We start from the raw sequence: 69,729 nt of genomic DNA, 5'->3' as shown, positions 1-69,729 counted from the left end.
GTCGCGGCAACATCAAGGTACTCGTGATCGTAGCTTACAGTATGGAAACGAAGGTGACCTCGACAAGGATTGATTGTGTTAAGTCAAGGTGACGACAACCAAGGAAACGACGGCAGTACTGGAAATTCTCGTGACGAAAACAACACTGGGAATGAAGCTCATGGAAGGACATTTAGTATTGGCATAGGCTATACCAGGCGTAATTGCAACACGATAGCTTGGATGGGTAGCTATTCGCTTCGTCTCTGTTCTGTTTAACCCTAATGCTTCTTGAAACCGAACCTGTTGTGGAGTCGGCTGATGCAAGTCAATTGAAGCCTTATATGTTCGCTGGGATGCAAACTCGACCTTGGGGGACAGGTGTTCGACATCGACCTTCCTTCTACTACCCCTGATGGTTACAATGCAGTAGTTAGTGTGGATTGGTTATTCAGAAATCGCGAAGACATACCTTGTGAGGAGAAAATTTTGTGTGGAGAATCGTTATTTGTTCTAAAGCAACAGAGTGGTGCAAAGGTTAGCGCCATATCAACTATGAAGGCCCAGAAGTGTCTACGGAGGGATCACCCCGCTACGTTAGCAACTGTTATTGATGTCGAGGCTAAGGAAAAGAGGATCGAGGATTCACCAATTGTTCATGATTCCTCTCAGTGTGCTACCCGAGGAGCTTTCAGATTTACTTCCACCACTATTAGGCAGAATCTCAGTTTGATCTCACGACAGGGGCAGCCATGATTACTCGTGCTACATAACGTCGTGCACCAGGAGGGTTGCAAGGACTATCTACAGGAACTGTTGGACATAAGTTTTATTGGACATAGTTTTTGTTCGCTTTGGGGAGCCCCAGCTATATTCGGGAATATAAAGCCTTTTCGTATGTGTACTGATTATCCAGAACTCAGCAAAGTGACAATCAAGAACTGTTTGCCTCGACCATGTATTGACGGAAGACCAAGAGGAGAATGTTCCTGTAATAGCATATCGAATGCAATACGGCCATTGCGACTTTGTACACCATGACCATTGAGCTAATCAACACACGAGCAGCTTTATGGACCACATGAATCGACCGTATTTATGGATGACGTTCTGGATCATTTCCAAGAGGAAGGAACATCATGGGCGGCATTTGTATCTTATTTTAGAGCTCCTGAGGGAGGAGCCACTCTGCGCGAAGTCTTGTTAAAGGTAACTTCTGGATTTGAGAGATATCTTTTGGTCATATGATCAACGAAGTGGGAATACACGTGGATCTCGCTAAAGACCCATTTCGTTAGATATTGTTCGGCACCAAAGATCCCTTCGAGGATGCAGCAATTTCTTGGTCACACTAGACTCTATCGCAGATTCACCACAGGATTTTCGAAGATCGCGCAGCTTAAATCTCTAGCACAGTAGGGTGTTGTGTTCGTGAAAGACAAAACAGGAGGGCGTCTTTTTAGCTTTCGAATCCCAACTCTGCAATGTTTACACACCGACACAACACGAGAAAGTGATGACTTACGTAATGGACTTACAGGAAGAACTGCACGAGTCACGACCTGCGGTGGAAGCCGTAGTCTTTGGATTTAAACTGGAGGCATTACTTGGACGGTACCGAATGCACCACTTAGACCAATCACAAGGGCCTCCCACGTACCCTGGTTTCGAAAGAGCTAAATCGGTTAATGGCATCGTTGGATGGAACTTTTGGATGATTACGACTGTGGAACTTGAACGTGCACGAGCTTTGTAGCTCATTACCGACTCTAACTTACCTAATCAGACTCGCCCTGTTCAAACTGAAGAACTGAAGGAAGAGAGTTCTCAAGATTGACCCATGCGGGGCATGGGGAAGCAACCTTTGGTAGGTCGAACGATATTTGCTACTTCATGGAACGAATATGGACCTCACTATACAGCAACCTTAGGGAACTGGTGCAGGCGAAGCACACGGGTCTCGATGTCCTATTCATCTGAGTTTTGATAGGATGTATTAAAACCTGAAGACCAAGTACGAGTGACCAGGCCTGAAGGCCCACATAGCAACGCGTGGGAACGATGTTTGACTTGTGAGAAAGTCAAGGGGGATATTAGCAACCGGAAACATACATATGGAAATGAGAACGGACTGTCATAGATTTTGTTACTGGTCTACTTACAACTCGAAACAGAAACATTATCACCTGGGTGATTGTTGATGGACTCACGTTACCAGCACACTTTCTTGCAATCAAGGAGACTGATGAGCGCCCACAGTTTGTGAATATTCCTCTGAGAGAGGCGGTTTTTGGGCACGAGGTACCAACTCTCGATATCTTTGATCTTGATCTACACCTGATTTATGGCAGACAAAACACAACGCCCTCGACTCACGTCTAGCATGAGCGTTGCTTATCACTGTAGGACAACCGGACCGAGTACCGAACCATCCTGACACACGAAGACATGTTGCGAGCATGTGCGTGATTGACTTTAGTAAACATTTGGAAGGACACTTTATCTTTGGGTGAGTTCTAATGCAGTCGTCACCATTCTACTATGCATACAGATCCGTTTGAGGCATTGCATGGACAATAATGCCAATCTCCTTGCTGGACTGGGGTGGATGACAACCTAATCACAGGTCCAGGACTTGTACTTGAGACCTCTGAGAAAATTGTTTAGATCAAGAATCGTATGGTGGCAACGCGTGACTGCCAGGAAAGCTGATAAGCTTAGGAACGCTGGGAGTTCGCTGCAGGCGAACGTGTCATAAACAAAAGTTCCACCCTGGGAGGGTGCGGTACACTATTGGAAACGTGGCAAGCTTAGTTTACGATGCGATGGGACATTCGGATTCCTGGAACAAAAAGGTAACATGGCTCACCAACTCGAGTTACCCGACGAATTGGGTAACGTTCACGATGTTATTTACGTCTCGAACCTGTAGATTAGCAACAAGTTGCAGTTTGTTGAGGAACCCATTGAAAACATGGACCAGGAAGTCAAGGTTCGTTAACACAGTCGAATTTCAATCGCGAAAGTTGTTGGAACTCAAGACGTGGGCCAGAGTTCACGTGGGAACACGAGGATCAGATGAAACGCAGTACCCTTAACTGTTCAAAACTGCTCAACCAAATCCTGATACAACTGGTGAATTTCGGGACGAAATTCCCTTCCAAGTTAGGGATGATGTGGCACCCGAGGAAAATCCACAGTCATCCTGATCTATCAATACACTTCTCTGAGTGGCTTGTCAAATTTCAGGACGAAATTTCTTTCAACTTAGGGATGATGTGACAACCCGTGTGTCCGTGGTTAGTTATGTTCATTCTTCGCAATTTCATTATGTTTCACTACTTGTTACCGTTCTACAACATGTTAAATCTAGACTAACGAGATTAGTGTGCTATATATATAGATGTTACTTGTGTGCACGAAACTAATAGCCCGGTTAACGTGCCCCGACCAGGTTATTTCTTTATCATGAAGGGTAGTCGTGTTCTAATACTAATTAATACTAACTAATAATAATAACAATAATAACTTTTTGAGCAAGTTGGATGCTTATGAATAGTTGAGGGGTGTATATGTAAGTTTATGATTTGAAGTATTATATTAAAATCCTAACTCCCATACCTCGTCTCCCTCACATCGATCAAACCCTAGCGTACAACCTGCCGAACACCGCTTGCTCTTTCACCCGACGCAACCCTCTTTGACGACGCAACAACCACCGTAGACTATCCCCACACCCAGTATGTTCCGATTATTCTATAGTTGATGATTAAGCGCTTGTTGTCGCGGTTTCATTTCGATCTAGACTTCTCGTTGATTTCTTCTTGTGGTGCTCGAACTGGCTGTTTGAATGTATGTAAATAATAGACGGTGATTAGGATCCTAGGCTGTTACACGTTCTCATATATATATATATATATATATGTGTGTGTGTGTGTGTGTGTGCTCGATATCAGTAGGGATGTTGAGTTGTGGCATGGTTGTACATAAAGTATTGGATAACTTTTGCATGATGAGAGGTGATGAATATGAGATACATGTTATATAGTAAAGGTTTGCATGACTCCACTGTTGGTATAAAACTGATTCATGATGCTTTGTACTCTAGAATGTTAATTAAGTCTTAATACAATTTAACATAGGCTGAAGTTAAGGTGCATGTTATGTATTAGCCAAACCAGTAGAAAGAATCGTGATTAATTGTTGTTGTGCAATTGAGAATATGGATAAACCATGAACGCATGTGCAGGTGTTGGGTAAATGGGATATGAGTAAAAATATATGATTACGAATTTGCGAACCGATTGTTTGGGAGATAAAATTTGTGTAACATAAAATCATGATTTGAGGAGCGGATTAACGATAAATTATGCACTATTAATGCACTATTAGTTGGGCCTAGTCGCACAACTAGGACTCGCTCGCGAACTTCGTTGGGCCGCACCTCAACTCTTGGGCCTGCATCGTTTAATTGGGCCGTAGGCAAATTTAGTTGATCGTGTACTTTCATGTAATGTGATTTGTGAGACATGATCATGCAAACAAAGTGATAATTAGAGATTCCAACACCCACTACGTGAGAATTGGATAACATGATTAATTATTTCAATTTATAGACGAATGTTATTGATTGGAATTATGATAGATGTTTATAACAAATAGGATGATAATTGTTATGGCTTGAATCCGAAGAGTAGTGATAAAATAGTTGGTTAAGGGAGGTAGTGAATTAATTGTGAATTGGGTAAATGATACTCACATGATGTCCGATCTGCTTGATGTATATGTGTGTGCAAATCAACTGTTGAATGGTAATTGATAGAAAGGTGCTTAGATTTAACGAAATGGGGATTGTTTTGAGAGTGATAATTTGGGCCGATAATATGTAAATAATTTGGGCAACTGCATAAAAGTTTTGGGCTGGGCTTAGGCCGAACAGTCCAGAACTTGCACAGTTTTTGCTGGGTCATACCATTTCACCGGGCCCGAGCCGTTGGGTCATACACTTGTAAACGGGCTACATAATTTGTTGGGCTTCATGTTCTGGGATCGTGCATGGTAGTAAATTGCCATACGACATGATTAACTGATTGGACTGGTGTTCGGGATAATAAATGCCACTACTTGTATTGTGTGCACTATCTAATGAATACATGTGGAATGATACGTGCTGGATTTGTATGCAAACTGACTGTTATGTGCAAATATCATAGGGTTTGGTTGATCACTTGTGTTAAAAGAATAATTAATTCTACCGAGCAAATCAAAGGTGAGTTCATCTCTTTTGAGCATGCGTCCCGGTGGTTGGGACAGTCAGTGGGTATCCCGGGGAGGGATAAGTCTTTTGGGTAAAAACGGGAATGTTGGATAATATACTCATCCTATCACCTTTAAAGTCCCCCCGTGTTGTTTGGTTACCTGAGGGGTAACATGGTATTAGTTAGTAGCGCTACTTAGGTTTAGCAACGTCACCCCGTACCTGGGAGGACGGGTGTTGAACTAATAACCTAGTCATGACCAATGCTTTGATAGGAGCATTGGAGAAAGGGCAAAATAATCATAAGCCGTCTTGTATTCGGGGTATTATCAACATTGCTTTCGGGTTTAAATTCAATGGATTAACTAAACACTTGGTAACCAACGTTTTCGTAAAACTATGAACTCACCAGCGTTGTCTGATACACTTGTTGCATGCTCGCAGGTCGTTAGGTATCATGGATACAGGAACTTGCTGTTTGGAGTAGCTGGAGTGGTCATGGGTCGACTGGAAGAATTCATGTGATTGATTGTTGACAGTATACATTGGTTTTGAACAATTTAACTTTGGTTTACTATTTGCTTCCGCTGAACATGTTGGTTTTCATTTAAACACATTAATGGTATTTTTCATTAATAATTGAGGATTTTATTTATAAACTTGTATGGGTTCAATGTAATTAGTGGCTCATTGTTGGTACGTCACACGCCTATTAGGGACACTCCCTAGGTGGTATTTTGGGGGTTGTGACAGTTACAACACGAGCCGTGGTCAACTCTTAGATTTGCAAATCTTGGCTCGTACAACAAGTACACCACGGGGTCGTGTTAGAATTTGGACTAACAAGTGCATTAAATGAAGACAGAGAAGGAGAAGAAGAATAAGGGCACGGGGCTGTGTAAACCCACTGTTTTAGAGGTGCTTAGTTCACTTGCAACTCATCCCTTGTTAAACCACTTCTCTCACACTTGCCACCACTCCACCACCACAGTACCACCATCATCCACCACATTCATCAATTATCCATCCTTAAAGTGTGTGTAGTAGTCTCGGGATCCAAGATTGATCGTAAGAGTTTTTATCAAACAAAGGCCATGCTTGGCTAATCTCTTACATCACTTGGTGAATACAAATTATTTATGTATTACTTTTGATTTCCAAGCTTTAGTAACTTTTTAATCGGGTATGTGTTAATGACTTTAATAACTAGTTTTTTATATTGAAAGTGAACTTTATTCTATCATCTCTTCATGTTTTGTTGATTCACTCATTCGTGTCTTTACGGTCTATATAAAGCGCATTAACTGCCTGGAAGGGGTTTAGAAGGGTGGTTTGGGTAAAGTTCTTGCCTCGTTCAGTGTATAGATCCTGCGAGGACTTTATTCAAGCATATTAGGACATCCTTTGAGGCAGATAACATCAAATCCGGGGAAGTAAGAACGGTTTGAATCCCTTATAAATAAACTACTATTAAAACTTTAAACCAGCCTTGCGGGACTATATCCTTGCTGACTCAGACCAATATGGCCGATGATAGCTTTGCCTCCAAAAGAGGGACATGCCATATTTTGCATTAATAACTTACTTAATTATATTTCAATAATCCGGCCTTGCGGGACTGTATCCCTGCTGACTCAGACTAATATGGCTGAGGGTAGTGTTGCCTCCAAAAGAGGGACATGCCACTATAACTAAGTTTTGATGCACTTTTGTGTGGATGTGGCTCGGTTTGGTTCGGTTCGGTCAAGAGCAGCGTAGCGACATTCCTGCGTCGTGCGGCCCAGAGTAGTACACATGAGTAACGAAGACACGAGAGCGATCCAGTTGAATATTGATGACATCATGATGACATCATCATGATGTCATCATGATATCATCAATGCTTGTTCATGTTATTTCTATCGAAATAGGATATATTGATACACATCCATCGAAATAGGTTTTGTTTTTGTGTGTTAGAAATATCGAAATAGACATATGTCTCTTTCGATATATAGCAGTCTTGTTTCGATGATGGCAGTGTATGTTTCATTCTATTTCGATTAGAAGAACATGTATATCGATGTGTATGTTTGTGTGTCAATGTAAGCCACTGGTATTGTCACACCCCGATTTCCACGTGTTTCACCGGTGGGCCCGGTGGGGGATTACCGTGACGTAGTTGGACACAATATAGTCAAACCACAATATTTAAATGCACAACGGAAGCATAAAGATAGATTATATTTCAACCATCGATTGTAATATCCAAGTATTACGAATAGTCGAAATAAATCCACAGGGGATCAAAATAAAAATATAAATATTGTTCGATAGATATGGCATCCCAAGCTTGCGAGACTCTAACGATGCTTAAGGAGTGGCCAGCCTATTTCGTACAGAACCTGCATTTAATCTTTTTGGGGAAAATACGTCAGTTTACACTGGTAAATACATTCAACCGACACTTTTGTAAAATGTTTATTAAAATTGATTTGAATGCACAAGGCACAAACTCTTTATAACTTGGGATAATTTATCAATTAAATCTTGTAAAAGAATTACATGTTCACTATGCGTTCGGTCGCCCGGGTCATGTCGGGTTTAAGGTTAATAGACACGCCACAAAGCATAAAGCCGTGGCGGGAAAACCAACGGTTACACCTTCAATTAATATAAACACATTGTCGGGTGTACGCCTACACCCGTGTGTCGAGGTCGTGGCCATTTCGTAAAATGATGCCAAGGATATCCAGGACATGGTCATTAAGCTCCCAAAGGCATAAAGCCAACAAAACCAATTTTTAAACGGGTCACATTGATAATACCCAGCTACTAATGAGTTGGGGTCAATTGCCCGACCAAGCGGTATTTTAAATACCGTAACCCAAGCCCGTATAACGGAAAATAAGTTAAAAGTATTTACCTGAGCAAGTAATAACCTCAATCAAACAAATGCAAGTATCTTTTACTGGTCTCCTATTCTGGAACGAAGGTTTATAACAACCTATTAGAATCCTAACGGGTCTTTAAATTAGCCTTAGCTTAGACCGGTCAGTTTCAAAGGATAATTAGGGTTTAATCACGTGAAAGGCGAAAACCGGGAATGGAATGTGGTTTGGGCCCAACAAGTTTGAAGACTTGTTTTATATGGGTATAATAACCACACTCTGGAGTTTGAAGTAAAAACGATAAGGTTTGACCCGTTTCGGCTAGTTCATGTAAACTAGTTACATAAACCGAACCGTGCGCACAAATGGCGTAACGGGTAACCGAAAGAGTCCTACACAGGTTTCCTAAGTTATTATGCTCTAAAGAGGTTGTGGTATCAGTAGGATACCTTCCATTACGCCCATAATGAGTTTAAATCCAATATACGCCCCGTATGGGTATTTCGGTCTTTTTAAAGATTATAAAAAGGGGTTTCCGAGTTCTACAGGAAATCTGAGTTTTCCGAACTGTTTATAAAGTTCAAAATATTTTATTTACTATTTAAAATCAGTAGCAACTGGAATCGGGTCAAAAGACCATGTAGAACTCAAGTTATGTCCGAAAAGGGTATATTCGGTATTTACCAAACCGATGCCATAACCGCAGGTTATGAGTAGGTTAAAAATTATTAAAAATCTCAAAATATTATTTTACATCAGTTTGTAAAAGGTTTGGTGTCGAAATTTGGGTTTAGATAGGCTTTATGCTAAATGCGCCGTTTAATTACTAAAGTTTCCGTAATTGCGCTATTTAGCATAACTCCTATTCTAGACCTCAGATTGACGTGAAATTTTAGGGATACCTTAAGCAAAAACCTTCCAGGGTGATACCTTAAGCAAAACCTTGTGATACCTTAAGCAAAACCTTGTCGCCTTTCTTACCGAATCGCGCCGTTAAGCAAAAAAGTTTCCGTAATTGCGCCGTTTAATTACTAAAGTTTCTGTAATTGCGCCGTTTAATTACTCAACTTGCCTTTCTTACCGAATCGCATCACCCCCTTCCAGGGTGATACCTTAAACAAAACCTTGTCGCCTACTTCGAAATTGAAAGGCTTACGCTTTAAATCTGCATAGCTTTTCTGCCTATCTCGGGCAGCTTTAAATCGATCGCGAATTTGGACAATCTTGTCCGTTGTTTCGAATATTATATCAGGTCCTGTCATCTGGACATCTCCAACTTCTGCCCAACAAACGGGCATTCTACACTTTCTACCATATAGGGCTTCAAAAGGTGCAGCCTTAATGCTCGTATTGTAGCTGTTGTTATAGGAGAACTTGACCAATGGTAGGTGGTTATCCCAACTACCACCTAAGTCGATCGCACATGCACGAAGCATGTCTTCAAACGTTTGGATTGTACGCTCACTCTGTCCATCTGTCTGAGGGTGGTAAGCCGTACTGAAATTCAAACGTGTGCCCAAAGATTGTTGGAAACTTTTCCAAAAGTGTGACGTGTATCTGGTATCTCTATCAGAGATGATAGACACAGGCACGCCATGAAGGGCTACAATTTTATCTACAAACAACTGGGCTAGTATATCGGAGCTATGAGTCTCCTTTATGGGTAGGAAATGTGCTGACTTGGCCAGTCTATCAACTATTACCCATATTGTATCGTTTCCCTTCTTTGTCTTTGGCAACTTGGTGATGAAATCCATCGCACCATTTCCCATTTCCACTCGGGAAGTTCAGGCTGTTGTAGCAAGCCTGACGACTTTTGATGTTCTGCCTTTACTTGTGCACAAGTCAAACATTTTGCTACATAGGTGGCTATAGACTTTTTCAAGCCTATCCACCAGAAATTTGCCTTTAAGTCCTGGTACATTTTATCCGCTCCAGGATGAACGGAATATCGGGAACTGTGGGCTTCCTGAAGGATAATGTCACGAAGGCCTCCATAAACAGAAACCCATATCCTTCCATTCAATCTCAGGATTCCGTCTTTGCCATAGGATAATTGCTCTTCAGTTACTCCTAGCTTTTCGTTTGGATAGTTAGCTTCTAACACAGCTTCCTTCTGTGCAGCTAACAATCGTTCATTCAGACCGTTCTTGATTTCAATGCTCTTGGCATTGATCCTTATTGGTTTCACTCTTTCTTTTCTGCTCAAGGCATCTGCGACTACGTTGGCCTTGCCTGGATGGTATCTTATTTCACAGTCATAGTCGTTCAGAGTTTCCATCCAACGTCGCTGCCTCATGTTCAAATCTTTCTGATTGAACAGATGCTGAAGGCTTTTGTGATCAGAATAGATCACAAATTTAATGCCATATAAGTAATGTCTCCATAGCTTTAGTGCAAATACAACGGCACCCAACTCCAAGTCATGGGTGGTGTAGTTCTTTTCATGCACTTTCAATTGCCGTGACGCATAGGCAATCACCTTGCCCCTCTGCATAAGCACACAACCCATATCGGTGTGCGATGCATCGCAATATACGACAAATTCTTCCATTCCCTCCGGCAATGTCAACACTGGAGCATTGCTCAGCTTTTGCTTGAGGATATCAAAAGCTTCTTGCTGCTTAGGATGGGAACTTTATACTCTTCCTAGTTAAAGAAGTTAGGGGTGCAGCAATTCTTGAAAAATTTTGGATGAAGCGTCTGTAGCATCCTGCTAGACCTAGGAAACTGCGAATCTCCGTAGGTGTCTTCGGCTCCTGCCAGTTCATGACGGCTTCAACTTTGGCGGGATCCACTTGGATACCACGCTCGCTGACTACATGTCCAAGGAATTGGACTTCTCGTAGCCAAAATTCACATTTAGAGAAGAGTTAATTACACAAATGGGTCCTGTGGTTTACACTTAGTTTCGCCTTAGGGTACTAACTTTTTTTTTTAACATGTTAAGGTTACGTGGTTTACGTTTTGTAACATACTAAGGTCCTAAGCCTAACGGCTGTTAAAATCTAACGGTACACACCCTCACGTGCACATCACGTGAGGGTATTTTCGTCCAATTCTTATATTTAAAACCCCTGCACCCTTCTTTAATATCGTTCATCCTCAAAACCCTGTTCAAACGTTCATAACATCTGCTCCTTTTCAATCGAAGATGGTGATGTGTGCTTGTGGGATTTCGGCTACGATACGAACCTCATGGACAGACAATAATCCAGGGCGTCGATTTTATACTTGTCCCCAGCCGGTATGTTATTCCTTCTCAAAATTGATTTCAAAATTGATTGCCCTAATTTGTTGATTTTGTTGCAGCGATTACAAAGATGTGGATTCTTTGCTTGGGTAGACCCCCCAATGTGCCGTGGTTGTGTTGAAACGATACCCGGACTACTGAGATCAAGGAATGAAATTGAAGACCATGTTAGAGTTTTGCAAAAGGAACTGGAAGTGAAAAAGAAACAATTGATGGCTTGTTTTGTGGTTATTTTAGTTTGTTTAGGGATGTTTCTTGTAAACGATTAATGTTTGACCCATATTGTAATGTTTGAAAATGTTAATGGAAATTGGTCTTTTTGACCTTATTTTGGCAAGTGACATATTGTTTATACATGTGCAGACCATATACATGTGCAACAAATATAAGATATTGTTTGACCCACATGTGCAGACCATATAAATGACATATTGTTTGACCCACATGTGCACATGTGCAGACCATTGTGCAGACCATATAAATGACATATTGTTTAAAACCATAACCATATTTAACAGACCTTAAAACATCAACTATACATGTGTTTGACCCATGTGCAGACCCTATACATATGCAGCAACTATAACATACTGTTTGACCCATATGCAGACCTTAAAACATCAACTATACATGTGTTTGACCCATGTGCAGACCCTATACATGTGCAGACCCTATACATGTGCAGCAGCCATCACCATATTTTGGCAAACATTTTTACCTATCCAAAAGTAAGCATATCCGAAACATAACCATATTTAACATGTGCAGACCATATTTTTGCAAACCAAACATAACAATAAAGTCTAAAACATAACCATAAAGTAAGCATATCCAAAACATCAATTCTATCCAAAAGTAAGCATATCCAAAACATCAATCCTATCCAAAAGTAAGCATATCCGAAACATCAAGTCTGTCCAAAAGTAAGCATATCCAAAACATCAAGTCTGTCCAGCTTGGTTTGCACTTGTGCTTGTTGACTTTGGCTTGGCAGTTGACTTTGGCTTGGCAGTTGACTTTGCCTTGTCATTTAGACCCATCCCCAGCTTCAACTCTGTTTTCCACAGCTTTGTCATTTACAGTTTTATTTGGTTCCTCTTCATTCCTTTCATTGGCTACATTCATTACTTCACTCTTTTCAGGGTTCATTACATCAGCATAGATATTGGCAAACAATGCATCTAAAACTTCAACATTACCCTCAACACTACCCACGTCATTAACTGAGCCTACAACACTTAAATTGTCAGCCTTTGAGCTAACTTCTACATTACTGTCACCTGCTTCAATGTAAATTTCTATTTCTCTATACACACTATTAGTAGGCAAGTGCCTTATCAAAGATAGTGCATTGTGATGGTTGCTTAAAGGTCTTAACCCCAAATCTAAATCCTCACCTGGTGTCAGAAAATGATAATGCAGATTCATTCCTTCATAACCTAGTTCTTTAGCAATTTCATGAACATCAGCAACACAGAATTTTTCCTTGTTGACCAAGTCTACATAAGCAATCTGACCATTCTTGTATATCCTACCTGGAAAGTCTGTAAACCATCCTCCATGATGCACTTTTAAACAAAAAAGTTCTTCATAGATACCTAAAACACAACAAAGCAGCTAAATTTAACACAATCATTCATTTTTAACCAGATGATGATCGATTAAAAAACAGAGCACAACTTACGATATATATCCACTTGATAGTCATCGTCTTCTTGTCTGAGATGCCAGCTGATAATCATCGTAATGAGAAAATGAGAATCGCTTATGAACCCTAGAATAAGGGGGGAATTCCAATCGACGGGTGCAGGGGTTTTATGTTTGATCAAATAATAATAAGGGTGCAGGGGTTTCATGTTTTATGATTCGAATATAAGAATTGGACGAAAATACCCTCACGTGATGTGCACGTGAGGGTGTGTACCGTTAGATTTTAACAGCCGTTAGGCTTAGGACCTTAGTATGTTACAAAACGTGTTACAAAACGTAAACCACGTAACCTTAACATGTTAAAAAAAAAGTTAGTACCCTAAGGCGAAACTAAGTGTAAACCACAGGACCCATTTGTGTAATTAACTCTTTAGAGAATTTGGCATAAAGCTTTTCTTGATGAAGCAGTTTAAGAATACATCGAAGATGCTTCTCGTGGTCTGCTTGACTCTTGGAGTAAATAAGGATGTCATCGATGAAGACAATGACAAATTTATCCAAATAAGACTTACACACGCGATTCATGAGATCCATGAATGCGGCAGGTGCATTAGTGAGCCCAAAAGGCATCACTAGGAACTCGAAATGACCATAACGAGTCCTAAACGCAGTTTTATGCACATCTTCGTCCTTGACCTTTAATTGATGGTACCCTGACCTTAGGTCAATCTTGGAAAAGTAGCTCGCTCCTTGCAACTGATCGAACAGATCGTCGATCCTGGGTAAAGGATACCTATTCTTGATTGTAACTTTATTCAGCTCAAGGTAATCGATGCATAGACGCATCGAACCATCTTTCTTCTTGATGAATAGGATTGGTGCTCCCCAAGGAGATGAACTTGGTCTAACAAAACCTTTGGCTAGCAGATCATCTAGCTGTGCCCTCAATTCTTTCATTTCCGTGGGTTCCAATCTATAAGGTGCTCTCGCAATAGGCGCGACTCCTGGAATGATGTCGATACTGAATTCCACTTTCCTGTCTGGTGGCAAACCAGGCAGTTCTTCCGGGAAAACTTCAGGATAGTCAGAGATGACTGGGATGTCTTCAATCTTGGGTTTCTTCTCCCCAATAGTCACCTGTGCCATATAAACGACACATCCTTTCTTCAAACATCTGGATGCCTTTAGCATAGATACTTGCGCAGGCAACCCATGTCGAGTATCTCCCTGGATGGTAAGTGGTTCTCCAGATGGAGTCTTGATTACCACTTGTTTCTTATTGCACACAATCTGGGCTTGGTTATGCGATAACCAATCCATACCCAATACTACGTCGAAACCAGCTAGTTTCAAGGGTAACAGGGATAAAGGAAATGAGTGATTCCTAATGGATATAACACATCCATCTAAAACAATTAAGACTGTTCCCATAGTCCCATCAGCTAGTTCTACTTCGTATTTCACATTCAAGGTTTTAACAGGCAATTTTAACAACTCACAAAACTTATCATCCACAAAGGATTTATCTGCTCCAGAATCAAATAAGACTCTTGCGAATACATCATTGATAAGAAACGTACCGGTTATGACGTTGTCGTTCTGGATAGCCTCTTGAACATTAATTTGAAAGACCCTCGCATTGGTCTTTTTCCCATCTTCAGCCTTCTTCACTATCTTCGGGCAGTTAGTCTTGATGTGCCCTTTCTCGTTGCAACTATAACAAGTTGCATCCTTGAGTTTCTTGCACTCAAGAGTCCTATGCTCAGAGGACTTGCATATCCCACATGCCTTCGGCTGGGATTTCTTTTCATACCTGCACCTTCCGAAATGGTGCTTCTGACAAACCTTGCACATGGGCTTGTCGCCCGACTGTCGGTCATTCTTCTTGTTCTCTGAGCCCTTCTTGTGGTCGCGATTTCCCCGGTGCTTCTTGTTAGACCTTCGTGAATCATCATCCTCACGTTTCTTCTTCTCACTGTCAGCATTTCTTAATGATCTCTGCCTCACTGCATCCAATATGAGAGACAGCGATATATCTGCCATGGATCTGAAGGTAGCAGGCCTAGAAGCCTTCACGCTAGCTTTTATCTCTGGGGCCAAACCCCCAATGAAACGCGCGATCCGTTTGGGTTCCGGTGTCACAAGGTACGGAACCAATCTTGACAGAGTGTTGAAAGTCGTGAGATAAGCCTGGCAATCCAAGTTCTTCATGACCAACGATAAGAAGTCAGATTCTATCTTCTCAACCTCGTGCTGAGGGCAGTAGTTTTCCTTAATGATAGCGATAAATTCCTCCCATGTCATGCTATACAAAACAGCCTTCCCAGAGGCCTGAACCAATGATCTCCACCATGCTAGGGCTTCACCCTTGAACGACTGTGATACAAACTTCACCACATCTCTCTCAGCACAACCACTGATGTCCACCACGATGTCCATTTCGTCCAGCCAGGTCATACAATCCACCGCGCCTTTTTCCCCAGTAAAATCTCGGGGTTTGCAAGAAACGAAATACTTATACGTGCAACCCCTGGCGCGAGGTGCGTCTTCGACCACTTTCTTCTTAGGATGGACACTATTCTCATTTGATGAGTGTCGATCGTCATCCTTCTTAGGTTTAGGCTGGGTCGAGGGTGGTTTGCTGTGAGGTTCAGAATGGGTTTTTGGTTTAGAGTGTGGTGCAGATTGGGTCCTGCTTCGAGACTCGGTATATTCTTCGTACTGCCGATCCAAGGCCGCTTTAACAGCGACGTCTACTAGAGCTTTCAATTCAGCGCCCGTTATATGAATTTGGGTGTTATCATTGTCATCCTCCTTTGAATGACTATTAACTTCATTTGGGTCAGCCATCGCGATCTTGATCTGTTACAAGGGATATGACAGAATTTTATTTAGGAGTTTATTATGGAATTGTCTTTTATGGCAATTCATTAACCATGGTAAACATAGACCATATTTGGTTAATTTGTTACTCACTTTTATTTAGGATTTGAATATAACTTATCCTAATTACAAACAATATTGTTAGTGGCACAAAAGCCTAGTCACAAGGATGTTTTATATATTAGTAGCCAGGATTTCAGAGAATCAAGGCATGGAGGTTTGAACCAGAGTTCTTTTACCTTTTCTGACAGAGAGTCATAGACTACAACTGTCCGTTGTCTTATATGACAATAAGTATGGCCCGTAGGCACTACATCACTAATGGATGATTTAACCCATGATTTAAAAACCATTAATTTAGGTCTTGGAATCCTTTGAAGGATTCTTACATAAGAATGACGCGTGTGATTTTAACGAATCACATCTGCCAAGAATGTTAACACGTCTACAGAGGTTAACAGGAATCTGAATCTTTTACTCAGGTCTCACCATCTTGGCCGGGTCTTATAATGACACCAGGCTAGGTCTCACCATTAAGATTCTTTATTTAGGCAGACTTATTTAAAAGGAATGATTTTAATTATTTCATATAATAATGTATTAAAATGACAAAAATGAAATTTATAAACTTAACATTCCATTAATCATAATAATGATTACACACTGCCCTAATACGGGACTTTCAATAGACAGATACCTACGCAGAGGTTTACAGAAAAATAAGTCCACACAGGGACCAAACATAATAAATGTCCACACAGGGACTAAAACAAACAGATGTCCACACAGGGACTTGATTGAAATAAGAATTACAATAGAACATATAAAGACTAATGATCTCGTTTCTTCTTCCCTTTTAGCAGGTTTGCAAGGCCTTTAAGGAATCCACGATTGTTCTTACGTTCTTGCTCAAAGTCTCGTTCCACACGATTCAAACGGTGGAGGATTTCTTCCTGTTCTGGTGGGGAAAAACGTGGTTGCTGCGTTACTTGCTGAGCCGGAGTTCTAGTAGGAGCTGGATACCCATGAGCTGCGTATCCTAATCCCCAAGGATCCCCATAAGGTCTGTTGGGATGGAGGGCGTTGTAATTGGCCACTACCACGTATGGGTCGGCATCCGCATAATTATAGTTGTAGTGCGTGTGAGTCGGCTGCTCAAACGGGTTGTACGCGGTGGAACCGGCGTACGCAGGTATCGGGTTATCATACCCAAATGGTGGCGGAGGTGGTGCAACTGGTGCAGAATTCACCTCTGAAGGGTGGCTCGAAGGTTCACCCATTTGTGGTTCTTCAGGCAATGGCGGAAAATGACTCGCACTCGAGTGGCGAGGGGTGCTGAAGTGAAATTCCCCTCCTTGGGTGGACATCCGCGCGCCTGATCTCCTACGCCTTGGCGGATCTGGAGGTGCTTGTTGAACTGGTGGCGGTGGAGGCAGTGGCGTAACTGCCACGAATCGCGAATCCTCGGAAGGATCCTGTTGCTGTTGCTGCTGGTGAGGTGATGAATGGTGAGAGGGTGTAAAGTACCACACGCACTAGTTAAACCTCGCCTGGTAACTGTCGGGACCCTGATAGGGTGTTCCATGAAAGGATGACCCATCAGAGATCTCGATAGGATGGTTAGGAGTACCTCTAACGGGTTCTATGGGATCCGTGTCCTCTTCCATATCTACCGCATTATCTTCGGAGAAATGGTCTTCGGGTCCTAAAGGGTTATAACCTATTGGTTCCTGGACATAATCAGCCTGGTTGAACTGGCCTTGGAAGAAAGGAGTGGGATCGCCATAGGAACGGTGTGAAACAGATCACTGGAGAGGTATAAACGAAGGTTGAGGGTTACTGGGCTCGTTCTCCGAATTTGGTCCAAAAGAGTGACGGTATGAAGGTGTCGAACTGTGTGAGGTAGACCGTCTTGCGGGCTCAAAGAGGTTTCTTCTACGCCTCTGAGGTTCTTCACTCCTTGTGCTGGAAAGAGCTCGCATGTTGAAAGGTCCGGCCTCGTGATCATTGTGAGTAGTGATCGGCCCTTTGCCTCTTCCTCCTCTTCTAATTGCTGGTGGCATATTTCTTGCTTAACAAACTTTTAAATCACAATAAACAATAAAAGACAAACTAGAATAACAATTCGAATTTGTCCTATGTTCTTGTCTAGACTCAAGTATGTGCAATTGTGTCATTGAGACTAAACACATAAGGATAGTGTTTAATTCACTCAACGTTGGCTCTAATAACCTGTCACACCCCGATTTCCACGTGTTTCACCGGTGGGCCCGGTGGGGGATTACCATGACGTAGTTGGCAACAATATAGTCCAACCACAATATTTAAATGCACAGTGGAAGCATAAAGATAGATTTTATTTCAACCATCGATTGTAATATCCAAGTATCACGAATAGTCGAAATAAATCCACAGGGGATCAAAATAAAAATATAAATATTGTTCGACAGATATGGCATCCCAAGCTTGCGAGACTCTAACGATGCTTAAGGAGTGGCCAGCCTAAATCTTTTTGGGGAAAATACGTAAGTTTACACTGGTAAATACATTCAACCGACACTTTTGTAAAATGTTTATTAAAATTGATTTGAATGCACAAGGCACAAACTCTTTATAACTTGGGATAATTTATCAATTAAATCTTGTAAAAGAATTACATGTTCACTATGCGTTCGGTCGCCCGGGTCGTGCCGGGTTTAAGGTTAATAGACACGCCACAAAGCATAAAGCCGTGGTGGGAAAACCAACGGTTACACCTTCAATTAATATAGACACATTGTCGGGTGTACGCCTACACCCGTGTGTCGAGGTCGTGGCCATTTCGTAAAATGATGCCAAGGATATCCTGGACATGGTCATTAAGCTCCCAAAGGCGTAAAGCCAACAAAACCAATTTTTAAATGGGTCACATTGATAATACCCAGCTACTAATGAGTTGGGGTCAATTGCCCGACCAAGCGGTATTTTAAATACCGTAACCCAAGCCCGTATAACGGAAAATAAGTTAAAAGTATTTACCTGAGCAAGTAATAACCTCAATCAAACAAATGCAAGTATCTTTTACTGGTTTCCTATTCTGGAACGAAGGTTTATAACAACCTATTAGAATCCTAACGGGTCTTTAAATTAGCCTTAGCTTAGACCGGTCAGTTTCAAAGGATAATTACGGTTTAATCGCGTGAAAGGCGAACACCGAGAATGGAATGTGGTTTGGGCCCAACAAGTTTGAAGACTTGTTTTATATGGGTATAATAACCACACTCTGGAGTTTGAAGTAAAAACGATAAGGTTTGACCCGTTTCGGCTAGTTCATGTAAACTAGTTACATAAACCGAACCGTGCGCGCAAATGGCGTAACGGGTAACCGAAAGAGTCCTACACAGGTTTCCTAAGTTATTATGCTCTAAAGAGGTTGTGGTATCAGTAGGATACCTTCCATTACGCCCATGACGAGTTTAAATCCAATATACGCCCCGTAGGGGTATTTCGGTCTTTTTAAAGATTATAAAAAGGGGTTTCCGAGTTCTACAGGAAATCTGAGTTTTCTGAACAGTTTATAAAGTTCAAAATACTTTATTTTCTATTTAAAATCAGTAGCAACTGGAATCGGGTCAAAAGACCATGTAGAACTCAAGTTATGTCCGAAAAGGGTATATTCGGTATTTACAGAACCGATGCCATAACCGCAGGTTATGAGCAGGTTAAAAATTATTAAAAATCTTTAAAAATCTCAAAATATTATTTTACATCAGTGTGTAAAAGGTTTGGTGTCGAAATTTGGGTTTAGATAGGCTTTATGCTAAATGCGCCGTTTAATTACTAAAGTTTCCGTAATTGCGCTATTTAGCATAACTCCTATTCTAGACCTCAGATTGATGTGAAATTTTAGGGACATGCTTAGAAATCAGTAACTAAGGTTTTGGTCCTTTCACATGTCCAAAATTCTCGTTTTAAAGTAAAAAGGGCGTTATGGTCAACTTTTAAGCTTTTAACAGAAATGTGCTAAAGACTCGGACAAACAACGAACCGGTCACAGAGGGTTGTACTATCATGTAACCTGGTCCTAAGAGAGTCCTAAGGCATATCTAAAACATACCATAACGGGTCAGAACTAAAGTCAAAGCAAAAGTCAAAGCTTTGCTACTTTCGGTTCCGAACCGGGTCAAAACAGTAAGTGGTCGGATCAAACAAGCTCAGACTAGTTAATATGCTTATTATCATGTTATATGAGTGTTAAAACAGGTTACACGCCATCTACATTACCGATTATGCATAAAATCGCAAATTAGCATTCTGTTGACTTTTTCTAAGCAAGTTTGACTCGACATTCGGACTAGTTAGAGTGGGAATCAGAGGGTGCCCTTTTAGGGGTTTAATGCCCACACAATTACCAACATATAACTACCTTTGATTCGACAAACCACTGGACCATTTGTGATTTATCGTTAAGTCAATCGTTAATTACGACAGATTGACTTTTAGGCTATATCTAAGCAAAACTTAACCAAGAAAGGGTGGAGCATACTTACAAGAGTCCTATGCACGACCAGGGATGAGCAAAGAAGGCACTTGAGCTCCAGAAGTGATCAAGAAGGCAGATTGGAGGTGTGAAGAACTTGTTGCAACAATGTGGCCTTTTATAGCAATCATAAGCCCTTAGATCATTGACAACAAGTGCTACAAGTGTTCTTGGATGATCACCAAGTGTCCCTGAGCGCTAGGGGTCATTTAGGGGGCGCCCATGCTCTCATAATTGCTCAGAAAGTCGGTTAAAACAGCAAACAGTGCTCCTGTCCGACTTTTCTGTATCTGGGGGGCTGACGCGGCCCGCGTAAGAGGTCACTTAACTCTTACGCGGGTCGCCTGAATCCTTCTGACAAGCCCATATCTTCTACTGTCCATGCGGCCCGCGTAAGATCGCTTGGTTCGCTAACGCGGCCCGCCTGAGACCAGTTTTTCAAGATTTTCAAATCTTTTGTAATCATTGCCCTGGCCTTCCGGTCTCGAAGGGGTAACTTTGCGTTTTGGGCCTCGTTTATTTACGAATAAGGGCCTCGGAACCCAACTTATTAACCCTTGGTTAATTTATTATTACCCGAAAAGTCTTAACTTTCAAAGTTTGACGCTTTTAACCCTTTTTAACGAATTCGATCATAACTTTCTCGTTTTAAAACGGAACTTCGTGAAATTTATATCGCACATTCTAGTGAGTATAATTTACCATTACAAAGCCTCGGGTATGCCCAAAGGTCACTCAGAGGTATAACTTAAACATGTTGACACATTTGGCCCCTTTAGTTTGTAATTCCTCACTTTCTTCCACAATTCGTTCCGTACGATCCATGATTCATTCGTTTGAAGGTACGAGCATCATTTAGGGTTACTGTACAGTATATTTATCCCTTGTTGACATTTTTAACCCTCGAATTTACATACTTTCAATGTTTGTCAACTTTAGTCCTTTATTTAGTATTTAACACCACATGTAAACCTAAGACACGTGTCAATACATTATTGGACGCAAAATTTTGAGGTGTTACAGGTATGATTCTACAAATACAAGTAGGCATCTCTGTTTAAGAGTGAGCTTGAAAGAGCTAGAGAGAGAGTGTGTAGAGAGAGAGTTCCGATGAGTGCTTTGTATTTGTCGATTATTGACTCTGTCGAAATCAATCACGGAATCGTTAATCGTTGAATCTTTATTGTGTTATACATTCTCTCGCTCGGTTTGTGTCATAGCTTGGATTCCGCACTCGCTACGGCATCCGAACAAGAAATCATCATAGTCCGACGATCCATATCGGGACCTACAAGTGGTATCAGAGCGTAAGGCTCGATTTCCTGTTGAAAACCGAGTTCGTTATGAGGTTTTTGAGTGAGTTTTTGAAGATTTATTGGACAAAATTTCAAAACCCAGACTTTTGGAATGAAAATACGGATTAAACTCACAAAATATGATGTTATTTGATGTTTGTTTCAGTTAAAACTTGTTAAAATCATTGGTGATAATTGATGTGTGTAAAATGCAACATATAAATCACATCAATTAAGGCATAAAACTAACCCTTTTTTAGTACTAATGTTGGAAAAAGAGTGTTTTTGTCTTCCTTTTGTATTTTCAGGATGAAATGAGCTCAAAATCACAAAAGAAGCAAAAAGACAACTAATTCTAGCATAAATACAAGAAAAGGAACAAAAGTAGACTGCCCGGACCCTCAACGGCACCTCCCAAGGCAAAGAAGAGAAAACAGAGACTGAACACGCCCCGTGTCCAGCGAACACGGGGGCGTGCCCTGGAAGCAGCAGAAAAGACAAACCAGTAGAAGCTTCCATTGCCCACCACGGGGCCGTGTCCAGCGGGCACGGGGGCGTGGTGAAAGTACAGCAGGCGCATTAATTGTAATTGCTAATTACAATTAATGAAGAGAGAGAATGTCAGACGGGCACGGGGGCGTGTCCAGCGGACACGGGGCCGTGCCCAGCCTTCTGTTCAGCCTATAAATAGGGGAGCTTGGTTTCATTCTCTTTCATCCCTTGGCACACCACCTCTCTCACACTTCATCCACCACCCACCACCACCATAACACCATCATCCACCACCATCATCCATTGTCCATCGTAGAGTGTGTGAGTCGTCTCGGGATCCAAGATTGATAGTAAGAGTTCTTGACAATCAAGGCCATGTTTGCCTAAGTCTCTTACATCACTTGGTGAAGACAAGTGTTTAGTATAATACTTTTTATTTTTAATCTTTTGCACTTTTTATTTGGTTTTGTATTAATGACTTTAATAACTAGTTACTTATGTTGAAGGTGATCTTTCCTTATCGTTTGTCCGTGGTGTCTTGGCGTTATTTTACTGTCTATATAAAATAAAAGATTTTCACCATTCATATCTCCACGGTCTATATGGAGGTATGTTGGCTACCTGGTCGGGGGTTAAGGGAACGGTTTGGTAAGGGTCTTGCCCTTGTTCAGCGTTTAGAGGTCCTGCTTGGGACCTGGGTCAAATTTAGTAGGATCTCCTTAAATGCCCATAGGTATTGGATGGCGGGGATCCAAACTCTTTGACCCCCTCATAAGTTAACTACTATTAATACTATAACCCGGCTGTTTAGGACTGTATCCCTGCTGACTCAGACTACTTAGCCGAGGGTAACGTCACCGCCGAAAGCGGGGCCTACCACAATTTGCATTAATAACTTAATTCATTATCTTTCAATAATCCGACCCTTTAGGATTGTATCCTTGCTGACTCAAACTACTGGGTTGAGGGTAACGTCGCCTTCAAAAGAGGGGCCTACTACAATAACTAAGATAATCTCTAAAACAAGTGCAAAAGTGCGAAAATAATCAAAGGTTATACTAATACACGTGTCGGATCCAAGTGATTCATCTTGTCTATCTGTTTTTATTTTATTTTATTTTTCAGCATTTAGTTAGTTTTTATTTTTCTTAGTTTAAAACATTTTTCTCACTTTTTGATTTGATTAGACGTTGAGGATAAACCGGTATTAAAAGCTCTTGTGTCCTTGGACGACCTCGGTATCTTACCAATACTATACTACGCCCACGATGGGTGCACTTGCCCATATGTGTGTTTAGTGTTAGTAAATATCGTGTTTTATAAATTTAAAACTTGGCTAAAAGTGTAAAAAGGGGCTTAAATACTCATCAAAAATATATTACACTACACACGCATCAAGTTTTTGGCGCCGCTGCCGGGGACACAAGGATTTTAAGAAGGTTAGGAATCAACGGCCTAATCATATTTTTATTTTTCTTTAATTTTTTAGGATTTTTTTTAGATTTTCAGCTTCTGCAGAGCTCAGCACGGGGCCGTGCCTGGTCGGACACGGGCCGTGCTCAGCATCATTACTGGCAGTTTTTGTTTTCCAAGTTACAGAAGGCTGACCACGGGGCCGTGCCGGTGCAACACGGGGCCGTGTCCAACTTCCAGTAACTGGGATCTGGAAAAACAATCACTGAAACTCCGACCACGGGCCGTGTTCGCTCAACACGGGGCCGTGGTGAACCTTCTGACCAACATTCTTTTCTGTTTTTATTGCAGGACTTGGAACCCGACGCCAACCTCACGTAGTGTATGAGCTCCAGTTCCAATAAAGACATAAAAGAACCGCTAGAAGAACCCGAACGCTTTCTCAGAAAAAGGTTAAAAGCCAAAAACCAAGAGAAGGTTTCGGGTGACCCACCTCCAATGGCGGACCAACGTACCCTTATGGATTATCTACGACCCACCGTAGGTAATCTAGGCGCCGCTATCAATGCCCCGAATGTCGAAGCCAATTACTTCGAACTTCGACCGCATTTGATACAAATGCTCCAAAACTCCGCAACCTTCCACGGGCTTGCGGACGAGGATCCCCATCTACATATAACTAATTTCTTAGAAATATGTGATACCTTTCGGATCAATGGAGCATCAAACGACGCCATCCGCCTCCGTATGTTTCCATTCTCACTAAAAGACCGAGCGAAAGCTTGGCTCAACGCCCTCCCAGCTGGATCGGTAAACACCTGGGATGAACTAGCCCAAAAATTTCTATATAAGTATTTCCCTCCTGCTAAAACTGCTAAATTAATGACTGAAATTAATACATACTCACAAGAGGACAGGGAATCCTTATATGAAACTTGGGAAAGGTTCAAGGAGCTATTGCGCAAGTGTCCCCATCACGGCCTCGCGATATGGCAACAAGTATCCACTTTCTACAATGGATTGCTGCCACACACTAGGCAGACACTTGACTCTAGCTCCGGGGGACTTATAGGTAACCGACGCCCACACGAAATATATAATCAGATTGAGAAAATTGCTCAAACCAATTTTCAATGGCACACCCCTCGGGGAAATAAGTCTATCACCCCGGGCGCCCATAAGGTCGACGAAAGCACTTCTTTACCAGCCCAAATCGAGGCCCTTTCTTCAAAAATAAAAAAATTAGAAATGACAAAAACTGTCTCGGTTATGGCTTGCGAAGGGTGTGGTGGGTCACATGAAAATTGGAGTTGCATGAAAGAAGCGGACGATCAACAAGAAATGGTAAACTACATTGATAATAGACCTAGGCCGTCGGGTCCCCTAACGGGAACTTACAACCAAGGATGGCGAAACCACCCAAACCTTGGTTGGAGGGAACCCGGCAATAGTAGTAACCAACAAGCCCAACGAACAAACTTTCAGCAACCAAGAAATGAGTCACAAAAATTCACTCAACAACAAGGTAGACGAGAAAGGCTCGAAGATACTATATCTCGCCTCGTCTCTGACACTGATAAGAAAAACTCGGAAAGATTTCTACAATTAGAATCTAATTTTAGGAATCAACAAGCTAGCATTCAAAACATAGAAAAACAATTAAATCAAATAGCTTAAAATTTTTCCGAGAGACCACAAGGCGCATTACCTAGCAATACCGAAACAAACCCAAAGGCGCAAGTTCACCTCATCACACTACGAAACCGCACCGTAGGGCCTGCAGAAGTGCCACCATCTACGGAAGAAACGGTGCCAACACCTCTGCAGGAGAAGAACTCTCCTCCATCACCAGAGCCTACCAAGGCTCCTCGAGTTCCGTACCCCGGTAGGTTAATTCGTCAAAAGACAAATGAGCAATTCGCAAAATTCGAAAGTTTGTTAAAACAATTGCATGTCAATATTCCTTTTATCGAAGTCCTAACCCAAATGCCCAAATACTCTAAATTTATGAGGGACTTCCTTACGCATAAAAAGAAAATTGAAAATTTGCAATTAGTCAATTTAGGCGAAGAATGCTCAGCCCTCGTACTCAATAAACTTCCACAAAAGAAAATCGATCCCGGAAGCTTCACGATTCCGTGCTCAATAGGGGAATCGCCCGTTCGCAATGCCTTAGCCGACCTAGGGGCTAGCATTAACCTCATGCCCTCATCAATGTTTAAAAGACTTGGCTTGGGAACCACGAGCCCTACAAAAATGAGCATACAACTCGCCGATCGATCCGTCAAATTCCCACAAGGTGTCATCGAGAATGTCTTGGTAAGGGTGAGCAGATTCGTTTATCCAGCTGACTTTGTCATACTCGATATGGAGGAAGACACCGAGGTCCCCCTTATACTAGGGAGACCCTTCCTTGCCACAGCCCAAGCAGTGGTAGATATGAATGACGGGACACTCACTTTGAGGTATGGGGATGATGAAGTGAAGTTCGGAGTTGGGAAGAGAATAGAGGACGACGACCCGGTCAATTATATGAAGGTTATTGATTCAAGCTTGGATGCTGCTCTCCGACGGTGTAACATGGGAAGCCAGGCATCCCACTCAGAAGATATATAACCTCGAATCGGGTCTAGCCAAGGACCCTTATAAACGTGGCGCACCACGGAGGCATTCCGCGGAACTATCCTTTTTAGTTTAATCTTTTAGTTTTTGCAGAATAAAACACACTTATGGTGGTAATGGATGAAAAAGGGAACGAGAAAAATGGAACCATGCACGAAGAACAGAGCAACCCGACACAAATCTCCATCACAGAAGGCCAATACGGCCCCGTGCTGAGCCACCTGCAGGAAAACACCCAGTTCAGGTAACTGGACACGGGCCGTGTTCAGCGGACACGCCCCCGTGTCTAGGCTTCTGTTTCAATTCTCTAATTTTTGTTACTGGCACTTGACCACGGGGCCGTGCCCGGTCACCACGGGGCCGTGTCCAGGATGCCAGTAACATAAATCTTTGCTTTTTAACCCACTTTTACACATTCTAATCAACCAAAAACATTGTTTTTGGACACATTGAGGACAATGTGTAATTTAAGTGTGGGGGGGATGCTAAAACCTTGAATTTTGCAAATCCTCAATACAAGCCTTACACAAAACTCTATTGGAACCGCTAAACACCCCAAATTTTTTCAAAAACTTTTTCATTTTTTTATTTACTTGTCTTAGTTTAAGTTGGGAATAACAAGTTCTAAAAAGGTTATATTTTTATAAGTTTACAACCGATAGCGTCGTGATAACAAAGAACCAACATAAGAAAATTATGAAACAGCATAACAATTCTAGTTAAAAATTCGATTATATATACTTGATCACATTAAAAACCCATTCCCACAAAAGTGAGTTTTGAGCCTTTATTGAGCATAAAAATATACATATTTAGATTAAATGCTCATTTTTCGTTTCTTGTGTGAATAGCCGCTGGGTTCTTACAAATCTAGAACTTGCCACGACAATACATTCCCGGTCCTTACCAACTTAAACCCAAGTAAGTAAATGATGGAGGCATTAGGACTAACCATTTTTTCTTTCAAAACCATTATTTTTCATTTTTTTTTCACCTACCCAAAATCCCCCTAGATAGCCCCTTTGAGCCTAAACCTTTTCATTTCATTACCCCAAAACCCTTTTCACCCACCAAAAACCTTTTTTATTTTTCACCCTTTATTTTAGTAACAAGCTCGGTTTTTCGTAAACTCGCCTTTTTATGTGATGAAAAAAAAAATAAAAAAAAAATGATGAAGTCAAAAACAAACAAAAGCTATATAAAAGCTTGTTTGGAGAAATACTTCAAAATAAAAAGTCGCTAAAGACAAGGTATTTTACGAAAACCGACGCTTTTACGATTTTTCGCCCTTTTTACTAACCACTAACCCAACCACCCACCTTTAACCCAAGCCTAACCCTTCACCCAAAAGTCCTCTTGATATTTACAAAGGTAAAAAGTTAAAAAGGAGGAGGATTGATTGCTTGGCAAGCCTATGGAAGGCGTAAGTTCCATGCCGCTCTCGAGTGATTCACTAAAAATATACACCTTCGGCCGAGTGTTGAGTGATCCCCCGTGAGGTATGTGAACTTGTATATAAATGGAATTTTAATAAGGCATGCTATGCCCAAATAAGTAATTTATCTTATGAAACGTTCAAAATAAATCATAACGAATAGGATTGTAAATAAATAAAAATAAAACTTACAAAGACCTTGGATTCCCGACACTCTAGGACAAGCTAAAAACCTTCTCTTCTACCTATTCCATTTGGGAGTGTAAGCCACATTTAAAGAGTTTTGCTTGAGGACAAGCAAAAGTTCAAGTGTGGGGGTATTTGATGTGTGTAAAATGCAACATATAAATCACATCAAGTAAGGCATAAAACTAACCCTTTTTTAGTACTAATGTTGGAAAAAGAGTGTTTTTGTCTTCCTTTTGTATTTTCAGGATGAAATGAGCTCAAAATCACAAAAGAAGCAAAAAGACAACTAATTCTAGCATAAATACAAGAAAAGGAACAGAAGTAGACTGCCCGGACCCTCAACGGCACCTCCCAAGGCAAAGAAGAGAAAACAGAGACTGAACACGCCCCGTGTCCAGCGAACACGGGGGCGTGCCCAGGAAGCAGCAGAAAAGACAAACCAGTAGAAGCTTCCATTGCCCACCACGGGGCCGTGTCCAGCGGGCACGGGGGCGTGGTGAAAGTACAGCAGGCGCATTAATTGTAATTGCTAATTACAATTAATGAAGAGAGAGAATGTCAGACGGGCACGGGGGCGTGTCCAGCGGACACGGGGCCGTGCCCAGCCTTCTGTTCAGCCTATAAATAGGGGAGCTTGGTTTCATTCTCTTTCATCCCTTGGCACACCACCTCTCTCACACTTCATCCACCACCCACCACCACCATAACACCATCATCCACCACCATCATCCATTGTCCATCGTAGAGTGTGTGAGTCGTCTCGGGATCCAAGATTGATAGTAAGAGTTCTTGACAATCAAGGCCATGTTTGCCTAAGTCTCTTACATCACTTGGTGAAGACAAGTGTTTAGTATAATACTTTTTATTTTTAATCTTTTGCACTTTTTATTTGGTTTTGTATTAATGACTTTAATAACTAGTTACTTATGTTGAAGGTGATCTTTCGTTATCGTTTGTCCGTGGTGTCTTGGCGTTATTTTACTGTCTATATAAAATAAAAGATTTTCACCATTCATATCTCCACGGTCTATATGGAGGTATGTTGGCTACCTGGTCGGGGGTTAAGGGAACGGTTTGGTAAGGGTCTTGCCCTTGTTCAGCGTTTAGAGGTCCTGCTTGGGACCTGGGTCAAATTTAGTAGGATCTCCTTCAATGCCCACAGGTATTGGATGGCGGGGATCCAAACTCTTTGACCCCCTCATAAGTTAACTACTATTAATACTATAACCCGACTATTTAGGACTGTATCCCTGCTGACTCAGACTACTTAGCCGAGGGTAACGTCACCGCCGAAAGCGGGGCCTACCACAATTTGCATTAATAACTTAATTCATTATCTTTCAATAATCCGACCCTTTAGGATTGTATCCTTGCTGACTCAAACTACTGGGTTGAGGGTAACGTCGCCTTCAAAAGAGGGGCCTACTACAATAACTAAGATAATCTCTTAAACAAGTGCAAAAGTGCGAAAATAATCAAAGGTTATACTAATACACGTGTCGGATCCAAGTGATTCATCTTGTCTATCTGTTTTTATTTTATTTTATTTTTCAGCATTTAGTTAGTTTTTATTTTTCTTAGTTTAAAACATTTTTCTCACTTTTTGATTTGATTAGACGTTGAGGATAAACCGGTATTAAAAGCTCTTGTGTCCTTGGACGACCTCGGTATCTTACCAACACTATACTACGCCCACGATGGGTGCACTTGCCCATATGTGTGTTTAGTGTTAGTAAATATCGTGTTTTATAAATTTAAAACTTGGCTAAAAGTGTAAAAAGGGGCTTAAATACTCATCAAAAATATATTACACTACACACGCATCAATAATCATAAATACAAGTTTTGTTAAGTTTTAACGTCAAAAATATAGTTCACCATTTTTTTTTCCAGAGAGGTCGTCGAAACAGTACGCCGGAAATAGTCGCCAGAAAAGTACACCTTGATCTTTAAATCTCATTGGTTGACTTAGTAGTGGATAGGTCTGTCCGTTTGTCTCCTGCAGAACTGTACAATTTGTCCTCTGCGGTTTCTGTTTCGTGCCAGTCTATTGTTGTGATTCTATTTCGTTGCAAATACTTCCATCGAAACAAAGCTTATTTCTATTTTAATATACACCCATCGAAACAAAGCCTATTTCATTGCAAATACTTTCACCGAAACAAAGCCTATTTCTGTTTCAATATACACCCATTTCTATTTCAATCCTATCAATCACCTCTTCTATTTTGATCCCACATGTATAATTTTTAAGCTCACTTCAAATTTTTCAAACCATTCACTGTAACATTTGTCTCAACACAAATATATAATTTTAATCCCGTTTAAACTCAAGTGTGTTTCATAACGTTTTGAAGTCAAAGCGCAAATATAAGATATCGAAACAGACAAATGTTACAAAATTTTTGTCTCAACACAAATATATCAATTTCGATCCCACATATATAATTTTAAGCCCATTTAAATTCAAACACATCTTTTAAAGTCAAAGCCCACTTCAAAAACTCAACACAAAGCTCATTTTGTTTTATGATAGGGGTTCGTTTTCAATCTAGTGGGCCGTGAACCAAACTTCTATTTGAAAGAAGCGCGTTTTGGACATAAACAATTTTTCACGTGTCTTTAATCTCTGATAAAAAGGCAATCAACCCGTGGGGTTGGTCAAAGAACGCAAGCCCTCCACAACAAAGTCATTCTTCGACATGGGCTCAAAAGTGTTTAGGACTTCCATTCTCAGATTCAAATGCGGACAATACTTATACGCAAAAGGGTTTAGCACCATCTTGGTTTCAGGCTCCTATACCGTCAAATAATCTTCCACCCCCAAAAATCAATCATTGGGCTACACCTTCTGTCGGTTGTGATCGGACTGTAACATTGAATAATGATAGTCAAACAAGAACTGTGTTCTATGCAGAAATTGTCAAGAATGTCAGCGATGGTGAGTGCTCGGGAAAAGATTATAGTTCCAAACACTTCGGTATTTCCGATGAAGATGGTACTAGTTCAAGCGAGGATGGATCCGAAGGTCCATCGAGGGAGTTTGTTGATTCTCAGGTAGATGGGTTAATGTTGAGGGTGAATCCAATCAGGTAAGTGTCGATAAACCTAAATCTGTTAAGTTTGATAAGTGTACTAAGTTAGGTGTTAAACTATCTAATTTGGAAAGTAAGTATGACTTGACATTTATCCACAATCAAAAACTGATTGTGGATCTCTCAAAATGCACAAAGGCTAATATGGTTCTTAAAAATCATGAAAAAGAATGTAAAACCATAATTGAAACTTTAAAGAAAGACCTTTCCGAGCTAAAGAAAACTGTTTTGAGAAAACAAACTGCAATTAACAATTACATTACCATGCTTAAGGAAACAAAAAGGGAATTGGTCTGTGCTAAGTGTGAAAATGAGGCAATCTAGCTTAGGTTGGATAGCTATTCAAACTCTCGGTACGTGTTGGATCACATCATTAACATACAAAAAGAGAAAAAAGGATGTAAAGTGCATTGGGTATAATAAGTGTCCTCTGCCGGTTAGACATAATTATACCAAGATGCCTGATAAGGAGGATATGCCTCGTTTTGAGCCTTCAGTTTCATTAGACGTTGAGGAATTCGTAGTTCGGCTCAGATACAAAAGGATATATCCTCCGATCAAGCTTAATCAGCTAATGTCAAAGATTCCACAATCGTATAAAATCAGGATCCTCTAGTCATTATTGAGGATTATGATAGTTTGGATGATGAGTCGAGTGAGGAAGGACATAAACAATCAAACACGACGACAAAAGAGATAAATATACCTCTCGAGAATCACATTCTCTGTGATCCACCAGTAAAACTGTGTGTGACTGCTCCTATCAAGAATGTTGATGCTCATGTTGAAACATGTGAAAGCGCGAACTTGCTTTATACGTTGATTGGTTCTAACAAAGTTTACTCAAACAAAGAGTTTCTCATTAAAAATGTTAACAATCTTTGATTGATAAAGTGTTTAATGATTTAACCAGTAACTTTTTGGGTAAGTCGAGCCCAAAAGTTGTTGTAATTCAGTGTGCTCCTATCCCAAAAGACGAAGTTCAGAAACAATATGGAAATAAAAAACTTCCAGATCAACAAAAGCAAAATCATGCTAATCAAGAAAAGAGAAAAGGGCAAAAGAGCTAAGTACAAGAAGAAGTTTCAAAAGATAAACTTCGTGATGTCTCGGGGGACTGATAAAATTGAAAATTTCGAAAACAATCCAACATGGATTTTGTTAAACAAGTTCAGATTTTGAAAAGAAACAGTCAGAACAACTACACACAACACACAAACTGTTGTGATGTAGGACCAAGTACCTCGAGATCGCGAAGTTCATCGTCAAGTTATCACCATCATGATACTCCAAGGTTTGTTGAGTGGAGATCATGCTTTGAATGCGGTGAGTATGGACACATTTCAAGTACTGTCCATATCTCACCAAGGGAAAAAGAAATGTTGATGCCCCTTATGAAAACTCTTACAATCACGATCTGTTTCACTGAAACAAGACTTTTGGTTTCAAAAAGAAAGAAAATTGAAACAGAAAAGAAAACAACAAAAGGAAGTTGAAAAGGTGTTAAAACCTAAGGTTGTCCAAACACAGTCTGTTAAACCAAATGTTAAGAATGAAAACAAAAACAAATTTGGAAACCAAAATAGGTAACTGTTTCAGGGGGAACTCAATCAATTCTGAATCATCGGGAAATCGAAGTCACAATTCTTGATGATGTCGGATGACCCAAGTCAACGATGGCTTGGGTACCCCTCTCCAACTGATCTTTAAGTGAGTGTGCAGAATGTTCCAGGAGGAATTATTGATAATCGTAGGGTTGTTGATAGTGGAGCATCCAACACCTGATCGACGACATGAGGCCCCGACATAATGTTAAATCCAGAAGAATATTGTTGCCTTTGATGGAGAGACGAAAAGAAGAAAATGCACGGTGAAGGATGATGAAAGAAGTTGAAAACTTCGACAAGATGGAAAATGTGCCAAAATTGGATTGTTACGGTCTTTGATCGGGTTAAGAGGATAGATTCCATCAAAATGTACGCGCCTGCAGTGCGTCTGAAACTTTTCGAAGATTCAATGCTTATACTTCTTAAAAGAAGTTTAAGGCTTTGAAGATGAACATGCAGTGTACATTTCTCTACAGTGTGTTGAAGAAAAGGTGTTTATTGAACAAACCAACCGGGTGTGCGGATACCTTGGCATGGATTGAACAACCACACACTACTTCTCAAGGAGGAAGACGAAGACCTTTGCTGGTGCAAAAGCATGTGGAAGACATCATGTATGGACCGACCATTGATGATGTGTACAAGTTTTCCCACATGCTCCCTTGCCTCTTGCCAGCCGGACCCGGAGGTCTATGATCTTATTGCTGTGAAGAGATTTCTCAATTATTTGAAGTAGCTGCAAAATCGACCTTGAAATCTACACCGGGTGGATATCCAGTTTAGGAGAGCACTCAGATCCCTGGCAATGCACGAAGCAGTTGCAGGATTACGATTTTGAATTTCTAATCTCTCCTATCCTTGTCGATATTTAAGCCGCTTTACGAATTCTAACATCTCGTACAGCACTCCATGACCAGACATGTTGATCTCGAATATCACCTCACACGTGATTGTTTCAATACGAAACTCGTCAATGTTGTTTTGGTCCACACTGATTACCAACGTGCCAATTCATTTTTCCAAAATTCGATAAATCAATTTTTATTAAATTAATTTTAGTAAACGACATCGAGGTAAAACATGAGTTAGTCCATATCGGGAAATCGTTTTCGTGAATATTTTTCTTGAGAAAATCCAAAAAGATGTTATTTAATAGTTTAAATTTACTTTTTGAATTTTAGGGGGAGTAAATCCAAATCTAGAAAAATACAAAAACATTGAAAAACGTCAAAAAGGACAAAAACAAGAGAAAAACAAAAATGAGCTTCCTGGCGAGAAAAAGAGAAAATGGTAGTAAATCAGTGGTCTGTCGAAACCTCTTTGAACTTAAACTGAAAAACGATAAGTAGCTCTATATAAGATGTATCAGTAGGCTCACAATCATTTTAAAGTGTGCAGGGCGATATAAACATAATCAAATGAAGACCGTGTGGGAACCGCCCATTGGCATATGGTCTTGGTACCGAAATTTCATTTGATAGATTGCCGAGGTTCAGAGATACGTGGTCTTTATGTTGTTTATCATCTTAGTATCATGGTTGTTTCTTTTACCAAAAAGAACAGGGACGCAAGTCTAGAACTTCCATGATACCATACATACGTGTACATACTATACATACATGTATATAATACATGTTGTATACGACTATCAATAAGTGACAAAAATATCAAAGTCACCCCCGAATAAGTGATTCTAAATCACATCTATCATCTGAAAGTCAAGTTCATCTCTTGGTAGGTACGATGGTACTAACCTGTTCACGGACTTGCTCTCATGCCCTGCATGCATTGAATATCAAGTTCCTCATAAATAAGTGATTTTATCACAAAGGGCTTGTATTCATCCTCAAATAAGTGAGTATCTCACATAATATACGTCAAAACAGATGATAAATGGTATACTCACCAGTAAGATGAACTCTCATGCATACCTTGATACGGGAATGTGCCGTGAGGGGATGAACATAGGTCAGTAAGTATAGATCATACCTAAACGTATTCCCAAGTCAGATGATTACATCTGATTGTTGAGTTTAAGTGGACAACAATATCGATAATCGTTATAGGATGCTCATCTAAATGCTAACTAATTGAACAACAAGGGTGTTTTGGCATGACCGTACACTGATATGATTCCCTTACCCTCAAAACTCGCATAAAGAACGTCTGTAATATTTATTTATTGCTTTTCGTCTTTACATTTGAAATATTCAAAAATAACAAAAAGATTTTAGGTATGTTTTAATATAAACTTTATAAAAGCCAAAAAAATTTGCTTCTATCTTATTTTTGATTACCCATTGTTGGAACTCGAATCTATCCACCTAAACCTTGATTAAAAGCCGGAAAACAATTGCATCTTCATAAACGGTCGAAGTTAACAAGTTTTTGTAAGTTAGAGATCTAAAATTGAACAATTTTGAAACTTTCAAAGTGCTGTCGTTTTTTGTTGAATGAGAGTTGGTATCATGTGTGTCGTCTGTTAAATATTGTTTAAAATCAACTCTTAGTGAGGTTTTCATCTGAAAAATTCTCTAAGATTGATTAAATCCCTAGCGGTTGTTCTCATTAGGCATTTAGCATTGTTATGTGTGCAGATGTGGCATTCGACCAACTAAAGGCAAAGAGAATGCCACACCCCAACCAATGGCGGAATCATTGGAGTGGGACAAAGAAAGATTGCTCATCACACATAACGCTATTTGTGACAATAATTAAATCAAATCGTTTTCATTTCATAACTCAAATTGTCATTACAATACATGGAATTCAAATTACGACAAATAAAAGACAGATACAACGAGTTCAACATAACATAAATATTCAAATCTAATAATTTCTCGAGCATGTTTCTAGTCATCCCTACTAGATTTCATATGATCGTCACCATCAACCTGTAACATGTTTAAAATAAAGTTCAATACAAAAGCAAATGCGAGTATACAGGTTTTCATACATAGCATAAAAAGATAAGCTTTAAACAATTCCACATGGCAAGCTAGTCGAAACAAGATAAATAATAAATTGGCATGTGCATAACTAATAAACCAAGATGAAACGCAATAAGCTCTTAATATAACTCAACATTCACAGGTGGTGCGTTAATCCTATAGCGCTATTTATGTCAAGGATATGCTCGTACGGAATTAATGATAAGTCTAACACAAAACGTATAATCCCAAATTTAAATATCAAGTAACAAGTATGCATGCATGTATAAGGAATGTTTGTGCATTTTAGAAATATGTATTAGTGTAAGTTTTCATAGTTTAACATGTTACATCCCAAAGGTGGCAAACGAAAAAAATGGGATTTCAAGTATACTCACTGTTTTGCAAGCTTCCACTTGTTAATCCGCGAGGAGTTTGTTGATTGTTGGAGGATGAAACACCAAGTCCTTCTACACGAAGAAACGTAGGTGTATGAGTATCAGATGATAACGGAGGATTAGGAATTCAGAATTTAAAGTATATGGAAAGTAAACATATGAGAAAATAACCATCTAGCACACAATACTCGTTTTTTACACTATGAAACCCATAGGGGTTTGAATGTTTTCATGGGTTAAAGTACCCATTAGAATCGTAACGAGTACTAGGTTCTTATATGATGTAACTTAGTATTTTGACAAATAACGATTAGATTATCATCAAAGGTTCGGTTACTATAGATATTATATATTCTATATAGTATATATTATAAGTTTTAGTCCATCAAGTTGTCACAGCCCCCGACCCCACCCTGAGAGCGGGAGCCGTGAACCAGTCAGATGGTATCGGTGTTTATTAAATACGCAGCGGAAAAATTTTCCATCAGGATCGTAGTTAGGAAATGATTTCAGAGTTTGTAAAACACCGAACTTTTAATATTAAACAAATGGGCTAAAACCCATATTCCATTCAATTGTTTTTATAGGGATAAACCCAAATAAATAAAAAATGAATTTCTTCTTTTATTCAGGTATTTATAGCCACTTTGTTTAAACCTTCAGTGCTCCATAGCTGGCTTCTATTATTTTTACAGCAAATTACCTGAAACACGTTTTGAAAACATTTTATCAGTAATAAATACTGGCGAGTTCATTCCATTTTTATAAAACATATTGTTATACTTTACAGCATCAAGGTTTCTATATTTATTTATATTTACCCAACTCAATCAGTATTTGTCACATGGTGGCAGTTCCGATGTGACCGTGGTCATATCACTCATTGGCTCACTTTCGTCCAATAGTAATTTATCAAGTAATAGATATAAAATATAAATTATTATTATTCAAAGTATCTGTCACTAGGCGATTCCTGTGACGATGGTCATATCACTGTTGATCATTCTTTCAACTAGTGACTGTGGTCATAACACTGTTGATCATTCTCTCAACTAGTGCCGGTGGTCATAACACTGTTGATCATTCTCTCAGCTAGTGCTTTTGGTCATGTCACTGTTGATCATTCTCTCAACTAGTGACTCTGGTCATATTTCTTGTCATATCACTTTTGATCATTCTCTCAACTAGTGACTCTGGACTTAGTAGTGTCCCATGACATTACTTTGTCAATTATATTTTCTATGGCACAAAACCAATTAGCCCAGAAAATGAAATATATCATTTTCTGTCAAATTATTAGCTATAACTTTATTAAATATAATATATTAAATATAATATATTAAATATAATAAATTAGAATCTAAGACCTACTTATTATTATTATTATCGTTAATTACAGATTATTGAAGGGGAATATAATAATGTGACCAATAGTCAAACAATTCCATATGAAACTAAATTTTGAATATAATGACAGTTATTTATTCACCTAGAAGGTTACTGTTAGCAAATGACATTAATTATTAAGGTAAAACAATTTTTAATAAGGTGGTTATATATAAAGGTGATTAATATTTAAATATGCTAGTAGCTATTTACAAATACATCATTTGTAAAGCATCGTTTTATAATATGTATTAATTAATATATTATATATTTATATTTTATATCATGTTTATATACAATAAATAATATATTAATAACATATTAATTAAACATTATGATTAATTATAATGAGATGTCGAATATTATAACATAATAGGCTCTAAATATATTCACAACCAGTATTTATAGAAATACATTAATAATATATGTGTTTTAACTTAACCCCTTCAACCTTGAACCCAATTAAAACCCCACATTCCGCTAGTAATTGCAGAATACAAAAACTTAATCACTGTAAGTATAAATGATAAACATTTGGGGGTTGTAAAGCATTTTTAAATATAATTGTATCACAAAAAGGTAGTCAGATGTAGTCTTCAAAAGTCTCCATAATCTCGACGTATCATTAGTGTCTCTCGGCTTATCATTAGTGTCTTTACTCAAATGTAATGCAATCCGCATAAGAGCCAAATGCCAACTATACTGTTAACTGAGGTGGAGAGGGGAAAGAAAAGTAAACTGCTAACATGCGTGAACTCCTCCTCGAGCTTGTATATACGTCAAAGTGATTAACTGATCTGCCGCTCGACAGTAAAGAAACGAGCCTCAAAAACCTGGGAAAGGTGTAATAGCAGCAGGTGAGAGTGCAAAAGGAATCTTTAATAAATGTGAAGGATCAAAGTATACTGACAATAGACAGTGTGGAGAACGTGGGGTCAACTCAAGCTCCAAAACTTTGCGACTCATATCCTCAATCTGTAGCTGATGTTATAGGAGCACTCATTCCATATGTAGCCTCTATAATGTGAGGGATGGTAAGGGTCTAAAATCAGCATAGTGTATTATAGGAACCATCGAAATGGCTCCTTTAGCAGTGTAGAGGTGAAAGGTGCAAATGGTGTAGCATGTGAGGTCGTAGAAAATGCAGCTGTAGCAAAAGGATCGTCACGCGGGTGCTGACCTGGAGTACCTTTCCGGGGTGCGGGTAAGTCCTGAAAGAAAGCGATTGGCATGTCGGTGCGACGGACGTCGGTCGCCATAGGAGCAACATCAGCGGGTGAAGGTGCAGGAACAAACGTCTCAACCAATAAGGAGATCATCAGGTGCAGGTATTGGGTCAGGTATAAGGGGTGTAATGTCCGGTATATCAAAAAGAAACAGGGTCATGATCAAGCAAGGGTGCAGGTTCAGTAGGTGCAACATCAAGCTGACCCAAAAGGAACAGGAGCTGGCTCTGGGTCGTGTAAAGGTGTGGCATCTCGAACAGGTGATAGTGCAACAGTCATAGCGACGTCGTCGTCTGAGTCAGTAGTAGAAAGCTGTAATCCGGCCGTCTGTAAGGCTGCAGATGTCACAGACTCAAAGGAGTCTGAAATTGAGTGTATACTAGATGCAGAGGATAGCTTGATAACAGGGGCCTCAAGAAGTGAAATTAGTAACAACGTTCTCGTCTAACTTTCTATCATCATGGGCGTTATCAGAAGGACCATCAATAACATGTCAAAGTCATCATCAATTATTCGTCGAGTAGCCAACCTTCGGAAGGAACGTCCACAGGTTGGAAGGAATGTCCACAGGAAGCGCATTGTCAAGGATCGGAGCCATGGTGTGTTCACCATCGGGATGACCAGTGGTGAAGTGGTCATGGACTGAAGCAAGAGTGACAGAAGGATTCTTGTCAGAGAAACCATTAGCAAGAGTAAAGTATCACCCAAAATCTGGTAGCACGGACTGTTAGAAGTCGTCCTCGTCCTAGGTCAGCATATCAGGATCACTCTCAGTGTCTGACGTAAACATCTCCGGCGCCGATGTAATCCCATTATCTGTGGTGGTGGCCGTAGGGTTATCAATGTCTGATAACTTGCTTTCTAATCAAAGTGACATGTGTGTCGGTACATAATGGTCATAGCATGCATATCCATAGTAATCACTAACAATTAGCATATGCAAACAAAAGTAATTTATCATGTAGTCATGTATTCACATTATTCTTCTTGAAACTTTCTATCCTTCCTAGTCTCCCAGGAAACCCACCTAGTCTCCCAGACTAACCAACCAGTCTCCCAGACTAAACACCCAATCTCTCAGACTAAACACCCAGTCTCTCAGACTAAACTTTCCAGTCTCTAAGACTAAACTCCCAGCTTCCCAAACTGAATTTCCCAGTCTCTCTGGCTAAACTTTTCTCGGGTCTCTAAGACTGAACCTCCCCAGTCTCTAAGACTGAATTATAAACATAGCCTTGAAATGTGTTTTTGTGTCTTTTGTTTGTAAAAATGTTTGTTTCCTGGATCTGGACGCCTTGTGTATGCAATGAAAACATGTTGGGAAAACATTTTCGTGAGAGCCCTAATGATCGTAGGCTAGACTCGAGAAAGAATCCTAGTTCGCTACGATCGAAGCTCTGATAACAAGCTGTCACACCCTGACTTTTGCGGAAGCGTGATTATGGTGTGACTTTCTTAATATCATTGCATTCAATCATAACATCAACTATATGATAAAACCATAGGTTTGTCATCCATTAAATAAGTTTAAAACATAACAACATCGTTTTAAAACGTAGACTTCAATTTCAAGTTTTACAAATCGTACAAATTGTTTACGAGTTCATTAAGGACTCGTCAAAAGATATTGAATAACACCAAGGTTTGGAAGACGTGTCTCGTCCAGGAATAAGACACACTAGCCAAACTCAAGACCATGGATGACATCTTTATTCTTAACGCAACATAAAAACTTCCAACGCCCGTTAGATCCACTTTACAATTTCCCTGAAATACATGTAGTTTGAAAAACATCAACAAAAGTTGGGCGAGTTCATGTGTTTGTTTGTGTGTATGTAAAAACCTTTGAAACATTGTCAGTATGTATGTAAGTCCATGGTATGTAGCAATAAGGAAAAAGAGATCACCAATGGTTTGCAAGGCCATTGATATGTGTGAAGTGATGCAGGAAGACACAAACCTAGCAGACTTGCACCGGGCCTCCGGCTGTAAGACATAGTCACCACATGGTCCACTCGACGGACTCACGGGTGGGGCTCGCTACACCCAAATAGATCTATCACTCATGCCCCTCGGTCCTACAACGAGGATTGATGGCCTTAATAGCCCTACCCATTCACATGATCTAGCAGTAACCCTCTTAGCTAACCATACCATGTATAAATTGTTTGTAATAATTGTAACATGTATTTCACCCCCGAAGTATAAAACTAAAAGCAGTTAAAAGAAAAGGGGAATACGAACTCACAGTATTGCGTCTTCTCGATCGCAACCCAAATTCTCTTCAGCAAACCCGACTACCTACAACGTGCTAGGGTCTATTAGACGAGCGGGCCGTGCCTTGATTTAGAGTTAACGTGTTGAGTTACGTTTCTTATGTTTCCAATATTATTCCAAGTTATAATCTCTTGTTAAAAAAAATTATTTTAACTTTAAATTATATAAATTTTGGAATAATTGTTTAAACAATATTTTATGACCATACGTCTCAAGTATGTATTTCCTTCCCAAGGATGGGGGTATCTTATATATGTACCTTCGTATTCTCGTATTCGTATTCTCAAAATAATATATTTTCAAGTCTCACTTTAGAATATATATATATATATATATATATATATATATATATATATATATATATATATATATATAAAACTTATTTGTCAAAAGTAATGTATTCCAAGAAAATATATATATTTTCCCCAAAAATTATATATCTTCTAAATATACTAGGAAAACTTATTTTTACTCTCAAAAATAATATATTTTCTCCGTGTCGAAAATATGATATAATTTGGTAATATGTACAAAAATCATATTTTCACTTCTTGTATCCAAAATAATATTTACCAAAAATATGTTTGGAATGGTATTTTCCGGAATATTTCATAAGTTACGCTCTTGCGTTCGGTTTCACAATATTTATGTGTGTAACTTATATATTTATTCCTTGATATTCTTGGTATTATTTTTGGATTGAAAATTTCATGGTATTTTGTTAAGTTATATTATTTTACCCTAAAATAATATAACTATTCCACAAAGTATACAAATATTCACACAAGTGTCTTAATATAAAATATATATATTCTAAATATATATTTATCCATTTTTTTATTTACAAAAATCAACCTCCAATACTTGTATTTTTGTAACAAAATTTATGGCAAAGTTTATGTTGAAGAACATAGTTTAAAACATACTTGTAAATACTTGTCTAGAAAATATTTTCTAAGTGTTTGCATTTTTAGAAAATTTCGCCATAGTTTCCTTGGAAAATGGAGGTGTCCATGCTATTTATCATATCATTTTCTTTTCAAAATCAACACACAATAATCAACAATCAACTCTAAACAATATTATACTTACCAAGTGCAAAAACTATACACTTTACATAACAACATGAACTTGATCTTTTATTAAAAACTTGTAGTGACTTGGTAAAGTGTTTAGTGGGTTTAGTTACCCTTTAAAATGTGTTTATCCCTTTAAAAATCTCATTCTTAAAGAAACTAGGTGTTTACAACTTGTAAGCACATTTTACAAAAATGTTTATTTATAACATCTTCTTGTTTCTGTAGTATCTCTACACTTGTTTTTCCACTAAAAATAGTGTAAGTTTAAGTAAAAACCATGATCTTTCAAAAATCATATTTTGAATTTGGTTTTCTTGGAAAATCATTCATAATCTTGAATTCATAAGATTACTAGTTTACTTTGTTTGTTATTTTTCAAGAAATCCTTTTATTCATCAAGTTCATGTTCATACAAGAAGATGATCATCTTATGTTGTCACATAATCATCCTCTCACTTGCTAGATCATGTGTTTAATCACAATCTAGCAAGCTCTATGTGATGATTAACATCATATTTTCAAGTAAACAACAAGCAAGTATTAAACTCACACTAAACAACATCATTTCATCCATATATCATCATATGTAAGCTCTATGTTCAAGATTCAAGTTTATGTCTTTTAGTGATCTTGTGATTTTCAACATAATACATCTTTTAACCACTAAAAATAGAAGTAAAAACTAGTAACAAGAAGCTTACAACTAGCTCAAAGGCTAGGGAAGAACTCTTGATGGAAATGGAGTAGATAAAAGCTTGTGTGAGTGGTCCTTCAAGATCCAAGAGTTCCAAGCTCCTTTGTATGAAGTTTAACACCTTTGTGAGGCCTTAGAAAGGATGATCAAGGTTTGATGATGATGGTGGTGTGGGTGTAGGGGGTCGGCCGAGAGGTAGGAGGGAGGAAGAGAGGTGTGTGATGTTGAAAATGATAAGTTCTAGTCCATCTTATAATACATTTAGTAGCTTTTATCCAAAGGGTTTTGTGTTTGTGAAGTACATTACAAGATCTTACCAAATCCAAGGAAAGATTAAGTGAAGATTTAGTGAAATCTTATAAAGATTAAGGTGGAGCCTTGTTTGGGGCCGATTACAAGCTTGGGGGGGGGGGGTTAAATGTAATTTGAATGGTAAATGTAGGTAATTAGTTAGGATGTTAAGTGTAAAGTCTAGTGTTTTAAGTGTATGATGCATTATATAGTATGTTAGAGTGTTCGGGAACCATAACTAGCCAAGAAATAATAAAACAATGCTTCTAGCAATATTTTGGTGTTCAAGGTAATGTCCGGTTGTTCGGTTAGATACCGGTTCGTTAAAGTGTCAAGTTATTTCGTTTAGTGTTCATTAAGTACCCTTTTGTGACACTCTTAATTCCCGATACTTAGGAAAGCATACAGGACCATTTTGCCATATTTCTGCATGTTACTAGTTTACTTAAATGCTGAATTTTGCTGAAATATGCAGAATTCTGCACTTTGAGTGGGTTTTAGGCACTTTCCGGCACTTAAACTATCACCTAGTGACGCAGTTTTATGGTCCTTACTTCCCTACACTCCATACTAGTGTAGTACCTTGTCTTTGGCCTTTACGGGGTCTCAAAACACTGTCTGTCTATGTACTGAACATTGTCAGCATGTTTCTGAGTTATCCGCTAACTGTGCTTTGTGCATCGTTTATGTCACTAGAGTTTGTATGTGATAAATGGTGTGACAGCATGAAATATGATGCACATGTATGTATGATATAGAAATTAGAAAGCAGTTTAAGTTATCAGTTGTAATTAAGCACAGTCATTAAGCACTAATCAAGATTAATTAATTATACGGATACATGCAAATTTGACAGTTGTCACATTCTCCCCCTATTAAGAAAATTTCGTCCTCGAAATTTATACTACCTTATCTCCTTAGGGTTATATTATGCGTATATGTACATGGATAATATTGAGGTAGGAAATCACAAAACCGAATCAGAGCCTATTCACATCAGGTGAATCCAAGAATATATAACAACACAAATCCAATGGTTAAAAGGTATGTGCTTTAAGCATTTGATGTCAAAGGACACGAGTTGTATAGACGTATAGTCTAGTTTAACTTAGTTAACAGGGGTGCAACAAAGGAGTTTCGACCGATGGATTCTCAAACAATCAGTCACAATATGCAAACGAGTTTTCACAAACCATAGCATCCACTATATGAATTCAAAATCATCAACTCAAATGTGATAGTAACATGAAAATGATATGTCAACTTCCGAATAAATGAATGGTAAGGTTTAGTGTGTTGACATTCTTGAATTGCGAAAGTACGCCGAATGAAATACAAGTGAATCTGGTGTATCATTGTAGTTGCATCAGGAATGTTTAAATGACAAGTCAAACAAAAGTATGTGCAGTTTTGTGTGAAACAGTTGACCATGATTAGCACAAGCTACAAATTTGCAATGACACCACAAGGTGTCGTAGTGACAAGATTCAAATTTAGTGGTGACTGAACAAGTTCACCGTGTTTGAAATCAAATAAAAGTATGCTTAAACAATCCGAAGATTCGATTTACACAATGTCATAAAGTTTTCAGTTGAATACGGAACATCAAAGAGCCACTGTTTTTGATCGAAGATGAAAAAGCAATAAGTACTGCAAGGTGTTCAGTTTATAACGAAAGAATCGTTAGGAGGTACATCGTGGTGTGAAATGAATCTATGTACCGTTGTCTTAACACATAACTGCGTTGAGGCTGCTTTAATTGTGAATATCAAAATGGATTTTGAACTAATAAATAGACATTTAAATCCGTGTATGAGGTGCGTAACCGAATTAGCGCAAGCTTAAATTCTGTGAAAGTATCACCATAAGGTATCGAAACCAACAAACGGTTTAGTGGAGTCGTAGATCAATCAAGTCTACTAGGGCTCGAAACAAAAGAACATTTGCAAACATATTTGAATATGATGCCCCCAATACATCATATGACGTTTTAAATTGAATATGTGAAATAGATAAGTTCAAGCTATTGAACTTGGTTCTAGCGTAATCCGACAATAAACGTATGTATCAATAAGGGAATCTCAGCATGGTTATGAAGATGAACTATGAATATAACTTGAAAGAAAAGAAGTTTCAAGAAAGTGTGTTGTCTTGACAACAAAAGAGCCAACAATAACAATAATGTAGGTCATTCGAATCACAAATCAGTAATCAGGTTTAGCAATTTAATATTTGAATTTCAATGAAGCATTTGTTCGAAATGAAACCACATGCGTAGTAAATGGTGCATGTGTGACATATAAGTTTCCGAGTACTGAAACAATGAGTATTTGCTAAAATGAAGAAATGACCAAGAATCGAAGCAAATGTGTGCTCACTCTCAGCGAAGAAAATCAACGCGATACAACTACCATTAAGGGGAGTAGAGATGCAAACATCTACTCGCTAGAAGCAAAAGTGAAGATTTCAATAAAGAAATTTAAGTACTTTCTGTTTGGTCAACTGAACTGGTATATATGTCGGATAATGGTGTTTGCTTGAGTTAACAGATGTGGTTCCTTAGTATCAACCTTTACGAGTTTGGACCTGGGTTTCCAAAAGTCCTAAGTACAAGTTTTCTAGATTCTCAAAGTTACGTATTCTGTGTAAAACTGTTTTGTGCATCGTGTAGGAGACACCATTTTTGTGTACGTTTAAAACAAGTTATTGCCCCACAATTTCTCCGGTATACTTCCTTCCTGAATTCACAGCTAATGACACACGATCATCGATCAGTCTTGTAATAGTAGTTGGACCATCATAGGTAGTTAAGTAAGTAATTCGTTAATCTTTAGCAAGAGTCACAGACTCGTGTTGGTTAGCTCGTTCGGCTCTGGTGGTTTTGAGGTTCGTACGAAAGCTATCGTCCTTCTTTTCGACGAGCAAAACTGGGGTTACCCAAAACGGGAATCTTGGTCTGTTACCTTCCTTCTCCATCAACTACTGAAGCTATACTGACAATCCTTGCATCTCCGAAGGTGTTAGTCGCTAAGGTGCATTGACTGCAGGCGCGGTAAATGGAACTCAAATCTATAACAACCCTCGGTAAAACAGACATCCTCATAATATTTCCAACACCCTAATATATTGTAAATATCTCAATGTGTCTTTATATGCACCCCATGTGTGAAAACCGAGCCCTAAAATAGATTATACTATATAAAATAAATAAAAACAATAATTATTAAGTTGAGGCGGGCCGCGTAGGGCCTCACCTCAAGCTTAAGCGGGCCGCGCGAGTGTGTACCAGTATATCGCCAAAACCATAAGCCCAAGCGGGCCGCGTACAAGTTGGGTCAAGTGAAGGCGGGCCGCGAGCGTCCTGAATTGTGGCGCAGCCTTGGGCCGCCACGTGGCCCAACACGCGTTGAACCTAGGTGGTGACCCGGATCAGCTAGCCTAGACCCCTAGGCCATGCGGGCCGCGTAAAGCCCAGCCCAAATGTCACGCGGGCCGCGTGGAGACGCAATTACAGCCCTATATAAGAAGGCAACGGGCTTTCAGTTTTCGTCGCTCACAACTTTCTTTCTTTCTAAATTTCTGAAGTAGTATACACTATAGCCGGGTATTATACCCCCTAAAATAGCGAGGTTCTGCTACGATGTAAGTATTATAACCCCTGGAGACGTATTAGATACGCTGCCCGATTGATCTAGGGTTCCGTAACGGCTGTCGTGATTCTGCCCGACGTAGTCGTTGGAATGCCGTCTCGGGGAGGGTATTACTAATGTTAAAATGGGTTATTATACTAACACACGTGCATTTGTGTAATTTTTAGATTATCTCCAGGAAACCCTTACGAAAAACCTAAAACAGCAAAGTGAGTGATCCTTCTTTTTATGAACTCATTTTTGTGAGTTGATTCACTTTTGTAAACCTTTTTGTTTACTGTTTTTACAAAACCTCACTTAAATTAAATATATACAAAGCAGTTATTGAGTATTTGTAAAGAATACAATTATAGTGGGTATGTTGGGGTTTTGTATACAAAATTGGTTACTGGCGTGGTAACATCCCATAAGTTGAGTATGACCGTACCACTGATGTTAATTGTGATGTCTTGGATACAAATGTAATTGCGGATGTGCCCTCAATACTGCAAATTGGTTTTTACTTAAACTTGATTAAACTGGGATTCACTCACCAGTATTTCCCACTGACAAAATGTTTTTAAAACGCGTTTCAGGTAACAAAATGTGAAAGCCAAATAGAAGCCAGCTGGACAGCACTGAAGGCTTGGAAAAGTGGCAATAAAGTTACCTAAGAATAAAATGGATGTTTTTATTCAAATAAATAGGATGTATTCCTATGAAACGTGTGTATTGAAAACTTGGGTATTTACCCATATGTTTAATGTTATAAACATGGTGGTTTACTCTGATTAAAATATTTCCTAACTACGGTCCTGATGAAAATTTCCGCTGCCAAATTGAATAAATAAATGTGATACCACCGAAACTGGCTCACGGCCGCCCGTTCCCGGGAGATAGGGATCGGGGGCTGTGACAGAAGGTGGTATCAGAGCTATGCCACTGATTCAGCCACAGAAGTGTTCTGCTGACATCAAAATGTCAAAGTGTTAGGAAATAAACTATGGAAATACGTGTATAATTGTATTTCTTGCTATGTGTTATTTGACTATTTGTTAGTTTACAGTATGAGTGACCAAGGACCTTCTGACGTCTATCGTCAACTGTCTGGTTCGCCTAGGAGCGAAGGCACCTCCTCTTCTCAGCCTGCCCTCTCAGGGTATTCTGCTGACACAGAAGAAGGAATCTTTGTGTTTAAGGCTCAGTCTGAAGAGCCATTTCCTCAGAAAAAGAGGGGATGGTTCAGTAGGGGAGCGCACGAGCGTAGGAAAAGAATGAAAAAGTTGCAGGAACAGCGAGTGTTAGCCGCAGCAAAAAGAGAAACTGATGCTTATAATCAGGATATGCTCAATAGGGGTATCGCTAATATCCATATTTTAGCAACCACTGCTGCCGACCCAAACCTGGAACAAATGCTAGCACCACAACCACAAAATCCTGATCAACCCATGGAAATAGAAAACCAGATAGAAATGCCTGATTTCAACCCGGAGGAGATACCTAGGGTACCTGCACCTGATCCTCTAGACCCAAACAATTACGACCCCTGGTGGGACGATGTTAGGGACTACGTGCAACAAAACCCAATTCAGGAAAATGTGCCAATACCCAACTTAGGAGCTTATCCAGGGTTAGATCCTCATGATCCCTACAACATAAGTGATGCATATGTTAGGGAAATTTTAGAAAATCCATACCCGTACCAAGCCCCTATGCCTCCGTATCAGGAACCCGTACCTCAGTTTCCAAACCCAGTCCTAGAACCTGCACCCCCAATGAGTGCAGAAAATGTCCAGGAACTTAGGACTTTTGGGGAGGAAATTTTAGAAAGCAGTGATAGAATGCGACAGGTGGGAGAACGCCTCGTATGGAAATACGATGAGCGTAATATGGATTTTTGGATGAATCCATATCAGTGAAGGTGATGGTAGAAACAGTAATAATATAATAATATAATAATATATGTGTGTATGTGTTAGAAAAAAAAAAAAAAAACTACGGATGCATACTATTAGTATTGTAGCTTTACATTTCAGTCGGTACTGTAATTTTAATTTCTGTACTGGTGTGTATTGATGCATACTATATAAATAGAGTAAATGTCGCAATGCTCGACGCTTTTGGTTAAAAGTGCGTGTCATGGGATTGACTATATATAAATATTATTTGTGATATTAATATTTGGTAAATGTCTAAAATTCAGATGGCCGACGCGGGAAATCAAGAAAATCTGAATAACGATAACCAGAGTAACATTAACGTGGTTAATGAGAATTCGGACAATAATAACAACGGAAACCAAATGGATAATAGTGCCGTTCAGCATATTGTGGCACAGGGAATTATAGATGCGATGCCATTTATTATTCAAACAGTTCAGGAAGCGAATAATAAAAGTAAGCATAGCAGTAAGCGACCAACTGAACCAAAAAACAGCGTGAACAATGGACCCATATTTCAAGCGCCCGTTCCCAAAAGAAGAAGAACCATGCCACATGGTTGTTCTTACAAAGAATTCTGGTCCTGCAAACCAATAGAATTCTCGGGCAATGAAGGACCCATTGCAGCTTTACGCTGGATAGAGAAAACTGAGGCAGTTCTGAAAATAAGCAAGTGTGCTGAAGAAGATAAAATACTGTTTGCTTCAAATCTGTTTAAAAATGCAGCCTTAGAATGGTGGAACACTATCCTCCAATCCAGAGGAAGTGATAGGATTTATAATATGAAATGGGAGGAATTTAAGAATATGGTAGAAAGGAAATTCTGCCCTCCCAATGAAAAAGAGCAGATAGCAAATAAGTTTCTGAATCTAAGAATGACCGGGGTAGATAGTAAGAGTTACACTACCACATTCTTTGAATATGCTAGGATAGTACCTACCCTTGCATCACCTGAACCGGTATTAATCTCCCGTTACATCTGGGGATTAATTGGAGAAATTAGACATGTAGTCAAGGCAGCTAGACCCCAAACCATAGAGGAAGCTGTAGAACTAGCCAATACCTTGACAGATGAGTTAATCCGTACTAGAGAAGAAGACCAGAGGAGAAACCTAACCCAAAGGCTTACTCAAGAATTTCGTTCTGGGAATTCCAATCGTAGGAATGTAGGTTCTACCTCTGCACCCTACTGCAAAGCCTGCAGAAAGAAGCATTCTGGAAGATGCTCTACTTATTGTAATTTTTGCAAGGCCCCAGGACACAAGGAAGAGAATTGCAAGAAGAAATCTAGTAATGGAATGTGTTTCAATTGTGGAGAAAAAGGTCACATTAGGACAAACTGTCCGAAATTGGCTCCAGCTGCAACCAACAAAAATCCTAAAAATGCCAGAGCATTCGTGCTAACTACAGAGGAAGCCAGGATGATTCCAGACGTAATTGCTGGTACGTTTTTAGTTAATGATATTTTTGCTAAAGTATTATTTGACTCTGGTGCAAACCAAAGTTTTATTAATACTTCGTTTTGCAAACTCCTAAATCAATCATTAACTAAACTACCACAAGAATGTCTAGTGGAAACTGCAAATGGAGAAACTGTTAAGATTTCTGAAATCTTGCAGGGGGCAAGAATAGAAATTTTTAATCAAAAATTTATGGCAAACCTTTATCCAATGAATCTGGTTGGATTTGATATAGTATTAGGAATGGATTGGTTAATAGCCAATAAAGCCAGTATTTTATGTGATCAAAAGACAATTCAATTAAATTCACCAAGAGGTGAAAAGATCTCAATTAAAGGAGATAAACCTTTTAGATCCACTAAATTCATCTCTGTGATGAAAACTGCAAGTTGTATAAGAAAAGGATCTATAGTGTATTTGATTTCAATAATCACTAACACTAAAGGAAAAGAAGTAAAAGATATCCCAGTAGTATCCCAATTTTCAGATGTCTTTCCAGAAGAATTGCCAGGACTACCGCCAGACAGGGAAGTTGAATTCAGAATCCATCTGCTACCTGGAACAGCACCGATTGCCAAAGCACCTTACCGTTTGGCACCCGCGGAAATGCAAGAACTGAAGAAACAACTAGACGAGTTGTTGGAAAAGGGATTCATACAGCCAAGCTCATCGCCATGGGGAGCGCCAATTTTATTTGTTAAAAAGAAGGACGGATCAATGCGTATGTGCATTGATTACCGTGAATTGAACAAAGTCACGATTAAGAATCGGTACCCATTACCGAGGATCGATGATTTGTTTGATCAACTTCAAGGAGCTCGATTTTTCTCAAAAATCGATTTAAGATCAGGATATCATCAATTAAAGGTACAGGAAGAGGATATTCCTAAAACCGCATTCAGAACAAGGTATGGTCATTATGAATTTACTGTCATGCCATTTGGTTTAACCAATGCCCCAGCCGCATTTATGGACATGATGAACCGAATATGTAAGCCATATTTGGATAAATTCATAATTGTCTTCATAGATGATATTCTAATTTACTCTAAAAGTAAAAATGAGCATGCAAAGCACTTGCACTTACTTTTAAGTTTATTAAGAAAGGAAAAGCTTTATGCTAAGTTTTCAAAATGCGAGTTTTGGTTAGAACAGGTACAATTTCTCGGACATTTAGTTAACCATGAAGGAATTCATGTAGATCCAACAAAAATCGAGGCAATTACCAAATGGAAAACCCCAGAGTCACCAACTGAAGTTAGAAGTTTCTTAGGATTGGCCGGTTATTATAGAAGATTTATTCGAGATTTTTCTAGAATAGCCATTCCTTTAACTAAGTTAACCTGTAAATCTGTTAAGTTTGAATGGGGACCAAAACAAGAAGAAGCCTTTAGAATCCTTAAGCAAAGATTAACCCATGCACCGATACTAGCATTACCAGAAGGAACTGAAGACTTTGTAGTCTTTTGTGACGCTTCTAAATTAGGTTATGGATGCGTATTAATGCAACGCCAAAAGGTTATAGCTTATGCATCTAGACAGCTTAAGAGCCATGAAGGAAATTATTCGACCCATGATTTGGAATTAGGAGCCATAATTTTTGCCCTTAAGATTTGGAGACATTATCTTTATGGTAGTAAGTTTACCATATTCACTGATCATAAGAGTTTAAGATATGTCTTCGGGCAAAAAGAATTGAATATGAGACAGAGACGCTGGATGGAATTGCTTAGTGACTATGATTGTGATATCCAGTATCATGCAGGAAAAGCCAATGTGGTGGCTGATGCTTTAAGTCGAAAATATCACGAAAAGCCAAAAAGGGTACGTTCTCTTAAATTAAATCTGCAAATAGATTTAAACAAACAGATTAGAAAAGCACAAGAATCAGTAATCAAGGAGGATACTGAAAAGTTAAAAGGAATGATTAAGGAATTAGAACAAGGAACAGATGGAATTTGGAGGTTCCATAAAAAGAGAATGTGGATACCTAAATTAGGAAATTTACGTCACCGTATATTAGAAGAAGCCCATAAGTCTAAATATACGATGCATCCAGGAAGTGATAAAATGTACCAGGATTTAAGGAAAAATTTCTGGTGGATAGGAATGAAAAAGGATGTAGCAGCTTATGTTTCTAAATGTTTAACTTGCTCACAAGTTAAAGCTGAACATCAGAAACCCTCAGGTTTATTACAACAATTAGAAATACCAGTTTGGAAATGGGAATTGATAACAATGGATTTTGTTACCAAATTGCCTAAAACAAGGAAAGGTAATGATACAATCTGGGTGATTGTAGATAGGTTAACCAAGTCAGCTCATTTCTTACCAATGAAGGAAACCTTTAGTATGGAACAATTAGCCAAATTGTATGTAAATAAAATCGTTTCTTTACATGGCATTCCTTTATCAATTGTTTCCGATAGAGATAGCCGTTTTACTTCTCATTTTTGGTCAAGTTTCCAAAAAGCAATGGGAACCAGGATAAATCTAAGCACAGCTTATCATCCTCAAACGGACGGACAAAGCGAAAGGACAATTCAGACAATGGAGGACATGCTTAGAGCTTGTGTAATTGATTTTGGAGGTAACTGGGACGAACACTTACCTTTAATAGAATTTTCTTATAATAACAGTTATCACACAAGTATCAATGTTGCACCATTCGAAGCACTTTATGGACGAAAGTGCAGAACCCCAGTCTGTTGGGCAGAAATTGGGGAAAAACAATTATCTGGACCTGAGATAGTACAAGAAACAACTGATAAAATCATTCAAGTCAAGGAACGACTGAAAACAGCACGTGATCGCCAAAAGAGCTATGCTGATAACAGACGCAAACCATTAGAATTTCAAGTAGGAGATAAAGTGTTATTGAAAGTCTCTCCCTGGAAAGGAGTGGTAAGATTCATCAAAAGAGGAAAGCTTAGTCCCAGGTATATTGGACCTTTCAAAATTCTTAAAAGAATAGGACTTGTAGCCTATCAGCTACAACTGCCAGAAGAAATGGCAGGAATACATGATGTATTTCATGTATCCAATCTTAAAAAGTGTTTAGCTGATGAATCACTCGTAGTACCTCTTAAGGATATAGAGGTTAATGAGCAACTCAAGTTTGTGGAGAAGCCTCTACAAATTGAAGATAGGAAAGTTAAGAATCTCAAGCATAAGAGATTAGTTCTGGTCAAAGTAAAGTGGGACTCCAAAAGAGGACCCGAGTACACGTGGGAGCTTGAATCCGAAATGCAAAAGAAATATCCACACTTGTTCCAGTAGATCTCGAGGACGAGCTCTAAAACAAGGTGGGGAGGATATAACAACCCTCGGTAAAACAGACATCCTCATAATATTTCCAACACCCTAATATATTGTAAATATCTCAATGTGTCTTTATATGCACCCCATGTGTGAAAACCGAGCCCCAAAATAGATTATACTATATAAAATAAATAAAAACAATAATTATTAAGTTGAGGCGGGCCGCGTAGGGCCTCACCTCAAGCTTAAGCGGGCCGCGCGAGTGTGTACCAGTATATCGCCAAAACCATAAGCCCAAGCGGGCCGCGTACAAGTTGGGTCAAGTGAAGGCGGGCCGCGAGCGTCCTGAATTGTGGCGCAGCCTTGGGCCGCCACGTGGCCCAACACGCGTTGAACCTAGGTGGTGACCCGGATCAGCTAGCCTAGACCCCTAGGCCATGTGGGCCGCGTAAAGCCCAGCCCAAATGTCACGCGGGCCGCGTGGAGACGCAATTACAGCCCTATATAAGAAGGCAACGGGCTTTCAGTTTTCGTCGCTCACAACTTTCTTTCTTTCTAAATTTCTGAAGTAGTATACACTATAGCCGGGTATTATACCCCCTAAAATAGCGAGGTTCTGCTACGATGTAAGTATTATAACCCCTGGAGACGTATTAGATACGCTGCCCGATTGATCTAGGGTTCCGTAACGGCTGTCGTGATTCTGCCCGACGTAGTCGTTGGAATGCCGTCTCGGGGAGGGTATTACTAATGTTAAAATAGGTTATTATACTAACACACGTGCATTTGTGTAATTTTTAGATTATCTCCAGGAAACCCTTACGAAAAACCTAAAACAGCAAAGTGAGTGATCCTTCTTTTTATGAACTCATTTTTGTGAGTTGATTCACTTTTGTAAACCTTTTTGTTTACTGTTTTTACAAAACCTCACTTAAATTAAATATATACAAAGCAGTTATTGAGTATTTGTAAAGAATACAATTATAGTGGGTATGTTGGGGTTTTGTATACAAAATTGGTTACTGGCGTGGTAACATCCCATAAGTTGAGTATGACCGTACCACTGATGTTAATTGTGATGTCTTGGATACAAATGTAATTGCGGATGTGCCCTCAATACTGCAAATTGGTTTTTACTTAAACTTGATTAAACTGGGATTCACTCACCAGTATTTCCCACTGACAAAATGTTTTTAAAACGCGTTTCAGGTAACAAAATGTGAAAGCCAAATAGAAGCCAGCTGGACAGCACTGAAGGCTTGGAAAAGTGGCAATAAAGTTACCTAAGAATAAAATGGATGTTTTTATTCAAATAAATAGGATGTATTCCTATGAAACGTGTGTATTGAAAACTTGGGTATTTACCCATATGTTTAATGTTATAAACATGGTGGTTTACTCTGATTAAAATATTTCCTAACTACGGTCCTGATGAAAATTTCCGCTGCCAAATTGAATAAATAAATGTGATACCACCGAAACTGGCTCACGGCCGCCCGTTCCCGGGAGATAGGGATCGGGGGCTGTGACAAAATCGATGCGAAATTTGACTTGTCGTTGAGGATATAATCCTGGCAAGTCTTCGGGGAAGACTTCAGGATATTTCCTTATCGCAGGAATATCTTCGAGTTTTGGTTCTTCGGCTCCCTTGTCCACGGCGTGAGCCAAGAAAACAACACATCCTTTACGTAACAACTTTCGTGCCCTCAAGCAATTAGTAATTTGTATAGGCGTATCCTGCTTCATGAGTCAAGATCATTTCTTCGTTCGTCATCGGGATGCGGATATCAATCTCCGCTTGATCACTCGACAACCAATCCATCCAGGTTACCCCGTCGAAGCTTCCCAACTCAACTGGCAGTAGATCAAGCGTAAACTCACACGCTCCGAGTTCTATCTTGCCGATTCCAATTTCTTCGTTGGCTTCCACTAGCTTCCCATTAGCTAGTTCTATCGAGTACGGGTTATCTAACTTACTTGCTACTAAACCAAGTATACTCTCAAATTCTAGAGATGCGAAGCTAAAATTTTCAACAGTATCTAGCAGCACAGATGCATAACGTTGAGTAATATGGGACGAATGGATAACCTTGTTTGGATTCTGGCGTGTTTCCCTAGCTTCGCTGCTGAGCTTTCATCCTTGTGCCTGATTCTTCTTAGGGCGGTATCTTCTGAAATGCTTCTTGCTTCCACAGTTAAAACAACCTTGAGCCCGTTTCTGTTTGTCACTCGTCCTGCCTTGATCATTGTCGTTGTCGTTGTTTCCTTCATGATTCTCGCTGTCTCCATTTCCACGTTCAGTATCTTGCCTACAAGTTTCCTTGGGATGCCCCCTCTTACCACAGTTATCAAATTTTCCATACTTACATCGCCCGACATGATAACGTAGACAATTGTCGCACTTAGGTAGGATACCCATGTAGTCTTTTCCCTTTTTGGCCTTCTTCTTCTTACTCGCCCGAGTAACCTTCTTGAAATTTGCGAGCTTTCTCTTGTTATCTCCAGATGACTCTACAGGAGTCTCCTTTTTCTCTTCCGAAGCGGAAAATTTTCCTAGTCTAACCGCTTCTTCAGTGAGCGCCACGCTCATGTTGATAGCTTCGATGATTGTTGAAGGCTTAGATGTTGTTACCAGGCTTAGAATCTGGGGTGCCAGTCCCCCGATGAAGCGTTCGATCTTCCTAGATTCTGGTTCCCCCAAACGCGAAGCAACTGTGATAATTCGCCAAATTTCTGCACATACTCAGTTATCTTTGGGCCTTCCATTTTCAAGTTCCATAGTTTAGTCTCCAACTTATGGACTTCTTCCCTAGAGCAATATCTTTTACGCATCAGTTCTTTCAGTTCGTCCCACGTCAAAGCATTCGCAGCAGTCTCGCCCATTGTCTGAACATGAAAGTTCCACCATGACAGAGCCCCATCTACAAATAGTCCAGCTATGTACGCGACCTGATGTTCTGGGGCGCATTTACTTAGTCGCAAAACATAATCCGTCTTCTCAACCCAACGCACAAAAGCTAAGGCACCCCCAGCGCCGTCGAATTCTCGAGGTTTGTGGTTCAAGAACTGCTCGTAGGTGTAGCCGCTGGGTGGATTATTTCCTGAGGTACCTCCGCCGTGTTCAGAGCGAAGGGCCTCGAGCTGTGCGATGGCCTGTGAGATGCGCCCTTGCAGTTCCGACTCTGCTGTCGCTGGTAGAGGGTTGTTGGTAGATGTTCCCTTGTATCGACATCTTCTAAGAAGAAGATCGGTTAGGTCAGGCTTTATTTGTTCAGGGAGTGCATATAGTTGTTTAGAGGCCATATGTACATACTCATAATAGGTTATCATGTCAACCAATCAAGCAATAGCATAATCATAGCTTAACCAAGTAAGTTGGGAATTATGTTTAATGAGAGCATAGTAAGCAAGCACGTAGCTTTATAATTATAGCACACATATATAGATCAACAACGGGCTTAACGAAGACATAGCGACTGAGCTTTCGTTGGTCATTTGCCACAAATTATTGCCACGTGTTTAATGATGATTGGGCTCTTATTATTTTCCGACCACAATTGTATTGGTCTTACAAAATGTATCACATCAAAAGGGACACAGGGCCCCCAACCCTTGTCCAATAAGTATATTAGTGTATCAAAAGTACGTAGTCAGATGTAGTCTTCAAAAGTCTCCATAATCTCGGCTTATCATTAGTGTCTTTACCCAAATGTAATGCAATCCGTATAAAAGCCAAATGCTAACTATACTGTTAACTGAGGTGGAGAGGGGAAAGAAAAGTAAACTGCTAACATGTGTGAACTCCTCCTCGAGCTAGTATATACGTCAAAGTGATTAACTGATCTGCCGCTCGACAGTAAAGAAACGAGCCTCAAAAACCTGGGAAAGGTGTAATAGCAGCAGGTGAGAGTGCAAAAGGAATCTTTGATAAATGTGAAGGATCAAAGTATACTGACAATAGACAGTGTGGAGAACGTGGGGTCAACTCAAGCTCCAAAACTTTGCGACTCATATCCTCAATCTGTAGCTGATGTTATAGGAGCACTCATTCCGTGTGTAGCCTCCATAATGTGAGGGATGGTAAGGGTCTAAAATCAGCATAGTGTATTATAGGAACCATCGAAATGGCTCGTTTAGCGGTGTAGAGGTGAAAGGTGCAAATGGTGTAGCCTGTGAGGTCGTAGAAAATGCTGCTGTAGCAAAAGGATCGTCACGCGGGTGCTGACCTGGAGTACCTTTCCGGGGTGCGGGTAGGTCCTGAAAGAAAGCGATTGACATGTTGGTGCGACGGACGTCGGTCTCCATAGGAGCAACATCAGCGGGTGAAGGTGCAGGAACAAACGTCTCAACCAATAAGGAGATCATCAGGTGCAGGTACTGGGTCAGGTATAAGGGGTGTAATGTCCGATATATATAAAAAAAAACCGGGTCATGATCAAGCAAGGGTGCAAGTTCAGTAGGTGCAACATCAAGCTGACCCAAAAGGAACATGAGCTGGCTCAGGAGCTGGCTCTGGGTCGTGTAAAGGTGTGCCATCTCGAACAGGTGATAGTGTAGCAGTCATAGCGACGTCATCGCCTTAGTCAGTAGTAGAAAGCTGTAATCCGGCCGTCTGTAAGGCTGCAGATGTCACAGACTCAAAGGAGTCTGAAATTGAGTGTATACTAGATGCAAAGGATAGCTTGATAACATGGGCCTCAAGAAGTGAAATTAGTGACAACGTTCTCGTCTAACCTTCTATCATCATGGGCGTTATCAGAAAGACCATCAATAACATGTCAAAGTCATCATCAATTATTCGTCGAGTAGCCAACCTTCGAAAGGAACGTCCACAGGTTGGAAGGAATGTCCACAAGAAGCGCATTGTCAAGGATCGGAGCCATGGTGTGTTCACCATCGGGATGACCAGTGGTGAAGTGGTCGTGGACTGAACCAAGAGTGACAGAAGGATTCTTGTCAGAGAAACCATTAGCAAGAGTAAAGTATCAACCAAAATCTGGTAGCACGGACTGTTGGAAGTCGTCCTCGTCCTAGGTCAGCATATCAGGATCACTCTCAGTGTCTGACGTAAATATCTCCGGCGCAGATGTAATCCCATTATCTGTGGCGGTGGCCGTAGGGTTATCAATGTCTGATAACTTGCTTTCTAATCAAAGTGACATGTGTGCCGGTACATAATAGTCATAGCACGCATATCCATAGGAATCACTAACAATTAGCGTATGCAAACAAAAATAATTTATCATGTAGTCATGTATTCACATTATTCTTCATGAAACTTTCTATCCTTCCTAGTCTCCTAGGCTAACCCACCTAGTCTCCTAGACTAACCAACCAGTCTCCCAGACTAAACACCCAGTCTCTCAGACTAAACACCCAGTCTCTCAGACAAAACTTTCTAGTCTCTAAGACTAAACTCCCAGCTTCCCAAACTGAATTTCCCAGTCTCTCTGGCTAAACTTTTCCCCAGTCTCTAAGACTGAACCTCCCTAGTCTCTAAGACTGAACCTCCCCAGTCTCTAAGACTGAATTATAAACATAGCCTTGAAATGTGTTTTTGTGTCTTTTGTTTGTAAAAATGTTTGTTTCCTGGATCTGGACGCCTTGTGTATGCAATGAAAACATGTTGGGAAAACATTTTCATGAGAGCCCTAATGATCGTAGTCTAGACTCGAGAAAGAATCCTAGTTCGCTACGATCGAAGCTCTGATACCAAGCTGTCATAACCTGACTTTTGCGGAAGCGTGATTATGGTGTGATTTCTTAATATCATTGCATTCAATCATAACATCAACTATATGATAAAACCATAGGTTTGCCATCCATTAAATAAGTTTAAAACATAACAACATCGTTTTAAAAGGTAGACTTCAATTTCAAGTTTTAGAAATTGTACAAATTGTTTACGAGTTCATTAAGGACTCGTCAAAAGATATTGAATAACACCAAGGTTTGGAAGACGTGTCTCGTCCAGGAATAAGACACACTTGTGACATCTGTGCTTGTGATATCATTGTACAAATTCTGAACAATTCAATATTAATAAAACAGTGTGATTTGATCCCAATGTTTGTCATTTATGTTTGATTTTATGCACATGTTGATTTTTGATCGATTTTGAACTCTATATCGCTTTCTGGGAAGTTATATGCGATCTGGTGCGTAAACGTAATCAGTTTAACGCGACAAACACTCTGGAATAGCAACATAAACTTAACATACCTTAAATAACATTTATATAACTTAGAAATAAGTTTTGAAGGCTTTGGTATGGCAAAAACAAGTTTATTCGCTCGCAAGGACTATTTGCGTCAACTTGCAAAAGTATGCCTTTTCGTAAGGAAACGTACAGTCTGGAACATGATCATAAGTTAAACATACCACATATAACCTAAACATGGCTTAGAAATAAGCTTTGATAGGTTCGGCGTGCGAAAACATGCTTATTTGATCTTACAGGGATTAAAAGTGTCAAAAACGGCGTAAGTTTGCATTTTCGCGCATATCTTACGTTCTGGCCACATCTGGACATCCAAAATTTTTGTACACACTAAAATATTTTTATTTTAGAGATTGGCATGCAAAAAGTTCATTCGTTTCGGAATTTGGACCGTTTTCGCGACTGTTACGATTTCCGTCGAAATTAGCCAAACAACATGACCGTACGCCCAAACGAACCGACATCCGACATATTTTTGAGCATGTTTCATGTTCCCTATACTTTAACTTCATTATGGAGCTTAAAAATGGGCTTGACGGGTGTTAGAAGTGCCAATACGTGTCGAAACAAGCTCAGGGGCCAAAGCTATCAAGTTATGAAAGTGGCTGGTCTGCAGGTAGCTTGCGGACCCTATGCCCATGTCCTTACGGTCCGTAAGGCAGGCCCAACGACCAGAAATGAGTTTCAGCAAACTGTTTGATCTTTGGGGGCTATTTGTGCAAATTTCTGGTGTGTTGAGCAAGTTTAAGTGTTCACCAAGGTTCCCAATCAGTTCTTAACAATTGTAGGGTCAAGATTAATCCTTGTTGGCCACACAAACACTTGTAATGATCTTGTGAGTTCACTACAAGTATAAATAGCAAGCCAAACCTCCTCATTCTTTGCTCATTTCTTCTCAATCTCCTTTCTAATCTGAATTGGGAGCTCTCTCAAGTGATTGGAAACTTATTCTTGGTAGAAAAGATAGCAAGGACCTTTTGAGCATTCCTTCATTCTTTTATTGCTTACTAGTTTAAAAAGTCAAACAGTGTTTGACTTTCAGTTTGACCAGTCAATGGTCAATGCAAAGTTCGGTTGAACTTTGCAACGTGATTGTAATCACGATGGTTATAATACTTAGTGATTATACCTACTGATTACCACGTTAACTAGGCGTAGTGACGAGTCAAAGTTTCGGTCAAAATGCGTTTTAGCACGCATTTTGCCACGGAACTACTTTTAGGTATCAAAACACTTCGATACCAAATCAGTTTTCTAAGTAGGTTAAACATGTTTTGACATGTTTAACTCGTCACTATTAGTTTAGTACTTGTTTAGGGTCGTAAGTTAAGCGGTCTAAACAACCGCTTAGACTTTCGAACCCGACCCGTTTGGTCGATCTTTAGGATCCGACCAAGCTTAGTTAGTGATCATAGTTGCATAGTGAATAACCACTGAGGTTATACCTTATGATCACATAGGAATGGTTAGTCGTATGCTAGTTAGCTTGTATGCCCATAGGAAATGACCAAAATGCCCTTTTGACATAAATCATCCGACCGTATAATTGTTTAGGTATAATTGGGCATGTAAGACTTGACTTAGCTCATAGATAACCATCTGACCGTAGTTTTACGCTAACGACGCCTTATAGTAGCTTTTGTTACCATAATGTGTCGAAACGGGTCAAAAGCACTTAGGTAGACTTTCAAATCAGAATGTTGGGACTATTAAATCATACCATATGAGTTCAAATACTCATTTGATTTATAGAACCTCATTCTATCCTATCTCCCGATTTAGGATCCGATTATAACATAATTACCTATACTAGGTGCCGGTTGATTCGTGATCCTTGAAGCATTATTTGGTCTTATTCTCAAGACTATTAGGCAATACCAAGTGAGTACATAGTTCCCCTCTTTTACCGTTTTCAAATACTTTGAGGTGATACACATGTACATACGTGTTACTTTCATGAATTTCATGCTTTTATGACATAAACATGCTAGTTTCATCTAGTACATATCTAGTACATGTTTTCAATTATGTTTTGCTATGTATATTAAGCATGCTAGCACATTGATTTATTACTCATTTGTTGCATATGCTTACTTAGCATATGTACACATTGTTTTACATGACATTTCTGCTATGTATGTTTACTGAGCATGCTAGCACATTGTTTTACATGAACATTTCTACTACGCATGTTTACTTAGCATTCCTAGTACATGGTTTTCACATGCTACATTGGTTATGACATTTGGTGTGTTTAATCGGGACAATAATACATTCATTAACATTGATCACGCCGCTCGGTAGTATGTAATGGTACCATTGGAATTGACAACTCCCGTTTTCGACTTCCTAGGTTTGTTTGGAAGTTGGGAATGACAGAATCCGACTACATAACTTAGATAAACCTTTAATTTGTTTAAAGGTTTGTCGCCACAGTCGCAAGGCTTGAATGTATGAAATTAACATTACTACATAAATGTTTGTAATCATAAAGCATTGTTTTCTGCAAAACATAACATTTGATTTAAACTTAGGTTTATTCAAAAACCTTGTTTTGTACATTTTCCTATGGTTGAGTAATTACTTGTTATTCACCATACATGACATTTGTTTCACATTGACATCATCACATAGTTTAAGTAGATGATTTCCTACTTGCTATTCATTTCATTGGTTATACATGATACATGTTATACATGACATTGAACATGGTTTATACATATATATTTTGACATTAAACATAACATTTTGGTTGGGTATTGATAAGTGACTTATGTAACGGGGCTATGTGTTATATGATAAAAGCACGGTGGATACGCCGCTGGTACTTCCTATATATAAGTGCTTTTATTATATTATACATTGTTGCGTTATCTAAACCACTTGGGCAAGACATGAAACATTTTATACAAGAACAGGACATTGTTCTACAAATTACATATTTTACACAAATTCACTTTTACTTGGTTATTCATTTAACCATGCATTGTCCTTTCATCATCATTTGATTTTCATATCGATTTTTATATGATTTCATGAAGGAAAACATTTTTACAAGGTTCATGACTACATTTTTGTAAACACTTCTTTCAAATACAAGTCATGAATCCTGCATAAACAAAACCTATGTATCTCACAGGCATTTTTATGCTGACGTACCTATTTTTACATGTGTTTCAGGTGCTAATGCATGATGATGTTTGTGCTTCACTTAGGCGGACTTGGGCCTTAGTGACTTAAAAGACAGTTATTATGTTATCTTAGTTTGAACTCAAAGACAATGTAAACATTAATCTTAATAATACATAACTTTAATTGCCATGGTTGTTGAAACAATAATTCTGTCGTAATCACTCCCGGCGTTTCCGTCGCGGTTTTGTTGTTTTAACGCGGCTGGGGTGTGATAGAAGAGTTGGTATCAGAGCCAATGGTTATAGGGAATTAGGTTATTAGTAATGCTTTGACCTAGACTATAACTTTCTAGGACCCTAACACAAGTTTACTTGTGTTTAAATCTTTAAACAATACCCGTCACCTATCCTTAGGTGATTACCAAAACTTGAACACAACTTTCCAAAATGATTTTTGAAATCAATCATCTATCCTTAGATGATTTCTTTTGGCCTCGTGCCTTCCCAATTTTCAAAATCTCTTAAAGTTTTGGGTCTAAATAATGTGAACACGTGCAAACTGGAAGAGTGAATGCCTGTACCCCGAGTTTTCTGTCTAAGGCTAGAGTGTTCGTACAAATCCGCAGTATCGGACCAGTCACTCTTACCTGGGAACTCTTGGGGTGAGTGTTCACTTATAGGCGAGCATGTCTTCAGTGATACATTATTATGACTCATTTACTTTGATTTGTCACTGTGTGTTGTTTGTTTGCTTTGTGGTAACAAACAAATGACCACCATCCTTGCTTTTTTTCGATTTATTGATGTCTCATTTTTCATCACATCATTTCACTCGTTTTCTCTCATGTTTCCTCTTTTAGAATGCCTCCCCGACGTAACGTTCCTCAACCTGATGTCGAACTGGCAGCTATTATAGCACAGCAGATGGCTGCTATGCTACCTGGTCTCATAACTCAAATAAACCAAGCCACCAATAACAATGTTAATGTACCTGCTCCATGCAACATTAAACAGTTTAACTCGGCTAAACCGCTCAAGTTTAGTGGTACTGAAGGGGCAACAGGGCTTCTCCAGTATTTTGAGAGTCTTGAGAGCACCTTTCGCCATGTTCAGTGTCCGAACAATCGTAAGGTCGAGTTTGCTTCGAGTGTATTTCAAAAGAGGGCTCTTACCTGGTGGAATGGGGTAATGAGAGACCAAGGCGCTGATGTTGCTTTGGGTCAGACTTGGGAGCAACTTAGAGTTCTCTTGATGAGAGAATTTTGTCCTCGTCACGAGCAGAGGGTACTAGAAGATGAGTTCCATGATCTGAAGCAAGACAGTGGTGAACACCGGGCTTATACAGACAGATATGAGGAATTAAGCTTGCTCTGTCCTACAATGGTCACGCCTTTGGATAAGGCAATCGAGAGGTACATAGACGGTTTGCCAGATCCTGTTCAGGATATTGTCACTGGCAGCAACCCTACTACCATCCGACAGGCCATAGAGCTAGCTGCAACCCTTACTGAATCGCATATCAAAAAGGGTAAACTTCACAGAAAAGGTGACAAAAAGCAGAAACAGTCTGATAGCACCACTGAGAAAAAGGGCAAGAAGGCTGCTGAGTCTTCAAAGAAATCGATGAAGCGCAAGGCTTCCAAGAATTTCGCTGTCACTACTCAGACTAATCAGGCTGCTCCTAATCAGGCTGCACAGAATCAGGCTGCACAACCTGCTGCCAAGAGGCAGTATGCGGGAAATGCACCTCTGTGCAACAGATGTAACAGCCATCACCAGCCACAGTTACAATGTCGCATCTGCACAAACTGTGGCAAATCTGGTCATCTTGCAAACACCTACCGATTTGATCCGAATCAAAATCAGGCAGCTCAAAACCAAGCAGTACAAAACCTTGCCCAGAATCCTGCACGACCTCACTATCCGCCTGGTTCGTGTTACAATTGTGGGGATCTGACCCACTATAGGAACAACTGCCCGAGGTTGGCAAATGCGAATCAAGCACAGGCTCGTGGTAGAGCTTTTAACCTGAATGCAAACGAGGCTCGCGCAGATAACGAAGTGGTGAACGGTACGTTCCTTGTTAACAACCATCCTACTTCTGTTCTATTTGATTCGAGTGCCGATAAGAGTTTTGTGTCCTTAGCATTTGAGCCTTTGCTTGCGATGACTAGAATGAAACTAGGAAAGCCCTTGACAGTAGAAGTAGCTAGTGCTGAACCTGTTGTACTTGACTTTGTTCTTCAAAATTGCCAGTTAAATCTCAATAACCATCTTTTCCCTATCGACCTCACACCGATGCAACTCGGGAGCTTTGATATTATAGTAGGAATGGATTGGTTATCCAAGTACCATGCTGAGGTGGTAGGTTTTGACAAGTTGGTCCGTATACCGCTTTTGACTGGTGAGATCTTAGAAGTTCGTGGGGAGAAACCCGTAAGTGGTCTTAAGCTTATGTCTTTTACCCAAGCCCACAAATACCTACGAAAGAACTATGTTGCTTTCCTAGCACATGTTGTAGAGGAGAAAGGCAAGGGTAAGACTATCCAAGATATCCCTGTGGTTCGGGATTATCCAGAGGTATTTCCTGAAGAATTACCTGGTTTACCCCCTGTACGCCAAGTTAAGTTCTGTATTAATCTCGTACCTGGTGCAAATCCTATTACTAAGTCACCTTATCGTCTTGCACCGTCTGAGATGCAAGAGTTGTCTAAGCAGCTTCAGGAGCTATCTGACAAAGGATTCATCCGTCCGAGCTTTTCCCCTTGGGGCGCTCCTGTCCTATTCGTGAAAAAGAAAGATGGATCATTCAGGATGTGTATCGATTACCGTGAGCTTAACAAGCTTACCATCAAGAATCGATATCCCCTACCTCGCATTGATGATCTCTTTGATCAGCTACAGGGTGCTACTTGCTTTTCAAAGATTGATCTGTGTTCTGGATATCATCAACTTCGAGTTCTCGAAGAAGATATTCCCAAGACTGCTTTTCGTACTCGATATGGTCATTATGAGTTTACTGTTATGCCCTTCGGTTTAACAAATGCTCCAGCTGTTTTCATGGACTTGATGAATAGGGTTTGTAAGCCTTATTTGGACAAGTTCATCATTGTTTTCATTGATGATATTTTGATCTATTCTAAGACTCGAACTGATCATGAGCAACATCTTCGTCTTACAATGGAGCTCCCAAAGAAAGAACAACTTTTCGCCAAATTCTCCAAGTGCGAATTCTGGCTTAAGGAAGTTCAATTTTTGGGGGCACATCGTCAATGAACAAGGTATACATGTAGATCCCGCCAAAATCAGTGCGATTAAGGATTGGGATACACCTACTACTCCTACCGAGGTTCGTTCATTTCTTGGTCTAGCGGGTTATTACCGCTGTTTCATTGAAAACTTCTCCAAGATTGCGGTTCCTCTCACTGCATTAACTCAGAAAAATAAACCTTTTGAGTGGGGATCCAAACAGGAAGAAGCTTTCCAGACCTTGAAACAGAAACTCTGTGATGCACCTATTCTATCTTTGCCCGAGGGTAACGACGATTTTGTCATGTATTGTGATGCATCTAATTTAGGCCTTGGCTGCGTTCTTATGCAAAGAAACAAAGTTATAGCCTATGCATCAAGACAACTGAAGGTACACGAGAAGAACTACACCACTCATGATCTTGAGTTAGGTGCAGTAGTCTTTGCTCTCAAAATCTGGAGACACTACCTTTACGGTACAAATTGTGTAGTGTTCACTGACCACAAGAGTCTCTAGCATATCTTCAATCAGAAAGAACTAAACATGAGGCAACGGCGTTGGGTTGAACTCCTAAACGACTACGACTGCGAAATTCGCTACCATCCTGGTAAGGCGAATGTCGTGGCTGATGCATTAAGTCGTAAGGAACATGTCAAGCTTCACTGTGTTCAGGTTCGATCTGACATTCAAACCCGCATAATTCAAGCTCAACATACTTGTGTTACACAAGACTTGATGGGTAAAGAATTACCGTGTCATACTAAGCCTGAGCTTGAACTGAAAGACTTTGGGATTTTCTATTTCATGGGCCGTTTGTGGGTCCCAAGTATAGACGATCTTCGCACCTTGCTTATGGATGAAGCTCATAAGTCTCGTTATTCTATTCATCCTGGTGCAGACAAAATGTATAAGGATCTTCGAACCCAGTACTGGTGGCCGGGTATGAAGAAAGACATTGCCTTATATGTTTCCAAATGCCTTACTTGTCTCAAGGTTAAGGCAGAACACCAACATCCCTCTGGATTATTGGAGCAACCAGAGATTCTAGTTTAGAAATGGGAAAAGATTGCTATGGATCTCATTACCAAGTTACCGCACACTAAAAGAGGTCATGACGCCATTTGGGTAGTTGTTGATCGTCTTACAAAGTCACCACATTTCTTGCAGATCCGTGAGGATCTATCTGCTGACAAGCTTGCCAAGATATATGTTGGTGAGATTGTGTCTCAACATGGTGTTCCTTTGAACATTATATCTGATAGAGATGCTCGATTCTCGTCTCGTTTTTGGAGAACCATGCAATCTGCCATGGGTACCCAACTTCATTTGAGCACAGCATACCATCCGTAGACAGATGGTCAATCTAAGAGAACAATCCAGACATTGGAGGATATGCTTAGAGCATGTGTGATTGACTTTGGTGGTAGTTGGGATTCGCATCTACCTTTGATCGAATTCTCATACAACAATAGTTATCACTCTAGCATCAACATGGCTCCTTTCGAAGCTTTATACGGTCGAAAATGTTGTTCACCGGTCTGCTAGAATGAGATAGGTGAAGCTCAGCTTACTGGACCTGAACTCATTCTAGAGACTACAGATAAGGTCAAGAAGATTCGTGATAACCTTCAGACAGCTAGAAGCCGTCAAAAGAGTTACGCGGATCGACGACGCAAGCCCTTAGAATTTCAAGTCGGAGATCACGTCCTACTCAAGGTATCCCCTTGGAAAGGTGTGATTAGATTTGGAAAGAAAGGAAAACTTGCACCTCGCTATGTTGGACCATTCAAGATCGTTGAAAGAATCAGAAAAGTAGCCTACAGACTTGAGCTACCTCCTGAACTTGGAAATGTTCATCCAACATTCCACGTGTCCAATCTCAAAAAGTGTTTAGCTGATGAGAACCTCCACATACCACTTGATGAAATTCGTGTTGATAACACAATGCACTTAGTTGAGAAACCTATGGAAATCATGGACTGTGAAGTCAAAAAGCTCAAACGCAAGCGCATTCCTATTGTCAAAGTTCGCTGGGAATCTAAACGTGGCCCAGAGTTTACTTGGGAACGTGAAGATCAGATGAAAGTGAAATATCCGCATGTATTCTCACATGTTTCCTCTAAATAAATTTCGGGACGAAATTTCCTGAAGTAGGGGAGACTGTGACATCTGTGCTTGTGATATCATTGTACAAACTCTGAATAATTCAATATTAATAAAACAGTGTGATTTGATCCCAATGTTTGTCATTTATGTTTGATTTTATGCACATGTTGATTTTTAATCGATTTTGAACTCTATATCGCTTTCTGGGAAGTTATATGCGAACTGGTGCGTAAACGTAATCAGTTTAACGCGACAAACACTCCGGAATAGCAACATAAACTTAACATACCTTAAATAACCTTTATATAACTTAGAAATAAGTTTTGAAGGCTTAGGTATGGCAAAAACAAGTTTATTCGCTCGCAGGGACTATTTGCGTCAACTTGCAAAAGTATGCCTTTTCGTAAGGAAACATACAGTCCGGAACATGATCGTAAGTTAAACATACCATATATAACCTAAACATGGCTTAGAAATAAGCTTTGATAGGTTCGGTGTGCGAAAACATGCTTATTTGATCTTACAGGGACTAAAAGTGTCAAAAACGACGTAAGTTTGCATTTTCGCGCATATCTTACGTTCTGGCCACATCTGGACATCCAAAATTTTTGCACACACTAAAATGTTTTTATTTTAGTGATCGGCATGCAAAAACTACATTCGTTTCGCAATTTGGACCGTTTTCACGAATGTTACGATTTCCGTCGTAATTAGCCGAACAACGTGACTGTACACCCAAACGAACCGACATCCGACATATTTTTGAGCATATTTCATATTCCCTATACTTTAACTTCATTATGGAGCTTAAAAATGGGCTTGACGGGTGTTAGAAGTGCCAATACGCGTCGAAACAAGCTTAAGGGCCAAAGTTGTCAAGTTATGAAAGTGGCTGGTCTGCAGGTAGCTTGCGGACCGTATGCCCATGACCTTATGGTCCGTACGGTAGGCCCAGCGACCAAAAATGAGTTTCAGCAAACTGTTTGATCTTTGGGGGCTGTTTGTGCAAATTTCTGGTATGTTGAGCAAGTTTAAGTGTTCACCAAGGTTCCCAATCAATTCTTAACAATTGTAGGGTCAAGATTAATCCTTGTTGGCCACACAAACACTTGTAATGATCTTGTGAGTTCACTACAAGTATAAATAGCAAGCCAAACCTCCTCATTCTTTGCTCATTTCTTCTCAATCTCCTTTCTAATCTGAATTGGGAGCTCTCTCAAGTGATTGGAAACTTATTCTTGGTAGAAAAGATAGCAAGGACCTTTAGTGAGCATTCCTTCATTCTTTTATTGCTTACTAGTTTAAAAAGTCAAACAGTGTTTGACTTTCAGTTTGACCAGTCAATGGTCAATGCAAAGTTCGGTTGAACTTTGCAACGTGATTGTAATCACGATGGTTATAATCCTTAGTGATTATACCTACTGATTACCACGTTAACTAGGCGTAGTGACGAGTCAAAGTTTCGGTCAAAATGCGTTTTAGCACGCATTTTGCCACGGAACTACTTTTAGATATCAAAACACTTTGTTTTGATACCAAATCAGTTTTCTAAGTAGGTTAAACATGCTTTGACATGTTTAACTCGTCACTATTAGTTTAGTGCTTGTTTAGGGTCGTAAGTTAAGCGGTCTAAACAACCGCTTAGACTTTCGAACCCGACCCGTTTGGTCGATCTTTAGGATCCGACCAAGCTTAGTTAGTGATCATAGTTGCATAGGGAATAACTACTGAGGTTATACCTTATGATCACATAGGAATGGTTAGTCGTATGCTAGTTAGCTTGTATGCCTATAGGAAATGACCAAAATGCCCTTTTGAAGCATAAATCCGTATTTTGACTCTGTGAACATATTTTTGACATGTAAAATGATTTAGTAACATGTTTAGGTATA

The 69,729-nt window shown here is 39.7% G+C and overlaps 1 non-coding gene across 1 annotated transcript; it reads right to left on the bottom strand.

Moving 5' to 3' along the window:
- Positions 1-24,487: 24,487 nt before the first annotated feature.
- Positions 24,488-24,594, bottom strand: LOC118488683. Its single transcript, XR_004885227.1, has one exon. It is a non-coding gene; the product is annotated as a small nucleolar RNA R71 (small nucleolar RNA).
- Positions 24,595-69,729: the final 45,135 nt, after the last annotated feature.

Source organism: Helianthus annuus, chromosome 16, assembly GCF_002127325.2.
Source record: "Helianthus annuus cultivar XRQ/B chromosome 16, HanXRQr2.0-SUNRISE, whole genome shotgun sequence".
Classification (NCBI taxonomy): domain Eukaryota; kingdom Viridiplantae; phylum Streptophyta; class Magnoliopsida; order Asterales; family Asteraceae; genus Helianthus; species Helianthus annuus.
The sequence above is the reverse complement of the archived record's forward strand: the minus strand, read 5'-3'. Positions and strand labels throughout refer to the sequence as shown.